Raw genomic sequence first — 72,089 nt, 5'->3', positions numbered from 1 at the left:
GCGTTGTATTCATCAGCTAGTCAATGTCAGTTATACTGAATATGTTCGTGTGCACTTCCTTCGCCCAGGCTGCATCAATCCTTTAATGGTCGGCCTTTTCCAGGAGTGTATTTAAAGAAATAAACAGGGCACCACATTTCCTAGTAATAGGTACTAGTAGGAGATCATTTTCGCGCTCTGCCGCCATTTTAGGACAGTTCCCGCATGGCTGCATAGATCACCTACTCGATAATGGAGAACGAGGTCCGCAAAGCGTAAACAGTAGTAAAAGCATATCGACTAGATTATTAGGCCCAGGATACTGTTAGAAAAAAGTTTCTATGAAAAGATTTTAAAGGGAGAGTATACAACTTGCCCAATAAACTCGTTGGTGGTTACTAATCTAGGAGAGCACGGTGCAGGACCCTATTCCCTATCTCATGCATAGTCCCCATACAGTTGTGATATTGCAGGGCTTCCGCAGGGCCACCAGGGCAAAATATATATATCCAGTTTTGGGTTTCTTGGTATTTGTCAAGCGCAAATCTCATACTGGGCATAGTTTAGGCACTATATTTGTTCTTTCCTGAGCCATCTGGATCACTATCAAGCGCTATAAGCAAGTAGTACTTACAGGACCGAGGATCATCAGGTGGGTAATTAAACAGAAGAGTAGGATTACAAGGATCACTCAGGATTCTTTTCCAGCCATGTGAATACCTCACTGGGCTTTTCGAAAAAGTGCACTTGATCTTTGCATTGCACCCTCAGCTTTGCCGGGAACATCATTGAATATTCGATGTTACGCTCCCTCAATTTGGCCTTAGCTTGTATAAAGGATTTTCTCATCTTTTGAGTCGCTGTAGTGTAATCTGGAAATAGCATCAATCGGGTATTTTCCAAGGTCAGTTCTCCTGCCTGCCGGGCTGCCATCAGGATTGCATCTCTGTCTTGATAGTTTAGTACCTTGAAGATGAGTACCCGAGCCGGCGCCCCGGGAGGGCCTTGCTTGCTGGGCACTCTGTGTGCTCTTTCCACGACGAAGAACGATGAGAAAGTTTCGGCGGGAAGTAGTTGCCGGAGGAGCGTTTCCACGTATGCCGGGACATCTTTGCCCTCTTTGCCCTCCGGGAGGCCCTAGAGACGAAGGTTGTTCCTCCGATTCCTATTCTCGGAATCTTCAGCCCTGTCCTCAAGGGCCTTGATGCGCTTCTGCATGTCAGGAACGGCCCGCTGGTGTTCTGCCACCCGATCCTCCGTGTCAGAAGTACGGCGTTCTACCTCGGTAAGCCGGTCCCTTATTTTAGACATATCTTGCCGTATAAGTCCCATGCCAGTCTCCAGGTGCTCTATTTTCATAGTTAAAGTGGACTGGCATGTCCTAATGGCTGTCATAATGTCCTCCACGAAGGCCGGAGAGCCGCCCTCCTCTTCCATCTCTTCCTCCGCGCACACCTCTTTGTCTGGCTTGGTTTTGTTTCTGCTTGTACTTGGGGTGTTTGGAGGGTGTTCTGGCAGTTTGTTCTTGTCCCCCTTCTCCTTGTTACCTTTGTTTCATTGAGCCATGGGACAGCCGTACGGTGCAGGGCGCTGTATTAAGGAGTGATTTCTGTCCGGGCCAGGCGCTGGATCCCAGGCAGGTCCGGGCAGGACTGTATCTTTCGAGTCCTTCACCGGAGGGTCACGCAGCTCAGCCAGTTTCTCTACGGTGTTTAGTAGCAGCCTTAGAAGAATTTTGGGCTGTTTTGCAGTCGTCAGGATCTGACTATGATCGTTTTATTTAAACAGGGGCAGCGGAGCTCAGCGCCATGCGTCTTCTCACTCTGCCATGCAGGCCACGCCCTTCATCTTAGCTCATTTTTAAGCAATCTGATGTTTACATCCAGGGGCGTAACTAGAAATCACTGGGCCCCCCTGCGAATATTTGGATGGGGCCCCCCCCATAGGTGCCAAATAATCGTAATGGGGCAGCGTTTCACTGTAAATTAATTGTAAAGCGGGCAGCATTTTACCAGACAATCGTAATGTGGGCCAGAAAATCGTAATGTGGGCAGAGTTCACCAGAAAATCGTAATGTGGGCCTTTAGAAAATCATAATGTGGGCAGAGTTCACCAGAAAATCCTAATGTGGGCACCAGTCACCAGAAAATAGTAACGTGAGCAGCAGTCACCAGAAAATTGTAACGTGGGCAGCATTCACCAGACAATCGTAATGTGGGCAGCGTTCACCAGAATATCGTAATGTGGGCCAGAAAATCGTAATGTGGGCAGAGTTCACCAGAAAATTGTAACATGGACAGCATTCACCAGACAATCGTAACTTGGGCAGTGTTCGCCAGAAAATCGTAATGTGGGCCAGAAAATCGTAATGTGGGCAGCGTTCACCAGAAAATCGTAACGTGGACAGCATTCACCAGACAATCGTAACGTGGGCAGTGTTCACCAGAAAATCGTAATGTGGGCCAGAAAATCGTAATGTGGGCAGAGTTCACCAGAAAATCGCAATGTGGGCAGCAGTCACCAGAAAATCGCCATGTGGGCAGCAGTCACCAGAAAATTGCAATGTGGGCATCAGTCACCAGAAAATCCTAATGTGGGCAGCAGTCACCAGAATATCGTAATGTGGGCAGCAGTCACCAGAAAATCCTAATGTGGGCAGCAGTCAGTCACCAGAATGTCGTAATGTGGGCAGCAGACACCAGAAAATCCTAATGTGGGCAGCAGTCACCAGAAAATCCTTATGTGGGCAGCAGTCACCAGAAAAATCGCAATGTGGGCAGCAGTCACCAGAAAAATCGCAATGTGGGCAGCAGTCACCAGAAAATCCTAATGTGGGCAGCATACACCAGAAAATCGTAATGTGGGCAGCAGACACCAGAAAATCGCAATGTGGGCAGCAGACACCTGAAAATCGCAATGTGGGCAGCAGACACCTGAAAATCGTAATGTGGGCAGCAGACACCTGAAAATCGTAATGTGGGCAGCAGACACCTGAAAATCGTAATGAGGGCAGCAGACACCTGAAAATCGCAATGTGGGCAGCAGTGACCAGAAAATCGCAATGTGGGCAGCAGTGACCAGAAAATCGTAATGTGGGCAGCAGACACCTGAAAATCACAATGTGGGCAGCAGACACCTGAAAATCGTAATGTGGGCAGCAGACACCAGAAAATCGCAATGTGGGCAGCAGACACCAGAAAATCGCAATGTGGGCAGCAGTGACCAGAAAATCGTAATGTGGGCAGCAGACACCAGAAAATCATAATGTGGGCAGCAGACACCAGAAAATCGCAATGTGGGCAGCAGACACCTGAAAATCACAATGTGGGCAGCAGTGACCAGAAAATCATAATGTGGGCAGCAGACACCTGAAAATCACAATGTGGGCAGCAGTGACCAGAAAATCACAATGTGGGCAGCAGACACCTGAAAATCGCAATGTGGGCAGCAGACACCTGAAAATCGTAATGTGGGCAGCAGACACCTGAAAATCGTAATGTGGGCAGCAGACACCTGAAAATCGTAATGAGGGCAGCAGACACCTGAAAATCGCAATGTGGGCAGCAGTGACCAGAAAATCGCAATGTGGGCAGCAGTGACCAGAAAATCGTAATGTGGGCAGCAGACACCTGAAAATCGTAATGTGGGCAGCAGACACCTGAAAATCACAATGTGGGCAGCAGACACCTGAAAATCGTAATGTGGGCAGCAGACACCAGAAAATCGCAATGTGGGCAGCAGACACCAGAAAATCGCAATGTGGGCAGCAGTGACCAGAAAATCGTAATGTGGGCAGCAGACACCTGAAAATCGTAATGTGGGCAGCAGACACCAGAAAATCGCAATGTGGGCAGCAGACACCTGAAAATCGTAATGTGGGCAGCAGACACCTGAAAATCGTAATGTGGGCAGCAGACACCTGAAAATCACAATGTGGGCAGCAGACACCTGAAAATCGTAATGTGGGCAGCAGACACCAGAAAATCACAATGTAGGCAGCAGACACCAGAAAATCGCAATGTGGGCAGCAGACACCAGAAAATCGCAATGTGGGCAGCAGTGACCAGAAAATCGTAATGTGGGCAGCAGACACCTGAAAATTGTAATGTGGGCAGCAGACACCAGAAAATCGCAATGTGGGCAGCAGACACCAGAAAATCCTAATGTGGGCAGCAGACACCTGAAAATCACAATGTGGGCAGCAGTGACCAGAAAATCATAATGTGGGCAGCAGACACCTGAAAATCGTAATGTGGGCAGCAGACACCTGAAAATCGTAATGTGGGCAGCAGACACCTGAAAATCGTAATGTGGGCAGCAGACACCTGAAAATCGTAATGTGGGCAGCATACACCTGAAAATCGTAATGTGGGCAGCAGACACCTGAAAATCGTAATGTGGGCAGCAGACACCTGAAAATCGTAATGTGGGCAGCAGACACCTGAAAATCGCAATGTGGCAGCAGTGACCAGAAAATCGCAATGTGGGCAGCAGTGACCAGAAAATCGTAATGTGGGCAGCAGTGACCAGAAAATCGCAATGTGGGCAGCAGACACCAGAAAATCAAAATGTGGGCAGCAGTGACCAGAAAATCGCAATGTGGGCAGCAGACACCTGAAAATTGCAATGTGGGCAGCAGACACCAGAAAATCGCAATGTGGGCAGCAGACACCTGAAAATCGCAATGTGGGCAGCAGACACCAGAAAATCGTAATGTGGGCAGCAGACACCAGAAAATCGTAATGTGGGCAGCAGACACCAGAAAATCGCAATGTGGGCAGCAGACACCAGAAAATCGCAATGTGGGCAGCAGACACCTGAAAATCGTAATGTGGGCAGCAGACACCTGAAAATCGTAATGTGGGCAGCAGACACCTGAAATTCGTAATGTGGGCAGCAGACACCAGAAAATCGTAATGTGGGCAGCAGACACCTGAAAATCGTAATGTGGGCAGCAGACACCTGAAATTCGTAATGTGGGCAGCAGACACCTGAAAATCGTAATGTGGGCAGCAGACACCTGAAAATCGTAATGTGGGCAGCAGTCACCAGAAAATCGTAATGTGGGCAGCAGACACCAGAAAATCGTAATGTGGGCAGCAGTCACCAGAAAATCGTAATGTGGGCAGCAGACACCTGAAAATCGTAATGTGGGCAGCAGTCACCAGAAAATCGTAATGTGGGCAGCAGACACCAGAAAATCGTAATGTGGGCAGCAGTCACCAGAAAATCGTAATGTGGGCAGCAGACACCTGAAAATCGTAATGTGGGCAGCAGTCACCAGAAAATCGTAATGTGGGCAGCAGACACCTGAAAATCGTAATGTGGGCAGCAGACACCTGAAAATCGTAATGTGGGCAACAGTGACCAGAAAATCACAATGTGGGCAGCAGACACCTGAAAATCGTAATGTGGGCAGCAGACACCAGAAAATCGTAATGAGGGCAGCAGACACCTGAAAATCGCAATGTGGGCAGCAGTGACCAGAAAATCGCAATGTGGGCAGCAGTGACCAGAAAATCGTAATGTGGGCAGCAGACACCTGAAAATCGTAATGTGGGCAGCAGACACCTGAAAATCACAATGTGGGCAGCAGACACCTGAAAATCGTAATGTGGGCAGCAGACACCAGAAAATCGCAATGTGGGCAGCAGACACCAGAAAATCGCAATGTGGGCAGCAGACACCAGAAAATCGCAATGTGGGCAGCAGTGACCAGAAAATCGTAATGTGGGCAGCAGACACCTGAAAATCGTAATGTGGGCAGCAGACACCAGAAAATCGCAATGTGGGCAGCAGACACCTGAAAATCGTAATGTGGGCAGCAAACACCTGAAAATCGTAATGTGGGCAGCAGACACCTGAAAATCACAATGTGGGCAGCAGACACCTGAAAATCGTAATGTGGGCAGCAGACACCAGAAAATCACAATGTAGGCAGCAGACACCAGAAAATCGCAATGTGGGCAGCAGACACCAGAAAATCGCAATGTGGGCAGCAGTGACCAGAAAATCGTAATGTGGGCAGCAGACACCTGAAAATCGTAATGTGGGCAGCAGTGACCAGAAAATCGTAATGTGGGCAGCAGACACCTGAAAATCGTAATGTGGGCAGCAGACACCTGAAATTCGTAATGTGGGCAGCAGACACCTGAAAATCGTAATGTGGGCAGCAGACACCTGAAAATCGTAATGTGGGCAGCAGTCACCAGAAAATCGTAATGTGGGCAGCAGACACCAGAAAATCGTAATGTGGGCAGCAGTCACCAGAAAATCGTAATGTGGGCAGCAGACACCTGAAAATCGTAATGTGGGCAGCAGTCACCAGAAAATCGTAATGTGGGCAGCAGACACCAGAAAATCGTAATGTGGGCAGCAGTCACCAGAAAATCGTAATGTGGGCAGCAGACACCTGAAAATCGTAATGTGGGCAGCAGTCACCAGAAAATCGTAATGTGGGCAGCAGACACCTGAAAATCGTAATGTGGGCAGCAGACACCTGAAAATCGTAATGTGGGCAACAGTGACCAGAAAATCACAATGTGGGCAGCAGACACCTGAAAATCGTAATGTGGGCAGCAGACACCAGAAAATCGTAATGAGGGCAGCAGACACCTGAAAATCGCAATGTGGGCAGCAGTGACCAGAAAATCGCAATGTGGGCAGCAGTGACCAGAAAATCGTAATGTGGGCAGCAGACACCTGAAAATCGTAATGTGGGCAGCAGACACCTGAAAATCACAATGTGGGCAGCAGACACCTGAAAATCGTAATGTGGGCAGCAGACACCTGAAAATCGCAATGTGGGCAGCAGTGACCAGAAAATCACAATGTGGGCAGCAGACACCTGAAAATCGTAATGTGGGCAGCAGACACCTGAAAATCGTAATGTGGGCAGCAGACACCTGAAAATCGCAATGTGGGCAGCAGTGACCAGAAAATCACAATGTGGGCAGCAGACACCTGAAAATCGTAATGTGGGCAGCAGACACCTGAAAATCGCAATGTGGGCAGCAGTGACCAGAAAATCACAATGTGGGCAGCAGACACCTGAAAATCACAATGTGGGCAGCAGACACCAGAAAATCGTAATGTAGGCAGCAGACACCTGAAAATCGCAATGTGGGCAGCAGTGACCAGAAAATCACAATGTGGGCAGCAGACACCTGAAAATCACAATGTGGGCAGCAGACACCAGAAAATCGTAATGTGGGCAGCAGACACCTGAAAATCACAATGTGGGCAGCAGACACCAGAAAATCGTAATGTAGGCAGCAGACACCTGAAAATCGTAATGTGGGCAGCAGACACCTGAAAATCACAATGTAGGCAGCAGACACCAGAAAAAAAAATGCACCTGTGAAAAAAAAACAATTCACTTACCTGACAGAAGTCTTCTCCTCTCCCGGCATCTGGCTCGCAGCTCCCCGAGTCCTCCTGCAGCACATCTCCCGCGCTGACAGGCAGAGTGCAGGGCTACGGCAAGATGGCTGCGGAAGCCCTGTACTAGAGACACAAATAGTCTCCAGTTTAGGGCTTCTTCGGCGGCCATCTTGCCGTAGCCCTGCTCTGCCTGCCGGAGACTATGCAGGCTGCTGGTGGGGCGGGGCTGCGGGGAATGAACTGGCAGACGCTGCGGCCAGTTGAGCACCTTGCTGGGGGGTCCAGAGCAGCGCTCCCCCCACGCACAGTGAGCGGGCCCCAGAGCAGCCCCGGGCGGCCGGCCCCCCCTGCGGCTGAGAGAGTCGCATCCCCGGTAGGTGCCTTTCCTCCTCCGGGCCCCTGACTTGCTAGGGGCCCCCCTGCAACTGCAGGGGCTGCAGGGTCTATTCCTACGCCCCTGTTTACATCACCACCTCTCTCATTTAGGGTAACTTTCTCAATACCCCTTATAGACCATCCTTTCATAGTACCCCCATGGAAGTCTAGGGCATGCTCGGCAATCGTGGTTAAGGTTTTATTATCACTTCTATCCCTTACGGTTATTTTGACTGTTGAGATATGTTTCTGTATCCTTTCTTTTAATGGGTTTTTAGTTTGTCCCACATATTGTTTGCCACATGGGCATTCTAGGAGGTAAATGACTCCCGATGTTTGGTAGTTAATATACTGCCGGATTGTGAACACTCTCTGTGTGATATTGCTTTTAAATTGTTTGGTCCCAGACATCAGTGGGCAAATAGAACATTTGCCACACCTGAAGTTTCCTGTGATACCTGTCTGATGTTGGTCCCTTATAAAGTGGCTATTACAGGGATTCACCAGGCACTTCAATTCAGCTGAGTGACGGCCACAATAGCTACAGTCCTGCCCATAATTATTCATACCCCTGGCAAATTTTTACTTAAAGTTACTTTTATTCAACCAGCAAGTAATTTTTTTGACGGGAAATGACACAGGTGTCCCAGTAAACAGCACCATGAAAAAAGAGCACTACATGAGGATTCTCAATGACAACATCAGGCAGTCTGCAGAGAAACTCTGCCTTGGCCACCAATGGACATTTCAGCATGACAATAACCCAAAACATAGCTAAAGTAGTGAAGAAATGGTTAGCAGAGAACAACATTAAGGTTTTACAATGGCCCAGCTCAAGTCCTGACTTGAATCTAATTGAGAATCTGTGGATGAAGCATTAGGGTGATGGCAAGAAGACCCTCCAACCTGAAAGATTTGGAGCTCATTGCTAAAGATGAATGGGCAAAAATACCTGTGGAGACATACAAAAAGCTGGTCTGCAATTACAGGAAGCGTTTGATTGCTGTGATAGCCAATAAAGGCTTTTCTATTGATTATTGAGAAGGGTATGAATAATTTTGGTATGGACACTTTTTGCTCAAATGTAAATAAAATCTGAGAAAAGGTATTTTCCACAATAATGCCTCTTATACATCGTCTTATTATCTTTTGGGAGACACCTATGTCATTTCCCGTCAAAAAATTACTTGCTGGTTGAATAAAAGTAACTTTAAGTCAAAATTTGCCAGGGGTATGAATAATTATGGGCAGCACTGTACATGTCTGTATAGCCTCGGCCCAACGTTGTCATCCGTGGTATGGATTGGGTCTCTATCCTCATTAGGCGACATTCATCTAGCAGGCGTACACGCAGCAGCACATTCAGTAAAAGGTAATCTAGCCCACCATGGGCTTTATTTCACAATTTGTAAGACCGTTCAGGGGTACTTTCCCAAATGGGAGCAGACAGCAATAAAACTCCAAAGAGGTTCTATACCCTCTATGCTCCACAGAAGTAAAATAAACAAGTCTTGGATGGAGATGAGGTTTTACGTAAACCTAAACATAACTAAAGGATACCCGAAGTGACATGATGAGATAGACATGTGTATGTACAGTGCCAAGCACACAAATAACTATGCTGTGTTCCTTTTTTATTTTTCTGCCTGAAAGAGTTAAATATCAGGTATGTAAGTGGCTGACTCAGTTCTGACTCAGACAGGAAGTGACTACAGTGTGACCCTCACTGATTAGAAATTCCCCTTTTTACCTCTTTCTTGCTCTCAGAAACCATTTTCTGCTAGGAAAGTGTTTTATAGTTGGAATTTCTTATCAGTGAGGGTCACACTGTAGTCACTTCCTGTCTGAGTCAGGACTGAGTCAGCCACTTACATACCTGATATTTAACTCTTTCAGGCAGAGAAAGAAAAAAAAGGAACACAGCATAGTTATTTGTGTGCTAGGCACTGTACATACACGTTTATCTTATCATGTCACATGTCACTACGGGTATCCTTTAAAATAAAGGTAGAAAATGTGTTTGGATAATGTGGTCTGTTAAAACGCTGAAATGTGAACAACTGCATGGCCAGTGTGTTCACATGCAGCAACACAGCACATATCACACCCTAGGGAGATAATGGGTGCAGTGGAAATGACTTACTTGGCAAAGTCTTCTTCACTTCCTGCAATTCCTTCGCTTGCTGCTCTGCTGCATCTGCTGTGTACGGCTCTGATTCCTGCATGACTCAATACGGATCAGGTGACACATCGGGAACTGTACAAGGATGCAGCACAGCAGCTGTAGAAGTAAGGATGACAGTGCCCAGAGCTCTTGATAGTCGTTTCTGCTGCGTGCTACTCTGCATAATCAGAGAGGAACTCTCCTCCACCTCTATGGAAAGGCGCTCAAACCTTGGCTCTTAAAACAGTGCGGCACTTAATTTGGCCTGAGGAAGAGGGCAGGGACCCATGAAACGCGTTGCCAGTGCTGTTGATGGATTTGTCTTCTTTGAGATAAGCCACCTCAAACTTTATTTTATAGTAATGGAATAGCACCTGCTGCACAAAGTAGTAAAAACATTGCTGTAGCAAATGGATCTTCAGCGAAGATATCATTAAAATACTAAAATACTTTGAATATATTATTATTTCTGATACATCAATTTTTCAATGTACAAGCAATATCTAATAAATAAAATGAAAGATTAAAAGAAATGTATACAATCAACTTTATTCTGCAACTTTGCAGTTATAAAGCCAAGGAAAAAAAGTTATGATTTACATATTCTCATTTCAAGATATTTTGGCATATCAGTAAAAATGTTTATGCATTACATACAGCCTTTGTAATTACAAAGCAGTTCATTAACTCGCTCGCTCCAGTTTCTTCGTTTTTCTGTTTCTCTAAATTATATTACAACATAAACAGAAAATACACTTAGAAAAAAAACAACAAAAAATAAATGTTTTGAAAAAGTAAATTGACGGGCAAACAACACAAAAAGGCTACTTTCTCTTCGGTTTGAGCAAACTTATATATGTTACGGCCAGAACCCGAAGTTTGGCCACTTCGGGTTCTGGCCGGCCAATGTGCGAGGTGGCCGCTGCAATGCGGCCAATGTGAGAAATGGAATGATTTCTGTAACATTAATGTATCTTCTGGCCGTCTCGCTGCGGCCAAATTTATCAAAGCGTAGTTAATTTAACGAAATGAAGCCGGCGGCAATGTAACAGATGAAGCCGCCGGCTTTTTCTCTGCCTCTCTCTTCTCCCCCCGCCTCTCTCTCCTATGGGCAGCCGGCGTGGACACAGTGGTTCGTCGCAGCAGGGAATCCTGCCGTTCTTGAAGAGCGGGTGCTGGCAGAAGCAATGTCTGCAGCCTCCCCGCTCTGCTTTCCCTGCAGCCACGAACGACTCTGGGGAGACACGCTTGTCCCCCCCGGCTGCCCATAAGAGAGAGAGAGAGAGAGGCGGGGGGAGGAGAGAGAGGCAGAGCAAAAGCCGGCGGCTTCATCTGTTACATTGCCGCCGGCTTCATTTCATTAAATTAACTAAGTTTTGATAAATTTGGCCGCAGCGAGACAGCCAGAAGATACATTAATGTTACAGAAATCATTCCATTTCTCACATTGGCCTCTACGCAGCGGCCACTTCGCACATTGGCCGGCCAGAACCCGAAGTGGCCAGCCAGAACTAGAAGTGGCCAAACTTCGGGTTCTGTCCGTAACATATATAAAAATTCTACAGATTAACGGAAATGCAGTGTTTTTGATACATTTATTTTATCTGTTAATATATTTTCTCAGTAGGCGCAATGTTACACAATTTTCTGAGTAAATTGCATAAGTGCATGTAAACTAACATGTATTGTCTGTGCATGTTTGTTTGCAAAGCTTCTGTGAATTTACCTCACAGTTAGTGATGGTCATGTCTAGGAGAACTCATGGAGACACATGTGATCAGTTTGGTCAGATGATAGATATGAAAGTCTGTGATTTGCTAGTCATGGTTACGTGCTAAAGGAGGATATGATCACAGCAAACCAAAGCTTTGAAAATCTAATAGTTGATCAAAAAAATCACATGCTTCATCATGAGTTCTCCTAGGCCTATCACTACTCACAGTGTGAACGTGCCCTAAGCCCTCTCATTTACTAATAGATGAGTACCTTAGAGAGCAGCTAATACTTACCAGTCAAAACAGTAGATGGAGTGATCAGAAAATTATATAGGTATATACATCATCATACATTCTGTTTAAACCCGAAGGTGACATCAATGATAGAGATCATGAGAGAACAATCCATTCATATGTAACCAGCACCCTATTTTGTCTCGATTCTTACAAATTGTTAGACATTTTTTAGCTAACGGGCAATACCTTTCTGTTGGTCAATCTCTTGTATGTATAAGGAAACATAAGGAGCAATGTTCATTATGACATTTTGCCAATATAACATGCAATAACCCACTACCTGCAAATCTTGATTTATTCCCAAAGTAAATTGATATTCAGAAACTTTCACAATACAAATGAACCCTGTAAAATCATATTCAATGTGTTTAAACTACTAGTAATTAGGGATGGTCAATGAGATGTAAATAAGTCTGAGTTGATGAAGCAATATGCACATTTCCAATAAAAATGTATGCAGCTTGAAATTGCACCAATCGAATTCTGCCGTAGTGGAATTGGATTGGTCCATTTTCAAGCTGCATACATTTGCATTAAAAATGTGCATAATCCTGTATACCCTCTGAATGATTTGCATCCCTACCAGTGATGTTTTTGCAGCGATCAATTTGACTGGAGTTACTTATATGACTGGAACGCATTTGATGGGTATTATTATACCCATAAATAACTCTACATTTAGGTGAAGAATTTATGGACTGTTCTTACACAGGGCAAGCGCATACATTTTTGCTTTAGAGACGTAAAACCATTTTGCTACATTGTCAATATTCACTACAACTACAGCATATTTTATGTATAGAATTGTAGAAATATACTTTATGTGCATAATAAAAACTGTGTCATAGCATAATGATATCTCAGAAGGTCCTCTTCAGAACGGGTCTATCGATTCCCTCGTACGCCATCATTGGATCTCAGCCTTCCAAGCTGCTAGCAGATGTGTTGCAAGTATCCTATAAGCAGAGGGGTTTCCATTTCTCAGTGATGGAAGACTTAAAATAAAATGCCGGAACAATCATATATGCACAGCTTATTTATTTACGTATCAGGCTGATATAACTGAGATGCCTAAAGTCTATTCCAGTGTCTCTTAGTTGTCCAAGGATAAATGTTCAGGTGTTGTTGGGAGTCTGAGTCTTGACTTGTCTTTTAGATGACCATTTTGGAGATGCACCTTTCCCTAGAATGTAGAATACACAAGGGAGAGCGGCATAAATGCAAATGTAACATTCTGTACGCAGCAAAGGTAAATTAATGAAAATAGTTTAGTAAATAATAAGCAACTCTGCTTGTTGCTTGCCTTGCTGCCATGATTCTGAAGGATTTGAATATGACTGCTAAACCCTTCAATAGAAAAGAGGTTTGTGGCCATGTGTCGCATACTGTGCTCTCAAAAAAGGAGAACAATAAACAGACCACTGACACCGATGTATTCAGGTAATAGTTGTGGAGAAGATTAATGCAACTAAAGGCTCATACAGATGATCCATTAATGTTGCCCCACTGGGAATCGGGACCTGATCCCTCGGGCGACTCTGCAGTGCAGAGGGTGTGCAAACACGTCTATGGAGCCCCCGGTGGAGCAGAAGTGACGTTGCTTGGCGGGGTAAATCGGTGAAAACACTGGTATTGCCTGTCACTCGGCTGAAGTGATCCACCAGGACACCAGGCTGCCGTGCATAAGCTGGATTATTGGCAGAGGAGATCATTATGGGCCACCTCGGCCGAGTTTCATCTGGTGTCTGTCCATGCCTTAATTGTTGCATTCTGTTCTACTAAACTGAAAAAGAGCTCTTCACACCTGCCTATTCAATAACAAAAGTAAAGCCAAAGTGAATTTTACGTAGGTCACCTCCAGTTTCACAAATTAGTCAGTCCAGGTCCAATCTTGAACTTGGTGGACCAAAGCTCTTATCAATACTAATGAACATCAATTAGAGGTCATGGCATTAGTACTTTTCTTGGGCAGCTAAAACGAACTACAGAGAAGTAAATCATTTAGGCAATTGCTTGTATGCTGCTAATGCTATCCAGAAAGCCAGTGACTGCTGGATGACTTCTACTCTCCATTGTTCTCTGACCCAGGATAGCTTTAGAAGATCAGAGTGTCTATAACAATAAGAAAATAAAATTGCTATATCATATTACTCTGTCTTGTAGGGATATTTAATAAATGTCACTGCAGTGAATGCCTAGAACACCGAGGAATAAGATAGGAACATTGAAATGCACAGCTGTCCGGCTTCAGCCAAGAAATTCTACAACGTATCAAGGTATAAATGCTTTACCTTCTGGGCATTTCCGGGAGTCCTATCTTTGTAGAATAGTGAGCACTGTGGTGTTTGGGTTTGGGAGCTTCTATTGACAATTTTTTATCCAATGGTTTGAATTTGGAAATCACTCTGTCCCATTCGTTGTTAAATGAAAGTGCTTCAGCTGAAAAACAAACAAAAACACATTTTTACAAAAGATAAGTAACCACGTTCATCAGTATTTGACTTGTGTATTTACAGACTGGGATATAAACACTTTACTGCCAAGTTTAAAAAATTATGACTTCTAACTTTTCAACTTATTTTGAAACATGACCAAAGTAATCTAGACAGGACCGACGCCTTGTGCACGGGCTCAACTAAACTCTACTGAGGTGGCTGGTCAGGGAAGTCTTTGCTGAGAATCTAGGACAAATGCAGCTTGCCTTGAGTCATTGCCAAAATATCTGGAAAGCTGGATCATCCCAGGCAAGTGCACCTACTTACTTTTCCAGCCAGAAGCTGCTCCAGTTTTTCTCTTCCTCCCTCCACAGCAACGGGACGTGTCCCATCTGTACAGCTCTCTGCCCTGAACTATGGCCTGAAGGTTGAAGTACCAATCCCTACTGGCAGCAGAGACTGTACAAGTGTACATAACTTGTTACCCATAAGGTGGAGGGGCTGAGCCATCCATGTTCCTTCAGAAGCTCAGTGGACATTCTGCTGCATACTCACTACACCTTATTGTGTCTGAACATGTGAGAAGCAGAAATTCTTACTACTGCAGTCTAAAGCTGGGTACACAGAGTACAATTTCCCAACAGATTGACCAGATCATTTCCAACCAGTCCGATTGGATTCCAATCGATTTTGGGTAGTTATCAACGCAAAATCGATCACATTATCGATCGGGGACAATTTGGATGTCTACACACGATGCACATTCTTATCAGATGAGGCTTTAGAGTTGTGATGCACGGTCTGTAAAATAAAGGCTTTCAGGTTGGCCATCTTTGAAGGTGACCTATTCAATAAAGATATCAATGTGGACCTGCCGTGGCAATGGACACATTAGAACATTTCTTTCTGTCAGCAGGACGGGCTACTTCCTTTTTCCTGGCCAGGAACTTGTTACCAGACAAGGGGAAGCTGAATGCTGTCTTCACAGTTAAGTCTGCAGTAGTGTCCTGTCACTTTTCGTGACACTGTAGAGCTGAGCAGGGGATGGATGAGGAGTTCACATATGCTGCTGTCACACTCTCTCTGGTTTGTAAGGGTTAAAGAAAGCTTGTTGTGAGAGGAATACGGGTGCTGCCATTTTTATTCTCTTTATAAATAATGGCAGCTCTTAGGCTTTCACGCTTATCTTTGGCCTTCACCAGAGTTTCACTTCCTCATCTGCACCAAGGATGCAACCAGTGGCATCTGAGCACCATATCTGCATACTCATTCTGGGTCAGTGTGGCACAGGATGAGCAGGACAGCCAGGTCAATGAAAGATTGCAAAATAAATAAACATGGCAGCCACCATATCCTTCTTACTATAGGTTTACGTTAACGTCTCTACTAGAGTTAAAGCTAGTAAAATAAAACCCTGAGGGCCCTTTCACACTGGCGCGGTGCAGCAGTCTAATTAAACCCTATGGGTAAGTTCATACTTCCAACGTTGCTGTACGCTGTGCCGGAAGTCCATAATCTAACGCTAGCCCAGAACTACATTATCATGCATGATCTGCAGCGACCTGCCCAGAAGTCATGTTAGTCGACGTCGAAGCAAGGTTTTTTGAAAAAGTCACAACGTCGCGGAAGCATATTTTTACAATACGCTTCCGTGCACTTCCGCATACCCCAGAAGCTTCCGTGCACTTCCGCAAGTGCGCGTCACTTCCTGCTTGGCTGGTGGCCAGACAAGGAACACCACGTACTAAAAACCGATGGCTTCTCTGAATAGCCACGATTTTTCTAAGTTTCACATCATCACTTCAGTTCCTGTATGCGAGAGCTCTCGCTTACTGCATGAAAAACCCAAAAATGACTGTATATAAAAAAAACTACATCTACATACATTTTTTTTAAATACAATTACAATAATTACCTGTTTACCTCCCCACTCCAAAAAAAAAAAACCCAAATAAAACTTAATTAAAAAAAAAATTAAAAAAATACAATTAAAAAACAAACCAACATAAATAGTTACCTAAGGTAAAAAAGTTACTTTTTTTTAATATGCATGTCAAGAGAGTATACTACTATAATTTTTTACATTATAATCTTGTAAACAGCGATGGCCGCAAATTGAAAACATGCACCTTTATTTTCAAATAAAATATTGACGCCATACATTGTTATAGGGACATAATTTAAATGGTGAAATAACCAGGACAAATGGGCAAATAAAATATGTGGGTTATAATTATGGTAGCATGTATTATTTTAAAGCTATAATGGCTGAAAACAGAGAAATAATGAATTTCTTCAATTTTTTTCTTAATATTCCCGTTAAAATGAATTTGGAGAAAGAATAATTCTTAGCAAAATGTACCACCCAAGGATAGTCGGAAAAGGAAAAAACAAGATATAGATCAATTAATTGTGATAAGTAGTGATAAAGTTATTGGCGAATGAATGGGAGGTGAAAGTTGCTCGGATGCATAAGGTGAAAGGACACTGAAGGATGAAGTGGTTAAAGGACTTACGAGGCCAAGAATAGAAAAAAAAAAAATTAAAAAAAAGTTAGCTACCTGCATCAGCTTGTAAGGCACGGAGGACGCCGTCCGCGCCCTCCCGCCGGGTCCCCGCCGCTCAATAGCCCCCCGAACGGTCCTTGACAGCGCGCCCCGGGTCGGGCTCCCCAGCCTGTACAAAGATGGCTGCCGGAGCTGGCCGCGGCTGCGCAGTCCGCATAGCCACGAGTGCGGCTGCGCAGCTCTAAGGCCAACCCCTCGATCCACGTGACCGTAGCGTGGATCGGGGGGGGGTTGGCCTTAGAGCTGCGCAGCCGCACTCGCGGCTATGCGGACTGCACAGCCACGGCCAGCTCCGGCGGCCATCTTTGTACAGGCTGGGGAGCCCGACCCGGGTCGCGCGGTCGGGGACCGTTCGGGGGGCTATTGAGCGGCGGGGACCCGGCGGAACGGACGGAGGGCGCAGACGGCGTCCTCCGTGCCTTACAAGCTGATGCAGGTAGCTAACTTTTTTTATTTATTTTTTCTATACTTGGCCTCGTAAGTCCTTTAATGATGGCAATCAGTGATTTGATCGCCATGCCATACTTAACCTCAATTGGAGACCCAGTGCTCCATTCACTTGAATGGCATGTCAGATCACCAGCCACGTAAGTTACATCTCTCCAGAAAAAACAGTGGTACAAGACTCAAGGCCTTCATTGCAGCCATGTACCACTACTCTGTAAAGTTTTGATTTACAGCATAAAAGTCATATAGGGTGTTTGAAAAAACATCACTGTTTTTCGTTCCTTTCTATTGCTGCTTATGGTGTTCACTGCTATGAGAGTGGTGAACGCTATTTGGTGATCTATGGAGTGGCGATTACGCTGATCACCTCTTTATAAATACAATCATCACTGCTATATTCTTGTGACTGGCAGAGAAATGTGGCAATCAAAGACGAATAGAAATCTTTTATTAGGGGTGATCAATAAAGCTGATAGCCACTTTAACATGACGAACTAAAAAAAAAATGGTGTTACTTAAGTAGAAATAATGCTATTTTTCTGCTAATCGGATGCTTGCCATCTTCACTGACTCACATCTGCTAAAGGTGGCCACACACCATACATTAAAAAGATCCAATTTTTCGCCAATTCGATAATTACGATCGGTTGTCCCAAAAAACCAAGAGCTTTTCTTTGTTTTCAATCGATAAATCCAATTGGATTTCCCTTTTTTTTTGGGGGGAGATTGGACATGTTGGAAATTTCAAACCAACTTTATCAAGAATTCTATGGTGTGTGATGGATTATCAATTACTTTGTGTACAGTTCCAATCATTTTTTTCTGAGCCTTCAATTATTGTATTCATGATTGGGGAAAAATTGAACATAGGTGTGTGGTACATTGGTCAGATTTTTGAATTGTTACAATCAGTCAGAAGAATTGATTGCTATACTTGAATTGAACAGATATTTCAAAAATTGTATGGTGTGTGGCCACCTTTACTGTATAAAGTACTGTAGTTTTCTCTTGGAATATCTTCTGGTGTGTTACATACTGGTTTCCATGGCTCTCTATATTCCATGTGACACTAGAGGGAACTATGTGGAAACTGCTTTGTATCCAGCCGCTGATAACAGAGGGGCACACTGCTTTTCCTTCAGCAACTAAAGGACTTGGAACACAGGCATTCAATGGAAGCTTTTGGCTGCTAGTGACTCAGATGCTATTGATGCCATCAAATAAGGAAGCTACTTGTTCAACTGACATTATATAAGAGAAGGATGGCAGCTTTTGCATTCATCTCATATTTTTCTTGTTAAGGAAACCAGAAAATATGAAGGTGGCTACTGTTATCTTCCTTCACAGGGATTTCAGTTCCATGATCTCTGAGTTACACCCTGCAACTAACATCCAACCACAAGACTGGATATTCTCGTTCTGGTACAATGATAAAAATAATAATTAAGGTGGAGGAACTGCACAGCAACCAGACAGGTGACATCATTGCAAAGACGTCAGCACTGGCACATACTGTATTCCTCTCCCTTCAGGTTTCCTTTAATAGCAGTTTATTTCCTAGGGCTAACTGCAAATCTTTATTGGGGAATGAGATATAGGAGTAGTTTTCCATCCTGTAATGCAGTCCTTGGGAGTTGACTGAAAGCTACCTAACAAAAGAATTAAAGTCCAACTATGTAGACTTGAAACTGAGCAAGCCAAACTCTAAAAAATAAAAAAAATTATAAGTAGTTCCTTTGAAACAGTACATTTCAATCTGAAATAGAATGTGAAGGCTGCCCTCCCCCCCCCCCCCCCCCCCCCACACACACTTTTAAAACAAGCCAGTCTGCAGGCTGTCCTGTTGAACATCAGGTGTTGTGACTGGCCATATTAGCTGCATGCTTGTTTCAGGTGTGCAGTTCAGATAATACTGCAGCCAAAGGGGTCAGCAAGACGACTGGCATTTTTAAGGAAATAAATATGGCAGCCTCCATATAACTCTGCATATGTGTATCAGCGCCAAGGAAACAAAGTGGCAGCTGCTGAGAGAAGAACAATGTCCAGAGTTCACAAACAGGTAAATTATATATGATCAGCGCAGAGTCCAAAAACAAAAGACGAGTCTTCAACAAAGAATAAGAGCAGGTACATCTCCACCACAATAAATATTGGGGTCACGGCAGAGCTCTGCAATCATGGATACCTAAAAAAAGGAATGAGGCTTACCAGCCGGTGACAACCCGCATTATAAGGTTGTATCAACGCTTTGGTAGGACATCAGGAAGCAACAGTCTGTCCAGGATCCACCAATTCAGCAATGATTCATCTCCTTTTTTTGGGTATCCATGATTGCAGAGCTGTGCCATGAACCCAATATTTATTGTTGTGGAGATTTACCTGCTCTTATTCTTTGTTGAAGACTCGTCTTTTGTTTTTGGACTCTGCGCTGATCATATATAATTCTCCATATAACTCTCACTAAAGTGTTCCTTTAAGCTGGGCACTGCAAACACCAGTCATCAGTTTAGAGATATACATAAAGAGTTCCCCTACCATCACTACAGGGTTTTAGGTCTCAGGCTAAGGTGGCAGAATGTACCAGCAGATGGCTAGCAAGGCTACTTTTAACCATGGATTTTATCCGGAACAAACTTTATAAGAAATCACTGCATACTCAAATGCACATTATAATGTTATACATATTTGTAGAGTTTTTCCTAAGAATAATAAAGAGGAAGGGGTGGAAGCAGGTTAGGAGTCCAGGAGGCAATGTCATGGTCCCACCACCTCTAGCTATAGTCAACCACCGTTGGTTTCAATAGTGAGGCAGGGATGAAAAGCCTCCCTTCATAGTAAAGCACTCTTGTTGTGATTTGAGGGACAATAAGCTATTCCCACCTTTTCTTCTTAGCCAACATTTATCATGCCTAGCCAACATTCAAGAAATCCTGACTGTAAAGGTGGCCACTAATGATCCAATCTTTTTCATCCAATTTTACCAAATCTATGTAGTATAAGGGTAACTTGGGTGAATACAGTGAATGGATAATTTAGATTTTAGACAGTTCCCTTATATTACATATAAATGGTTAGATTGGATGAAAAAGATTGGATCATTAGTGGCCACCTTAAGAAGCTGAATTCTCATATATATTAATACACTTATAGCTCCACAGTCACTTTGGAGGCATTGCAAATATTCTTCAATGTAGTGTTCTGTTAAGGTGGTGACATGATAGCCTGCATACCAGCCTCATTTAATGCCACTTACATTCATCCATATTTAAGAACTCCTGGTTGAGTTCCTCGTCCCCCGTCTTCTTATTTTTCAGTTGTTTGACAATATGAGCTCGTTCTTTGATATGATGGCCGACAGCTACCTTTTCCACACCACTTTCAGAATCCCGGACAGATTGCTTTGTCTCCTTGATCTGTATATAAAGATATAGTTGCTAAAAGCTTTTCTGAATTTGGCATTTTAAAAGCTATTCAAATCTGTATTGCACAAAGTACATATTGAATAAATAAAACCATAGTCTACAACACAGCTTATCTGTGGGCACATGCCCAGTAGAACAAAGCCACTTGTGCATAGAGGAAAAAGCTGTGCACTAGTAGTTTCGTTACGCTGCGCATGTGCAAGCTGAAATCTCGTATGCCCAATACAGAGAATCTCGTACATAGATAAAGGTGTGGCCATGAAAGCAGATTCAAAAAGCTCTTGTGGAATAGGTTCAGAGGGTCCCGACAATGAAGGAGTGGTCTTGAAGAAGATTGGGGCCAAGCCTCTGAACTAGCCACAGGCTTCCTACTACTGAGAGAAGTATCTTATTTTTATTTTCTGTATTGCTTCCGGTATGCTTTAAACATGCAGGGTCAGTGGCAAGTAAGGTGGATCCTGCAAGCATCGTCCAACTCCTGGCCAACCTACATAGCTTTTATTATTGCAAGGTGCCGTGCAAAAGGGAGCACAAATTCCCTCATCTTTTCCACAGCACCCAATGGCAAAGACAAGGGGCTATTCCACAAATTATTTTCTCCATAAAAAATGTAGAGGTATTTAAATTGGGGGGAGGGGGGCTTATGGTTCCATCTGGTCATCCTATAGCTAAGAGTGTGACTTTCTAGGCTGTAGTCTCACTACATACACAATAAAAACTGTGAAGCAAGGCATGGTCCATACAATTGTGGCTTGTGTAACTTGTCAGGATTTGGACACAGAATTTTGGATTTGCCAAAATGCGTCATCACAAATAAAAATATCTCTTTAGCTTTTGTTAATAATGGACAGTAAGATCATTTAAGGAGAAGCACGCTAATACTCACACCACCAGGAGCTTGACGCGTTTGGCTAGTAGCTTGAAAAATCTTTGGTGGTTCATCTCCAGTTTTGGAATAGGTCATTACTGAGGAAGACTTAAATGTGTGTGCATCAGGACTGTCTGCCAACCCTTCCTATAAAAAGCAAAATTCACACAGGTAAATAAATCAAATCCCTACCATAGTCATATGTCTATATAGGTATCATGTACAGATAGTGTATGTATCATAGCCTAGGGACAATTTTTGAGGGTAAGCCAATCAACTTATGTATATGTTTTTTGGATGTACAGTACAGTACAGACTAACCAGTAAGCTCATGGTGAACCAGAACTCATTGGAGTGTGTAAGGGTCTACAATAGTCCAAAAAGTCCTCTTACTAAAATGCTATGGAAAACAAAAGTTTGCTTTCTTAAAATAGAAAGTATTTGTGATAGTCAGGTTGGAGTGAGCTCCAAGATGTCTCCCAGTTCATCACTGCTGAAATATGCAAATCAACCATTGTTGTCATCCTTGGAAGCTAAACACACCTCCAGATCCAATGGAATTCTATTCCATTCTAGCAGATCTGGAGGTGCGTTTAGCTTCCAAGGACAACAATGGTTGATTTGCATATTTCAGCAGTGATGCACTGGGAGACATCTTGGAGCTCACTCCAACCTGAATTATCGCAAATAATTTCTGATTTAAGAAAGCAAACATTTTTTTTCCATGGGATGCGGGAGGAACTGGAGTACCCAGAGGAAACCTACACAGACACGGGGAGAGCATACAAACTCCTTGCAGATAGTGCCCTGGCTGGGATTCAAACCGCGACCCAGTGCTGCAAAACAAGAGTGCTAACCACTAGGCCACTACTTATCTTCTCTTCAGAACCACACACCCTTAATGTTAGCTCAATATAACATCTAATCTTAAATGAAAAGAAGTTAGAATAAATAGATAGATAAAAACACAAATGACCTCAGAGTAGCTGTGTTGTTTTGATAGTACAGGATGCGGTCTTACAGCAACACAACACATGGGGAAAGGTAGGGTTTCTGCTGTTACGGGGTGTCTATGGCTTTCTGGAACAGCAGATGTGAGCTGGAGAGCAGAGAGCACGATTATAGTGTGATGATCCCTGGGTAGGGTGTCTGATGTGCGAGTGAAGATTAGGATTTTTTTAAACACTGTAGATGCAGCATTAGGAAGGGGATAATATTACTACATTAAATGTGAGTCACTCATATATAGACTTGGCTGATACACTGTACACATAAGCAACTCCTTGTGCCATGACCAAATCTGGAAGAAAGCTGCAATACCCACTATATGAAGAGAACTGTTATATATAGTGAACGCGGTACAAAATGTGTGCTTTAAATCAAGCAGAAATATAGACAAGCCATTTTCCTGGAAAGGCTAACAGGTTTTTTTGTTTGTCATACGATGAGGGTTTCAAGGGCTCCTATTAATCTCAGGCAGGAACAGTGAATGAAGTCACTGGCAGGTCACAGGGAACATCTTTCTTGGCAGCTGTTGTGTAGGGGGGGTGAAAAGTGTTATATTACAGGCCCACTTAACCACCACAGACCATTGTGAAATACAAAGTTAAAACTAGTGCAACAAGAAAGATTATTCCTCTGTAAGCCCTGCAACAACTCCCAACAGTAGGACTGCACTGGGCATTAAAAATGTTACTGGGCCTAGCTCATAAATAGGCAGAAAGGCCATGGCCTTGGGTGCAGGAGGAAAAGGGGCAGTACCTGTAGGGGACATATATGTACTGTATTATATGGCAGAAGCCTCACTATAGTATGATATGCAACTCTGCTGTCATTAAGTCCCAGGCAGAAGTTACCAGCAGCTGTAAGAAGAAATAAGTTGTGTACTGAACATAGCGCATGTGTCCTGAGACCCACTTGTTCATTCTGCTAGCAACAGCCATTGGAGACGGTAACTGCATTCGAATGAGACCGCCAACCAGCTGTCTACTAACTGACTGCCTACTCCTAGTGGACACAAGTTGGTATGAAGTCAGAGGTGGGGAACAGTTTAATACTTTGTACCAAATGGGAGCAGAGTAAACCTCTCAGTGACGAGTTCAGATATTCTCTGCTCACCCCAATTTGTGGCCAATTTTTTTCCTACACTGCCGAACTATAAATGTTTCTACAGTATTATTATTGGCAAGAATTTAGAATGAATAGAGGTATTTTGCTGAAAAACAGGAGCTAGACTCAGAGCTGTGTTGCTAATGGTAGGTCAGTAAAGCTCTTGTAGCGTATGTCTGCCTTAAGGCAATAGAACAACAAAATGTATAATAACATAAAATTTATACATTTCAAACCCCTCTGAGGTTTTCCGGCAAATGACACAATGCAACGAAGAAGACTTACAAATTGTTTGTGCATGCCTATCATTCTGTTTCTAAAATTGGACATCATGTTGTCAAATGGATGGAAAGGATCCTTAAGATCAGGGACCTGAAATAAACAATTAGACAAGAAAAATCCAGACAGTTATGAAAAATAGATCACAAATATATGCAATCTACCAGCTGAAATGTATGTTGTTTAATTGATTAGCTTTCTATAAGTTATATTGACAGGCAATACCAATATTCACAGCAAGGCTATAATTCTTACCACTTACCTGACTACCATGACCACCCAGCAAGTACATAAGACTTTCAAGCAGTTACAGGACAAAGGTTTCATATTCCAGTTTAGTAAGCAGGTTTAGGACAGAGCTAATAGAAGTATGCTTAAAGGACAACTGAAGTGAGAAGAACATGGAGGCTGCCATAGTTATTTTCTTTTTAATGATACCAGTTGCCTGGCAGCCCTGCTGGCCTATTTTGCTGCAGTATTGTCTGAATAACACCAGAAACAAGCATGCAGATATCTTGTAGGATCTCACAATAATGTCAGAAACGCCTGATCTGCAGCATGCTTGTTCACGAACACACGGAATCCAGCGCAGGAGACTTGGGCGCAGCCTACGCCACGATAGGCCGTAATAGGAATTACGGCTACAGCAGCGCACAGGGAGTAACTTCAGCGCCGTCAGAAAACAGAGCTGAAGTTACTGGTACCTTTAAAACACTATAATTCAGCCCCCAGCAATTGCTGGAAGCCAAATTATTTCATTCCCCACTATCCATGGCGGCTTGGAGGGGGAATAGTATTTAACGCAGCCGGGAACTTGTGCAGCAGCAGGATGAGCCATACCGGCTATATCCCGCGCCCAAATCTCCCGGGCCAATTCCTCTCCTGTGCCCAAGTCTCCCGTGCAGATTCCTCTCGTACGCGCTTTTTCAGGCTCTATGGTTAAAAGTATTAGAGGCAGAGGATCAGCAGGACAGTCAGGCAACTGGTATTGCTCGAAAGGAAATAAATATGGCAGCCTCCATACCCCTCTTGCTTCAGTTATCCTTTAAAACAAAGGATCCACATTTTGCCATCTTAAAGCAGAAGGTGTTTGCGGGGCATCAATTCCATATGCCTTAAAAGGAAACTACATATATAATAAAACTCAGTACAATGGACAGAGCTACGCAAATAATTAAGCCCTTGTATGCCCTGTGTAAACCAGAAATTGTAGTTTATAGTGTTCTATAAATTAGTGTTTCTCAACATTTTATTGGTATGTACCCCTTTTAAAGCCCTGTACTTACCAAGTACCCCCTAGCATAGTAAACATCAAAGCACTCCTTGGCAGATATATATTTTATCATAGTACATGATCATTGGTTCTAAACAATTGCCAAGCATTTACTATGGCTTTTAATTAGCTAGAACACTAATTTGGTGTTTAAATAAGATTTATAATTTTCTAAAACTCTAAATTTGTTATTCTTAGTTAAGTATATCAAGCCCAAGTACCCCCTGGTTCCATCAGAACAGAAGTACACCCTGGGGTACGCGTACCACACATTGAGAACCTAGGCTATAAACTACTACTGTGTTTCAACAGAGGAAACCATCCTGAAATAGCTGCCCACAAATTTGTTTAACTAACTCTGTAAAAGTATAACCCATAGGTGTGCGCTTTCATTTCATGTATGCCTCGCTTAGAAGAGCATAAAGGTAGGATTTACATAGCCCCACCCACTGTTTTGAAGGGCTGCATTATGGGTGTTGATTTTCCTAACTATGAAAGTTAACTGCAAATGCCTTCTCTTAAAGAGAACCTGTACTGAGTAAAATTATTTAAAATAAACACTCGAGGTAACTTCAAATGAACATTACATAGTTACCTTGCCATCAGTTCCTCTCAGAAGCTCACCATTTTCTTCTGACAATAATCCCTTCCAGTTCTGACAACATTTTGTCAGAACTAAAATATATCAGTTGCTCTCAGTTATATATCAGTTGCTGTCAGTTACAGCTGAGAGGAAAACTGATGTGTCCATGTTTCCCTATGGTTCAAGTGGGCGATGTTACAGTTTAACAGTGTGCTGACCAGAAAGCTGTTATGGGGTAGTGGCTATTTTCAAAATGGAGGACGGAGAATTCCCTTGATCACAGTGGACAAATGGGATGCAGGAGAGGAGAAAGAGATTGATGAGTAGACTACACAGGAGGTAAGTATGATGTGTGAATGTTTATTTAGACTTTTATTTTCAGTTCAGGTTTTCTTTAAGAACAAAACACTGTATATGGTAGTTCTTTCTAGTACAACAATTTTAGGTCCTTTTAGTCCCTCTACACACAAAAAAATGTCCTAATGGATTCTGGTTCTCCATAATGTTAAGCAGTTCTCCAGGCAAAAATTGTATTACAGCAATTAATATTATACCTTATGTCATCGTCATATACATTCCCTGCATGACTGAAAACTCCCTATCACCACAAAAATCAAGTATTTCTGTCACCACCCAGAAGGGTTGCAGCTATTTTACTATGCACCTCAGGACTCCCACAGTAACCAATTAGTAAACTCTTTTAAGTTTGGTCTATCCTGACCTGGCCCTTCATTAGGGTTGCCACCTGGCCGGAATCTGGCCGGCCCAGCCGTTAAAAACACTTAAAAGCCGGCGCCGGAATAAAAGTTTCACCGGCACGTCATCTGCCGGAAAAATCAGCCCCAGCATGGCATGCTCCCACTGCAACCTAGAGACAGCTCTCCCTCCTCTGTTCTTGGATTGGCTGGCTATGAACTGCCAGCCAATCACAGTGAGGATTCTGGGGAAGAAGGAGGAGCCCAGCCGAGAGGGAGTCTGTGAGCTCACTGGTCTCTTCCCTGAACAGCGTGAGTCCAGGCTCGTACTGTGCTGAGCCAGCGGGGCTTCGGGAGTTTTCCCGGTAAGGTCACCTGTCATGCGACGTTGTGGCTCCCTCTCCATCCTTTCTGCACTTCTCCTGCAGCGGCATGGGGGCCCTTCATTCAGCTGCACAATCTGAATGGCTCTGACACGCGGGAGCAGGAAAAAATGGCGCAGGGGAAAAAATGGCGCACCGATAAATGTATCATAAAACGCTATTTACCGTTTTAATGTTAATACATTAAAACGGTAAATAGTGTTTTAAGATACATTTATCGGCAGATCTGTGCGCCGTTAGAAAAAGCAGAGGGACTTCACTACAGCTACAGCCTCACGTTCCCGGTAATCCTTGCTAGCGTCCAAATCCATGGCAACAGAGGAATCCGAGGCAGCCTCTGCTACGGTAGATGTTTCCCCAGTCCGCCCGGCCAATAAGGAGCACAAAGGAGGAGGGCAGAGGCACAGACGTTCCACAGACACTTGCTACTACGGACACCAGTAGTTAATTACTATTTTCTAACAAGTTCCTGCAGCTCACTTAGCACAGCGCTAAGGGTACAGACTAGGGACAAAGTTTTGCAGGTTCGAATCTGCTCTTCACTGCCTTTTTTTATTTTATTTTTTTAAGAAAACGGCACTATTGTAATATTATTGTAACTTTTTAAAATAAAAGTGTGACTGCAGAATAAGGATAAGAGATAAAGAATTGGTGGCTGGAAACTGACCAACAATAGCGGTGATTAGTCAGAGAAGTGACTTTTCTCTGACTAATCACCGCTATTGTTGGTCAGTTTGCAGCCACCAATTCTTTATCTCTTATCCTTATTCTGCAGTCACACTTTTATTTTAAAAAGTTACAATAATATTACAATAGTGCCGTTTTCTTAAAAAATAAAAATAAAAAAAGGCAGTGAAGAGCAGATTCGAACCTGTAAAACTTTGTCCCTAGTCTGTACCCTTAGCGCTGTGCTAAGTGAGCTGCAGGAACTTGTTAGAAAATAGTAATTAACTACTGGTGTCCGTAGTAGCAAGTGTCTGTGGAACGTCTGTGCCTCTGCCCTCCTCCTTTGTGCTCCTTATTGGCCGGGCGGACTGGGGAAACATCTACCGTAGCAGAGGCTGCCTCGGATTCCTCTGTTGCCATGGATTTGGATGCTAGCAAGGATTACCGGGAACGTGAGGCTGTAGCTGTAGTGAAGCCCCTCTGCTTTTTCTAACGGCGCACCGATCCGCCGATAAATGTATCTTAAAACACTATTTACCGTTTTAATGTATTAACATTAAAACGGTAAATAGCGTTTTATGATACATTTATCGGTGCGCCATTTTTTCCCCTGCGCCATTTTTTACTGCATGCCTGACACGCACCTCAGGCAGGCACAGTACAGGCTCCTCCCCCGGCTTTCCAGCTGCAGAGCGGCAAGTTTAGATGTGTGTGACAGACTCTCTCATCCAGGGAACTGATCTACACAGCAGCAGGGTCAGGGTGAGACTGTGACATACTGCAGGCAGGGAGAGGTTACAGCTGAGCAGAGGCAGCGCTGTGTGTAAGCCTGACAATTAACAGATTATTAGCCTGACTTTGGTCTGTTATCTCTGCCGTGTGCCCCTGACCCCCTCCCCCTCTCTCATGTCTTACTCGCAGTATGTTTTTATGAAAGCTTATTGTCTCTGTTCCACCAGCCTAATGGTAGTGGTAAAGACTGGAGTCCTGGTGAAAAATCACCCTGCAGTTATTCATCTCCCCCAACCTCTCTCTCTCTCTCTCTCTCTCTCTCTCTTGTGCCTCTACTTTCTTATCTTACCCTCTTTCTAATGTCCCCCTTTTCTCTATCTCTATCCCCATTCTCATGTCTCTCGCCCTCTCTCTTCCACACAGTCCTTATATTATTATTATGGTGCCCATACATAGGCAGATCGACCAAGAGACAGATCTCTCTCTGAGAGAGAAATCTGTTGGCTGCCCTTACACCACAGGCCGATTCTAGATCAATTTCAGCATGAAATCTCTCAGGAATCAGCCTTGTGGCGCCGCCTCGCTGATGTCCCCCCAACCCCCCCCCCCCCCCCCCCCAATATAAAATGTGCCCCATGCAGTATACTTTACCTGTCGGTGTCCACTGCTGCCTCCGGGCTCCATCCTCGTACATGCCTCATGTGATTGCCGGCATATATACGTGGGCTTGTGTGTGACATCACGTATGCACCCACGTATACGCCAGCAACCACGTCGGGCGCATGTATGAGGATGGAGCCCGGAGGCAGCGGTGGACACCGACAGGTAAAGTATACTGCATGGAGCACATTTTATATTGGGGGACAGCTCAGGGGGTTTCTGCCCTTATCCTGATATTGAACGCCATTACCACTGTGCATCTGATCGAGCATGCCAGCCCTACATCTTTCAGCATTTGTGATCGATACATGCGACCAATTTCAGCCCAAAATTGATCACATCATCGATCGGGCTTGCTCTTAGCAGCACCGATTTTCATATGTTATTATATAATTAATAATTATAATTAAATCAGATGTTCGATCGGCCTTATGTATAGCCACCTTTACCGTCTTTCACCCCACCCTCTACTCTGTCCACTCTGCAATGTTCCTTTATCCATCTACCACCCTCCTCACTCCTCCTGATTCTCATTCTCCCTCTATGCCCCTTTGCGAAAAAAGAAATTAACAGCAGCTCACTCTAAATGACTAAATATTATCGTTTAATTATCATCGTTTATTTAAATTGTATAGCACTGACATATTTTAAACACTTTACGAATCAAGCAGTAATGTCACTGTCACTGACTGTCCTCAGAGGAGCTCACAATCTAATCCTACCATAGTCATAGTGTAATTTCCTACCATATATTATTATTATTATGTATTTATATAGCACTGACATCTTATGCCGCGCATTACTGAGTACAACAGTCATGTCACTGACTGTCCTCAGAGGAGCTCACACTCTAATCCCACCATAGTCATAGTCTAATGTCCTACCATATTATTATTATGTATTTATATAGCACTGACATCTTCTGCAGCACATTACAGAGTATATAGTCATGTCACTGACTGTCCTCAGAGGAGTTTACAATCTAATCCCACCATAGTCATAGTCTAATGTCCTACCATATTATTATTATTATGTATTTATATAGCACTGACATCTTCTGCAGCACTTTACAGAGTACATAGTCATGTCACTGACTGTCCTCAGAGGAGCTCACAATCTAATCCTACCATAGTTATGACCCACCCTTTTATATATTTCTATAACACTGGTAGCTTCTGCAACATATTACAGTGTTCTGATGCTTAAAAAGACTCAGAGAGGAAGGAAAATACAGCTCTGATACTTACCCTGGGCTTCCTCCCGCCCCATAAACACGTCTAAGTCCCACCCCGTCATCCCGCGGTCTGCCATTCAGCCACGATGAGCCCTGGTAACAGGCACAGTGACGTCAGTCCGGGTCTACTGTTCATGCACGGGAGGTCTGTGCGTGCGCAGTAAGCCTCAGATGACGTGAGCGGAGGCGCGGCAACGCGCATTATTCGTCTGTGTGACAGACGAATAATAGCCCGGTGCCGGCTGCGGGAAAAGGCGGATGGGAGCAGGACGGTGTGGGACATTACCGCTGCAGGGGGCTGATAGAAGCCCCAGGTTAGTGGCAGTTTTTCTCCTCAGAAACCCCCACAGAACCCCTTTAAGCAACTTCGGCTCAGTCTTCTGACGACGCAGACATTACTCTGATGCATTAGGAGTTAGAGCCTTCCCTGAGGCAATTTTTAACCTTACCGGTGTTCTTTAAACTTTAACGGTTTAACATTTGTGTTTATTTTTATAATTTTAAATTTTACCTGTGCTATTTTTTAAAAAGGGTCGTAACAAACCCCTCCCACTTTTAGGCCACACCCTCCAGGCCACACCCCATAGCCGGTATTTTCTCCGTCAAAAGGTGGCAACCCTACCCTTCATGCATTATGGGAAATTATTATGCAGCCCTTTGGGCATCATAAACCAGCTGAGTCATTATGTATGGAATGGCAGGGGGTACAGATTACCTAAAGGTATGTTTTTAGAATGTGAGTAGCCCTGGTGGCACTGAAACTCTGGACCCTATACCTGGAAGGCAGTAGTGCTAACTACTAATCCATCATGCAGCCCTATACTGTTTCTGTATATAAGTGCTAATACTTTAACAAAAAAAACCTCTGCAGGACTTGTGGCTTGAGTCAGTGTTGAGCTGTCATACTTGCTTGCTGACAGGCCAGACATATATAACTGACGCATGGGAGGGTGTACTGAAAGGATACCGGACACCAATGAAAAAATAGGCTGTGAGAATTTTCCTTAATTAACATAGTGACTTAGACATCTCAGGTTGCGCTACAGATTTCAATGTTTTTAAATATCTAATTGGAGTTCAGCTATGCATGTGTGGGTACTTAGTGGTCTCCTGTATAGTCTACACATAATCTCAGGATTAGTGTGCTTATTTCATTCACTACCAGCAGATGGTAAATTATAAATCTTTGGTTGATATGTACAGTTTGCCCAGGTTTATGCTCATAACATACTGTTTTATATTGGTATTTTTGCTGCTGTCTACTGGATATTGATCATTCAATCGTTCAATACAGGACTGCACCTATGGACCCATCTGCAGCTCCTACAGGCACCTCGTACTCAAATCATAATCTGTCTAGAGTTACATTTTAATCCACACTGACAGGATATGAGGCACCTACAAGCATCCAAACAAACAAAATGTTATGTACATCTTTACACAGTAGTACATGCAAGGACACTGCAACCGATATAAACATTCTTGGATTGTAGTAAGATAAAACGCTGAACTCTGATTTACGGTTAGAATAAATAGTGTCATGCTTCCACACAAGCCTATAATAGTACTGACCGCACTGGAAACTGAGGCACTTGGCATGTGGCATAGACTCGATGCCTGCAAGAAAAGTATCATTGCTAATCAATATTGTCAACACTTATAGACACTGAAAGATAACTTATAAATGATCGGGTTCGACAGGTATGAATGATTTTTATAGCTTCAGCATCTTCTGGCTCTGTACTAAGTAAGAGACAAACATGGGTGCATAATACAGAAGTGGTATGCAATATAAATGGGACATTAACTAATACCGACATCTTTCTTACTGAACAAACAGCAAATAGGGGAAATTCTGCTTGTGTAAGCTTACAATCTATGTGAAAAAGAAGACAGCAATTTAACGGTTCTAGAGTAAGTTGTGAGCTCCTGTGTCACATTCTGGAGTAAGGGCCTTAGCACACATTTGTATCTCTATGCTGAAGTCAGCAAGGTGTATTAGTGTGCGATATGAAAGACAGACAGTGCATATACAGCACTTCCACCCACATGACCATCCAAAGCACTGCAATAGAGGAGATGCTGGCTTATAGTCATGCGAGTGGAATAAGGGCATGGCAAGTACACAACACCCTGCCCACTTGACTCTAGAAGCATGGCTTTATGTCAGGTATGCAGGGATTCATAGGCATGGCTATGTCCCCACTCCATTCACATGACTACAAGCCATGGCTAAGCTGGTGTATGATCATGTGGGTGGGGTGTGGTTTAAGTTCTGTACCAAAAACTACAGGAAATTCACACACACACACACACACACACACACACACACACACACACACACACTGTACACACACTGTATATATACACACATACACACACACACACACACACACACACACACACACACACACTGTACATACACACACACTGTACATACACACACACTGTACACACACACACACTCACACTGTACACACACACTGTACACACACACACACTTCACTGTAAGGAGGTAGGTATACCTTTATACAACACACATGATAAAATTGTCAGGTTTGATACAGGGTCATTTGAGTGTTTATAGCCATTTACGTTTCTGTGCCATTTAGTTTCCTTGCACCTACACCTTCATCCTCATTCTTTCATAGTCACCATACAATGGAGCAGATTTACTGCAAGAGATGAGCAGAGAGCATCTAACCAGGAACACAGGAATCTCCTAATTATACAACAAGTTTTGAATCAGGATGATATCATTTATTGGCTAACTTAAAAGAATACGAATATGCAGGCTTTCGGCTTTGCAGCCTTCAAACAGGATTGATGCCCGACGAAGGCTGCAAAGCTGAAAGCCTGCTTATTCTTATTCTTTTAAGTTAGCCAATAAATGGTATAATCCTGATTCAAAACTTCTTGCTTTTACTGATGGCTAACACGGTACAATACCCTACTGTTACTACTAATTATACAACGTGACTATGTGCGAGTCGGTAAATACAGTACTGCCTTTTCCATCTTTTGTAAATACAGGCCATGCCCACCACTCTTCTGTCCATCCACATCCCTTTATCTGCTCTCCATCATCCTGACAGTCTTCCCTGAGATTGTCCCCGAGATTAGCTGTTAGCTTTCAAGTCAGGTGAGCTACTTGGAAACAATCTGCTGCTGACTCATCTCAACTACCGATACTAATACTCTGGATCTACGTGCTATCACCATTTCCAGCCGCCATTGACTGCTCTTACACGTCTAGTACTAAGGTAAGCAGGTATAAATGCTTTAAGTGTTGTGGGAACCACTGGCCAATTGCCAATAACAATGATGGCAGACTTATGAAGGAGGTGCTTATTTCAGTGTACATCTGCCAAAGACATCAGTATACCAAGCGGCAAGCTACACATCTTCTAGGCGATACTGAAGCCCTAACATAGTGGCAAACAAACACCAGGTTCTGACTTCTGTCTCATCTGTCACTACTCCCACCTCCACCCCAACTATCCCCATTCCCACAACCATACAGATAAGATTCTTGGCTTCTCCCAGGATTGCCATTAGACTATGATAGGGACAGAAGGGATTAGATTGTGAGCCCCTCTGAGGGACAGCTTGTGACAAGACTATATACTGTGTAAAATACTGCAGAAGTCCGTCACTATGGAAAAAGTAAATTAATAAATCCCCACCCACTAAATGTCCTAACCCAGGCATGGGCAAACTTGGCCCTCCAGCTGTTAAAGAACTACAAGTCCCACAATGCATTTGCCTTTATGAGTCATGACTGTGGCTGTAAGAATCCTGCAATGCATTGTGGGACTTGTAGTTCCATAACAGCTGGAGGGACAAATTTGCCCATGCCTGTCCTAACCTATACTTCCCCAACCAATCCTACCAATGTTACAAGAGAATACTATATATACCTGTTGCTACCTACTCGCACAAATATCATCTGCCCCTGTCCCACTCACCTCCTAACCTTCCCCTCACCTTTCCTTGCAACCCACAGTGTGCATTATCTTATCCTCTTCATTTCCGTCATCCACTCCAGGGCTCTTACTCAATTAAGTTTTTCTCTAGAGTTTTCTCCTAGGACATACATTTTGAAAAAGTACCAAAAAGTAGGTGAAAAAGTACTATCAAAATTATTTTGAGTATTTTCTTGCTTCTTGGTGGCTTTAAAAGTGTCAAAATATCACCTTGGACAAAACTCAGGAAAGAATGTTAATTGAATAGGGGCCCATGTGTGGTCCAACTCTCATCATAACAGCCTATGCATTCAGTTGCTTGTCCTAACTAGTAATACAGCCCCCACCATGCACACTCATGCATAAACACTCACACACCTGTTCTTATCTTCTCACTATGTGGTCCTTTGCTCAGGGTCTGCTCCATTCTCACAGCCTTTCTGATACACCAACTTATCAATACCATTATGTGCTCCCTGAAATACAGTCAGGAGTTGTACCACCCACCCGCATTATGCGTTTCCCCCTATGTGTAGTCGTACTGGCAGTGTGCTCTCTACCATTGTACATATCTAATCTACTCACCAAATTGACTCCTTCACCTGTCCTACAATCCATCCATGCCTGATCTCCTGTCCATGCTTACTGTGCACTTCCTCCATCATGACAACCTTCAGTTTTTCATCTCACTCTTGCCCCCCAAATCATACCCATTCACCACATCACTGCTGTCTGCTTACCCTGCATCTCATTCTCTTTCAACCAATTTCACTCTGTGTTTCACTGTAATTACACTTTAATGTTTCTGACAAGCTTCGGGAGCTAATTCTGTTTTAAAAAGCCTCACCTTCCATAATTCTATTTAATAGACATAATTGAGGTCTACTTTACTGTATAATTATGAGCAAGTTTTAGTGCTCTAGGCAAACATTGCTATAGATATACCAACATACTAACCCAAATAAAAAGACAGACTGAAGGGAAAGAGTGCTCAATTCTACAAACATACCGTAATTAAATAATGTTCAGCTACAGAACAGACATAAACATAGGCCTATTCCATAAAAAATACAGATGCATGAAATACAGTCATCTTCGGTGAGCTAACAGAATGAAAGGATGTGTTCTTATATGACAAGTATCTGGGCTAAACATTGTTTTTAATCCGATACCTCTCTTCTCCCTCCACCACTTCCCAGAAAAATAAGAATATAAATTTAAGTGTGCAAAAAGCCAAATGGGGCAATCAGTCACTTGACCGATGCTGCTCTGTGGATTAATCCAATGGTAGGCTCTTCTGGTCTTCTGGGCATGCTTTCCCCTGATCCTCCCCCTGGCTGTCAGCACCACCCACATTCTCTGATTAATATTAGAAGAGGGGACAGCTTGGCCACACCCCCACACCCTAAATACTGAACAGCTTGGGATAATTCAGGGGGACAGCGTCCTGACCGCCCCTGTATAGCTCAAAATTACAGTATTAAGAACACTTAAACAAATATGTTTTTTTACTCTGACATGGGCTTACATTTAAAATGAGCTCTAAATTGCTCATTGGCCGTTACTGTAATTTAATCATGCATGTAATTTACATACATACATATTTAATTATAATTACATACCTTTTACACATACATTTACATACATTTTATGTGTATTACTTCTACCTGAAGAGATATGCAAAACCCTTGCTGCCTGTTATATGTATCGTATATATAGAAACACTTCCTCTCCCTAGTAGTATGTATACTGTGTACACAGTACACAAGCTCTAATATTTCCACAGTGTGCTTACTTTGCTCCTGTATCGTGTAACTCAGGTCTTGGCATTGCTCTGTGTTACCCTTCCTGTTCTCGTGAGTACCCCACTGGCTAACTGGATACAAACAGGATCAAATATGCAGAGAGAAATAAATCACACTACAAATCACTGTATGCTGGGGCAGTACAGCTGGATGACAGTTTATGGAAGGTCCTGTGGAGGGAAAGTGTTTGAGATTATGCATACAACATGAAGTCAGTGATTTGTCAGTCTTCTTCCTTTTCTTAAAGTGAACCTGAGGTGAAAATAAACTGATGAGATCAATTATATTTATCCTCCTACTCCTAAAAATGACTTCAAGTATCCCATGGTTTTCTTTTATTATTAAACATTTACAAAATAATTGAAACGGTGGCTGGAAGGTGTAATGGTTAAGGGCTCTGCCTCTGACACAGGAGACCAGGGTTCGAATCTCAGCAATGCCTGTTCAGCAAGCCAGCACCTATTCAGTAGGAGACCTTAGGCAACTCTCCCTAACACTGCTACTGCCTATAGAGCGCGTCCTAGTGGCTGCAGCTCTGGCGCTTTGAGTCCGCCAGGAGAAAAGCGCAATATAAATGTTATTTGTCTTGTCTTGAATGTTTTAATGTCTCTAATCAGTGGTAGCCTATTAAAGAGACTCTGAAGCGAGTCAAAATCCCTGTTTTTAACTTTTATTTATGTTAAGCACTATAGCTAGTGCTAAACCGCTGCATCCCCACAGCAAAATGAGGGGTTTATACCACCCAAATCCACTGTGCAAAATCCACGACTTTCTCTGCCAGGAAAACTTTTATGGCTCTAATTTGCTTATCAGTGATGTTTACTATACTCCTGACAATGTAACGACAAGACAGAAGCTGTCACTTCCATGCCTATAAATTAACTCTTTCAGGCAGCAAAATAAAACAAGTAAAACAGCCTGGTTATTAATATGTTTTGCAATGTATATACACATGCTTATCTCATCATGTCACCCAAGGTACACCTTAAGGCATCAGAATCATCATTGCATTACCAAACAATTTATGGTACAGGTACACTTGCAGCATCCATGTAATCTGATTGGTTGCTAAATACTACAGCTCTGTAGACCATCAATCTTCTCCCAGCACTGTCTTATTAAAAAGCCATTTATATGATCTCTACAGCAATATATTTGTCAGTGTACTGTATTTAACAAACTGATAAATATTATTGCAATGCCACCTTGGCAGCACTACCCCAGTCGCACCACAGGTCTGTTACATGATCGAGTCCAATTACTTTCTACACAGTTAACAGAATCTTAACTGTATCGACTTGCTAAAGAGACAAAGTAAAACTTTAACTCTTCAATACCGATTTCCTTTCTATCCACATTAGTTAAGAGTTTCGAGCTGCCAGGATGGGAATATATTTGGCAGCCATTTCTTTTGACCTGCAGATGACTGCTTTTTTCTAAAGCCCATTTACTGAGCTGCACATATCCAAGTTCAGATTACAGTGCCAGAGCCTGGCAAGACTCCAAAGACCCCAGCGCTGTCTTTATTCTCCAGGTCTTAAGTTCCCTGAGCCCGATATAGTGTGGCCTCTCCAATTAACTTGTTCCATGCTACACTTCCCCTCCCTATCTACTATACTGCAGCCTAAACTTTTTATTTGTATGGCGGAAATTCGGGCAACAGGACCAGCAGGCTGTTTTCAGCACAGGGTAGTACTGGCACGTTATATTTAGCTGATGGAAGAATGCCAAGCTTGCTTTTGTCATTTACCCAGCCAGGAGGATAGGAACTGACATCTGTCGCACAGACTCAACAGTGCTAAAGTTGTACATGTCCCTGTAACGGTAATGGTGTGCCTGCTAGGTAGCTAAAACAGTTAATAGAAGGGAACTGACATACGGTAAACTATTATAGGAATAGTACTGGGTGCAAACAGCTGTGGCTTATATAACTGTGAAAGAGAAGAGCAGGCTGGGCCTGGGACTGTTAAAGGCTGGCATTACAGCGCTTGCAGAGTGTACAAGTTAACAATCAGCTCTTTGAAATGAATCTGGCTATAAAATGTCAGCTGATGACAGCCATGTGATTTGAGGAACTGCTTACTCTGTGATCTTCTCTCAGAGCCACCTGGGAACTGTTCTGTCCTCTCCGGCCATCTGTGATACTGAAGAAGGGATCCCGGCCAAACGGATCAGAGAAGCTTCTCATCATCTGTCTGACATGTTCCTGGTGGGCCCGGAATGGATCTCTGTGAAAACAGCCATATGGATTTATTACCACTAACGTATTTCAACTACCACATACATTTCTTTGCAGTTGCCCTATTTAGTAATATGCTACTTGAAATGTATATATTTGTTTTCTTAAAGGGAACCTAAACTGAGAAGGATATGGATTTTTCCTTTTAAAATAATACCAGTTGCCTGCTAATCCTGTGTCTCTAATACTTTCAGCCATAGCCCCTGAACAAGCATGCAGATCAGGTGCTCTGATTGAAGTCAGACTGGATTAGCTGCATGCTTGTTTCAGGTCTGTGATTTAGCCACTACTGCAGCCAAAGAGATCAGCAGTACTGCCAGGCAACTGGTATTGTTTAAAAGGAAACATCCATATCCCTCTCAGTTCAGGTTCCCTTTAAAGCAGAACTTTACGGAATATAACCTAATGAATAAAACTGCTTATATTTTTTTTACAATATTAATTTTTAAATTAATCAATGTTTGCAAAATGTAAAATCTCACCTCACCCTGATTTACATTCTGAAAGTGAGCCAAAGGCGGTGAAAAAAAAAAAAAAAAAAAAAGGTTCTACACTGTACTTACCTAGGTAGAGGGAAGATGCCTAGTTGGAGGAAAGCCTTTTGATAGTCCCGAGCATGGATGATCAATGAGATGCAAATATTTCCGAATCCATGCAGGATTATGTACATTTTTATGCTAACATATGCAGCCCAAAAATGGACCAATGAATTTAAACCTGGGTGGGATGTGAATGGTCTATTTTCAAGCTGCATATATTTGCATAACATTTACATAATCCTGCATGAACTCGGAAATATGTGCATCTTACCAATCATCCCTATCTTTGAGGCTTCCCATCCCTCCCCTCCCCCCCCCCCCCCCCCCTGCTGTGCACGGACCCAAGAGCTTGTCGGATATGTTCTCACAGCAGTGCTGCAGCTGTATTGTGCCTGCATGAGTAGGGCAGCCCCTGCACAGTGTTAGTGCACAGGCACGGCCATACTTGTGCAGAGGCAGTACTGCCATGCTCATGCACAAAGGGGAGTGCGGCTGCAAACTTTCAAAGGGTCCTGGGCAACAGCAGTGTTCCTGAGGAGAACGTTGGAAACCTCTGAGGCTTCCCTCTTCTTAAAGTGTAACTGTCAGGCATAAAATAAAAAATCAATTATTTATTATTATCTGGTAAACAAGTAATAAGGATGCTAACCAGGCAATCCAAAAGTTAAAAATTGCTATTACTTTTCTTGATCATTTCTCAGTTTACCTGACTTTTATTTGGCACATTGCCGCACAAAGGAAGTTGCAGGGCATGCTGGGTTGTCCTTTTTTGCTTTTCTCCTTTCCCTTCAGACTTAACTGATGCAGCCTGATTGGCTGAAGCCTATTTCTCTCCTGTCCCCCCCCCACACACACACACACACACACACACCTCTGTTCCTCTCTGATTGGCCAATATTTCTCATGCTGAGACAATGCACTTTCTATTGTAGAGCTGGGTGGGAGTGCCTGAAGAATGGGAGGAGGGTGGGCAATGCATACACAATCAGGCAGAGGAGAGTAAGGGAGGAAATTACATCAGGATTGGCTTCAAAATAGACACAGTTAAAATGGAGAATCCTAAGAAGGATTTTCTCTTTTTTTTTACTATACAAAAATCATTAAAATCAAAATGTGGACAGTGCAATACATATGTTATGTAAGTAGAGCAAGTATTTAGCTACTTATATATGTGTTTTTTTTAGATAGTATGGCTGACAGCTCCTCTTTAAGTATCCAACTTCTTATTACAAAACTTCTTCAGGTTTGCATTAAAAACACCTGAAGTGAGAGTGATATGGAGGCTGACATATTTATTACCTTTTAAAAAATGCAAATTGCCTAGCTGTCCTGCTGATCCTGTGTCTCTATTATATTTAGCCATAGACCCTGAACAAGCATGCAGATCAGATATTTCTGACTGAAGCTTGACTGGATTAGCTGTATGCTTGTTTCAGGTGTGTGATTCAGATAATACTGCAGTCAAATGGATCAACAGGATGCCAGGCAACTGGTTTTTCGTTAAAGGGGAATAAATATTTCAGCCTCCATACCCCTTTCAGTTCAGGTGCCCATTAAATGTGTCAATGGTGCTGGCATATTTACTGCTGGCAAGATGCACTGTGGTCTGTGTAGTGAGCAGTAACATCACATGATCCCCCAGAGTGCTCTGGGGAAGAAGGCTGTGTGACATCATAGCCTATGCTAAACATCACTAGGAAGGTGGAGCTTCATGACAACAAACAGTGATATGTACAGATATAATTGTGTATTAGAGGCAGAGAATCAGCAGGGCAGCCAGGCAATTTGTATTGTTTAAAAGGAAATAAATATGGCACCCTCCACATCCCTCTCGCTTCAGCAAATGGAAGCTTTCATAATACTACATGGAGAGGTCTGGAGTAAGACAAACACATTCCGGATAAAAGCAGAGGAGGGCCTTAAAGTAAATCCAGGACACCCAATTTATGTGGACACATGTTGAGAAGGTTGGCAATTTGATGGAACAGAGAAAAATGTGTTCCAGTCTGCCCACCATCTGGGACTGGGAAAATATTCACACTTCAGCTGGACAGTTTCCCTAAGTACTAGGAAAAAGCAGTACTTGACTTCCCAGCTACAGAAAAGGAATGCCCTTGAGAAGTCTTTAATGCCCAGACCTAAAAGGATTAGTATAGCCATGCAGGATTTGCAGATATGAGAGTCCTCCTACACTTCATCATCTCCCAACAATGCAAAACCGTTCCAGATAAGAGTCACTAAATTCACTGAGCTAAGTCTACATCCAGCCTTATAAAGCCGATACACAAACACATACAGCAGCTAAACTAGTATAATGCTGGGAATACACGGCTCATTTTTGAGGTGATTAGATGGTTACAGTGGTTTACAAAAGTATTCGGGCCCCCTTGAAGTTTTCCACATTTTGTCACATTACTGCCACAAACATGAATCAATTTTATTGGAATTCCACATGAAAGACCAATACAAAGTGGTGTACACGTGAGAAGTGGATCGATAATCATACATGATTCCAAACATTTTTTACAAATAAATAACTGCAAAGTGGGGTGTGCGTAATTAATCAGCCCCCTGAGTCAATACTTTGTAGAACCACCTTTTGCTGCAATTACAGCTGCCAGTCTTTTAGGGTATGTCTCTACCAGCTTTGCACATCTAGAGACTGAAATCCTTGCCCATTCTTCTTTGCAAAACAGCTCCAGCTCAGTCAGATTAGATGGACAGCGTTTGTGAACAGCAGTTTTCAGATCTAGCCACAGATTCTCGATTGGATTTAGATCTGGACTTTGACTTGGCCAGTATAACACATGGATATGTTTTGTTTTAAACCAGGGGCCTCAAACTCAATTTACCTGGGGGCCGCAGGAGGCAAAGTCAGGATGAGGCTGGGCCGCATAAGGGATTTCACAATCAGCAGTTTTCGACTCTCCCCCCCGTCCCTTGCATTGATTTTTATTTCAAAATCAAATTCAAACTGAAGCGAACTATTTTGCCTATTTCATCGTATAGTTCGCTTCAGTGCTCCCATTACAAGTAATCCGCCGTGTCCCCACCGCAAAACGAGGGCTGCAGAGCCCCCAAATCGCCCAAGGGGCAATCCGCCGGCATTTCCTGGAAGGGGCAGAGCTTTCAGCTTCAGCTCTGCCCCTCCTGACGTCAATTGCGGCGCATCGCCGCCTCTGCCCGCCCCTCTCACTTTTCCTTCACAGAGAGGGGCGGGGAGAGGCAGCGATCCGTGCGGCAATTGACGTCAGGAGGGGCAGAGCTGAAGCTGAAAGCTCTGCCCCTTCCAGGAAATGCCGGCGGATTGCCCCCCGGGCGATTTGGGGCTCTGCAGCCCTCGTTTAGTGGCGGGGATGCGGCAGATTACTTGGGAGCACTGAAGCGAACTATAAGGAAGCTTTTGCCGGCGCGGGCCACAAAATATTGTATCGAGGGCCGCAAATGGCCCGCGGGCCGCGAGTTTGAGACCCCTGTTTTAAACCATTCCATTGTTGCCCTGGCTTTATGTTTAGGGTCATTGTCCTGATGGAAGGTGAACCTCCGCCACTGTCTCAAGTCTTTTGCAGACTCCAAGAGATTTTCTTCCAAGATTGCCCTGTATTTGGCTCCATCCATCTTCTCATCAACTCTGACCAGCTTCCCTGTCCCTGCTGAAGAGAAGCACCCTCAGAGCATGATGCTGCCACCACATTTGACAGTGGGGATGGTGTGTTCAGAGTGATGTGCAGTGTTAGTTTTCCACCACATAGCGTTTTGCATTTTGGTCTCATCTGACCAGAGCACCTTCTTCCACATGTTTGCTGTGTCCCCCACATGGCTTGTGGCAAACTGCAATCGGGACTTCTTATGCTTTTCTGTTAACAATGGCTTTCTTCTTACCACTCTTCCATAAAGGCCAACTTTGTGCAGTGCACAACTAATAGTTGTCTTATGGACAGATTCCCCCACCTGAGCTGTAGATCTCTGCAGCTCGCCCAGAGTCACCATGGGCCTCTTGACTGCATTTCTGATCAGCGCTCGCCTTGTTCGGACTGTGAGTTTAGGTGGACGGCCTTGTCTTGGTAGGTTTACAGTTGTGCCATACTCCTTCCATTTCTGAATGATCGCTTGAACAGTGCTCCGTAGGATGTTCAAGGCTTTGGAAATCTTTTTGTAGCCTGACCTGTCTGGTGTGTTCTTTGGACTTCATGGTGTTGTTGCTCCCAATATTCTCTTACACAACCTCTGAGGTGGTCACAGAGCAGCTGTATTTGTACTGACATTAGATTACAGACAGGTGCACTCTATTTAGTCATTAGCACTCATCAGGCAATGTCTATGGGCAACTGACTGCACTCAGACCAAAGGGGGCTGAATAATTACACACACCCCACTTTGCAGTTATTTATTTGTAAAAAATGTTTGGAATGATGTATGATTTTCGATCCACTTCTCACGTGTACACCACTTTGTATTGGTCTTTCACGTGGAATTCCAATACAATTGATTTATGTTTGTGGCAGTAATGTGACAAAATGTGGAAAACTTCAAGGGAGCCGAATACTTTTGCAAACCACTGTAGATAGAAAATTTCTGACATGTCCGATCTTTTGTTCGATTGATTTCCCGCTCGATTCCTGATAGAAGCGAATGGAAAAAGATAAGAAAAATGTGCGGAAGATAAGAGAGTCGAGCGGAGAATCTAGTGGCAAACTCTATCGAGCGGAGAATTGAGCAGAAAAAAACGAACCGTGTATGCCCACCACATGTGGTGGTGTACATGTTATCCATTGCTTTGTTTTAAAATATTCATTAAAAAAACAGGCACATGGGCATATGTGAAATAATGCATATTTCCAAATTGCAAAGCTAGATCCTCAGCAGACTGAAGCCTGTTGTACTGAAGAGTTGAAGAGTCTGTTGAGATAAGCTCACAGTACACGCCAGTCTGACTCCCACAGGAGAGACAACACTGCACCACAAAATACAGGAGAGGAGGTTTGCTGTTTTACAGAAGAGTCTACAGGAATGCATGCAGTGCTGATCTTTCCTACAACAGAACCCAGCATGTACTGCAAATAGGACAGCCTGTATCATTTGTACAATAATGCTTTCAAACAGTGTCAAGCTTGTAGGTTTTCTTTTTTTTTCTTAAATAGGAATTGGTTATACAGTAAACATTAAAACATGTTCTGTAATGTAAATCATGACTGAGCACAAGACATATTATTACGGAGAAATCTATTAACCCTTCGCACACTCACATGCAAATGTTCAAACAAATGCATTCACAGATTCACTCATCCAGGCACAACTGTTATCCCTACAGCTAAATTAAAAGCCAGGGTTTTAGTTCACAGAAGAATGCATTCTTATGCTTAGTCACCTATACTGCGCAGAAGTACCCAGGTAAACATAGGTGTCCTAACTCTGGCCCTGTAACATGCATAGTGCAGACATGCAAACACATTCATTGCATCAAACCTATCAATGGATTAGGAGCACACATCCTAACTTCCTCTCCTGGGAAAGACGGTGCATCTTACCAATCGCACAAGGGAGCTAACGTTATGTGTCCATGTGCACCATGCGCATACACCAGCATAAGCTGTGTGCATGCTGACAAATACATACAGGGGAAGGAGGGAGTGCACTGAATTGGACCCTAGCCACAGGGGTCAGTAGTAAAATGGAAATACATATATCCAGGCACATCGCCTCTAGTTAGGACATTAAATAAATTATTAGGGAAAGGGAGGTGCTGTGAATCTGTGAATGCATTTGTTTGAACATTTGCATGTGAGTGTGCGAAGGGTTAATAGATTTTTGCTGTTTTCTAGCCACACCCCCTTCAGCACCTCCCTTTCCCTAATAATTTATTTAATGTCCTAACTAGAGGCGATGTGCCTGGATATATGTATTTCCATTTTACTACTGACCCCTGTGGCTAGGGTCCAATTCAGTGCACTCCCTCCTTCCCCTGTATGTATTTGTCAGCATGCACACAGCTTATGCTGGTGTATGCGCATGGTGCACGTGGACACATAACGTTAGCTCCCTTGTGCGATTGGTAAGATGCACCGTCTTTCCCAGGAGAGGAAGTTAGGATGTGTGCTCCTAATCCATTGATAGGTTTGATGCAATGAATGTGTTTGCATGTCTGCACTATGCATGTTACAGGGCCAGAGTTAGGACACCTATGTTTACCTGGGTACTTCTGCGCAGTATAGGTGACTAAGCATAAGAATGCATTCTTCTGTGAACTAAAACCCTGGCTTTTAATTTAGCTGTAGGGATAACAGTTGTGCCTGGATGAGTGAATCTGTGAATGCATTTGTTTGAACATTTGCATGTGAGTGTGCGAAGGGTTAATAGATTTTTGCTGTTTTCTAGCCACACCCCCTTCAGCACCTCCCTTTCCCTAATAATTTATTTAATGTCCTAACTAGAGGCGATGTGCCTGGATATATGTATTTCCATTTTACTACTGACCCCTGTGGCTAGGGTCCAATTCAGTGCACTCCCTCCTTCCCCTGTATGTATTTGTCAGCATGCACACAGCTTATGCTGGTGTATGCGCATGGTGCACGTGGACACATAACGTTAGCTCCCTTGTGCGATTGGTAAGATGCACCGTCTTTCCCAGGAGAGGAAGTTAGGATGTGTGCTCCTAATCCATTGATAGGTTTGATGCAATGAATGTGTTTGCATGTCTGCACTATGCATGTTACAGGGCCAGAGTTAGGACACCTATGTTTACCTGGGTACTTCTGCGCAGTATAGGTGACTAAGCATAAGAATGCATTCTTCTGTGAACTAAAACCCTGGCTTTTAATTTAGCTGTAGGGATAACAGTTGTGCCTGGATGAGTGAATCTGTGAATGCATTTGTTTGAACATTTGCATGTGAGTGTGCGAAGGGTTAATAGATTTTTGCTGTTTTCTAGCCACACCCCCTTCAGCACCTCCCTTTCCCTAATAATTTATTTAATGTCCTAACTAGAGGCGATGTGCCTGGATATATGTATTTCCATATTATTACGGAGGACAAGTGAAAAGGTCCGTATAGGCAATGCTTGGCATCATACTTCTATAATATGACTTCAGCAGATGTCTTCATTATCTCTAGTTACATAGTGCACATGTGTTGCTGCCACAGCAGCTGGATCCTCTGGCATGGATGTTATGCTGGCAGCAATAATGAGAACAGTTGGTTTCCAGATGGCCACAGGCATGATTAGGACAGACTAATAAAGTTGTAGCTCACTATTTACATCACTGCGTCATATATATCAAAACTTTATTGTAAGTATACTTAAATGTGGTTAAAAAATGTAAAATGAGGCTCTACCCAATAATAGATTGATTTCAGGTTGGTTTCAAGATAGATAACGCACGCACGCTCGCACACACACACACACCCTGTTGCTCCAAAGGATCAGGACTCGATCTCTCAGTGCCACAGTTTGGGGACTGTGTCCTTTACAAACACATCACCCTGAAACAACTGTTTCTAGGAGGGATGGTGGCACTGATTGGAGCAGCATCAGGTGGAAGGAGTGAAGGAGCTGGGAGTTCCTGTTGTTTAATGAACTGGTGCTTTGAAACATTAAATGAATTCTGGGATCCCAACAATATCCGCTTGACTCTTGGCCAAGGTGGCTACGAACGAGTTTAGTCATGCATGTGTACACACCTTTGCTCAGTGTTTGCCAGTGGCATACCTAGAGAATTTGACACCCAATGTTTTTGATAGGAGGGTTGACGGTTTGGACGCCAATGGTGTTGCTTCAAATTTGGGGAGATTTTTTAGGAAAAGGAGTCATCGTGATGTGGACGGAGCTAACCGTTATGAAACTCTGTACTCTATACAGTGCTGCAGAAGCTGTCAGTTCTATATAAATACACAATACTAATATGGTAGGGCATTAGACTATGAGTATAGTACAATTAGATTGTGAGCTCATCTGAGGACAGTCAGAAAGGGGAGACATACGAAAGAGGGGGATGCATGGGGGGGGGGGGGGATAAAGATGTAGAGGCACAAGACAGAGAGCTTGGCAGGAGAGGAGAAATGGCAGGAAGACCTCTCACCAGGACTGCAGACATCACTAGTGCTGTTTGGTATGGACGTTCAGTTAAAAGAAGCCAGGAAAATCTGAAAAGGGTCATGGGGAAGACAACAGGGTGGGAAGGGGAGCTTGGAAGAGAGATAAGATTACCTGCAATCACTCTAATCTAAATTGCCTGGAGCTTGCTTCTTTGCTAACTACAGAAGTCGGCTGTCAGCACCTGCATCACTGGCTTCTGGAACAGCAGACTGCCCTGCATTATTGATTAATTACTCTGATCAGGATAAATAAATAGTCAAGCACACTCTGGTATTACAGCAGCCAGTGCACATGGCTACTGACAGGCAACTTTTGAAGCACTAAACACATCCTGCCTCCTCTCCCTGCTAATGTCCCAGCTGCAGCACTGCAATCATTCTCTCCACTCATCCTGCTGCTCAGCACATTCACTCACTGCAGGTTGTGTGTAGACAGCAGGGAGACACATTGCCCACGAGACAGGAAGGGGGAGGGGTGCTACATCTAGTGCAGGAGATAGTACAGTCCCCTGCCCTGCCTGCTGCTATTTTCCTGAATGTTTCCCAAACTATGAAAAAAGGTCCCAGGTGGAAGAACAGTGGCTGAGCACCACAGCGGCACCCCTAGCCATGGCTACACCAGGGGCTGTGAGCACCTAAAGCCTTGTGGTAAATAAGCCACTGGCATTTGCTGAAGTGCAGATAAGGTCAGCACAGCAGTGATAATGACTGTTGAGTCAATTTTTTTTTAGAAATCCACAAACATCCCAACAATCCTGGTCCCATGAACCACCCCTAGAGTTCTGAAGTGTATGTTCGGAACCCTCACAAAACAAGTAGCCCACATCACCTTCTCAAACATGGTTAATAATTCCGGGAGCCCACAGGCCACTACCACTAAGTCCTTTAGAGCAGGGGTCCCCAACCTTTTCCGGCTCGGGGACCGCTTTCTGACCAAATTTTTCTCTGGGGACCGGGGTGGAGGGGGGGGGGGTGGTCGTCGGCGATGTGCGTCCTAGTGGACAGTGTCATATGCAGTGGGTTGGGGGGGGGGGGTTGTTGTCCCAGTATAGGGAGATAGGGAGTTTAGTTGCCCCAGTATGGCTAGTATAGTTGCCCGAGTATAGCCGGTATAGTGCCCCAGTATAGCCAGTATAGTGCCCCAGTATAGCTAGTATAGTGCCCCAGTATAGCCAGTGTAGTGCTCCAGTATAGCCAGTATAGTGCCCCGTGTAGCCAGTATAGTGCCCCAGTATAGCCAGTATAGTGCCCAGTATAGTTAGTATAGTGCCCAGTACAGCCAGTATGGTGCCCCAGTATAGCTAGTATAGTGCCCAGTACAGCCAGTATAGCTAGTATAGTGCCCAGTACAGCCAGTATAGTGCCCCAGTATAGCAAGTATAGTGCCCAGTACAGCGAGTATGGTGCCCAGTATAGTGCCCCAGTACAGCCAGTATAGTGCCCAGTACAGCCAGTATAGTGCCCCAGTATAGCTAGTACAGTGCCCAGTACAGCCAGTATAGTGCCCCAGTATAGCTAGTACAGTGCCCAGTACAGCCACTATAGTGCCCCAGTATAGCTAGTACAGTGCCCAGTACAGCCAGTATAGTGCCCCAGTATAGCTAGTATAGTGCCCAGTGCAGCCAGTATAGTGCCCCAGTATAGTTAGTACAGTGCCCAGTACAGCCAGTATAGTGCCCCAGTATAGCTAGTGTAGTGCCCAGTGCAGCCAGTATAGTGCCCCAGTATAGCTAGTATAGTGCCCAGTGCCACCAGTATAGTGCCCCAGTATAGCTAGTACAGTGCCCAGTACAGCCAGTATAGTGCCCCAGTATAGCTAGTATAGTGCCCAGTGCAGCCAGTATAGTGCCCCAGTATAGCTAGTATAGTGCCCAGTACAGCCAGTATAGTGCCCCAGTATAGCTAGTACAGTGCCCAGTACAGCCAGTATAGTGCCCCAGTATAGCTAGTACAGTGCCCAGTACAGCCAGTATAGTGCCCCAGTATAGCTAGTATAGTGCCCAGTACAGCCAGTATAGTGCCCCAGTATAGCTAGTACAGTGCCCAGTACAGCCAGTATAGTGTCCAGTGCAGCCAGTATAGTGCCCCAGTATAGTGCCCCAGTATAGCTAGTACAGTGACCAGTACAGCCAGTATAGTGCCCCAGTATAGCTAGTACAGTGCCCAGTACAGCCAGTATAGTGCCCCAGTATAGCTAGTATTTTGCCCAGTACAGCCAGTATAGTGCCCCAGTATAGCTAGTACAGTGCCCAGTACAGCCAGCATAGTGCCCCAGTATAGCTAGTACAGTGCCCAGTGCAGCCAGTATAGTGCCCCAGTATAGCTAGTATTTTGCCCAGTACAGCCAGTATAGTGCCCCAGTATAGCTAGTACAGTGCCCAGTACAGCCAGTATAGTGCCCCAGTATAGCTAGTATAGTGCCCAGTGCAGGCAGTATAGTGCCCCAGTATAGCTAGTACAGTGCCCAGTACAGCCAGTATAGTGCCCCAGTATAGCTAGTATAGTGCCCAGTGCAGCCAGTATAGTGCCCCAGTATAGCTAGTACAGTGCCCAGTACAGCCAGTATAGTGCCCCAGTATAGCTAGTATAGTGCCCAGTGCAGCCAGTATAGTGCCCCAGTATAGCTAGTATTTTGCCCCAGTATAGCGCCCCAGTATGGCTAGTATAGTTCCCCAGTATGGCGCCCCAGTATAGCTAGGTGAGTGCCCAGTGTAGCGCCCTAGTATGGGTGGGTGTGTAGGTAGTGCCCCTCTCCCCAAACGGCGGCGCTCCTGTTGCCTTATGAGCGGCGGCCGCTTCCTTCCTTATAGTCCCCCAGGCGCCGCTCTCCTCTTATCGGCAGCATCTTACAGCAGCGTGTATTGCGACTGCTGTAAGGAGGGAAGGTAGCGCGTCAGCGGTTCCCATGGTAACGGCGATGCATATTGCCGCTACAGGAAGCCGCTGATGCGCTTCCTTCCCTTCCTTACAGCAGTCGCAATACGCGCTGCTGTAAGATGCTGCCGATAAGAGGAGAGCGGCGCCTGGGGGACTATAAGGAAGCGGCCGCCGCTCATAAGGTAACAGGAGCGGTGGCCGCGGGGGGAGGGGCGAGAGGCCAGACACGCCGAGGCCCAGTAGGAGACCGCCAACGGATCGGCAGTGGGTCGCGGCCCGGTGGTTGGGGACCCCTGCTTTAGAGGCTGAGTGGCCTTTCTAATATAGAACCTGTTACAAAGACACCATATACTAAATATATACTTCAGCAATTAACACAGTATTTCAGTTGACACCTCCAACCTGTACCTCTTTTCCTTCTTCATAATAATGTACACAGACACTGCAGTTGCTTCAAGTGAAGTTACCCTGCAGCTTTCTCTCTCTTAGCTAATATTGTATTAAGAGTCGGAGTCAGTGCATTTGATGGCCAACTCCAAGACCCAAAAATGTCTTCAACTCAGACTTCTCGACTTCACGGGCCCTGTGTAACACTGGTACCGTTGTACATCTATCACTGCATGCCTCTTGGATTTCTCCACTGCCGTTCAAGTCACTGCTTCTGCTGCCACCCCCTGGTGGCACGGCAACTATATACTGATGGGAGTGTCGCAGAAGCATACTGCTGGTGCTTCCCATTGGGCTGAAATAAACCAATAGGAATCTACCACCCCCAGGGCGGATTCTCATTGGTCCACCACTCAACAGGTGACAAGGCAGAAGAACATGACAGGATGAATGCAGGAACATGCTTAGCATGGGATCCTATAACGTGTCCATTTATCTGCTGTCTTCCGGTCCAATAAATGTTTATTTCCAGTTGAACGCAGCCTAATATAGAGATGTGATTACCGGTATATACAATAAGGAGATTATTTTATCAGCATGAAAAAGGAAAAAATAAAAATAATGTTCAGATGTGTTGTTATAAATACCAGTTTACTTTTCTCAGATGTGATAATTAAAGAATTGTGACAAATGTATTTTTAGAAGGTGCAAACTCAGCTTCCAGGAACCAGTGACAAACCTGTCCAGACTTGAAAACTTTTGGTTATTTTAAGTAAACTATTTATAAACCAGAACTGCAACATGCAAGGGATAGCTGTGATATGAAATATATCCAATAATAAGACTGTAATGCTATCGGTGGGGTGATCTCCAAGACCAGCATCCAAAATGTCTAACATTAGGTTCAAAGCAAAGAACCCAAAGAAATCATGAGCTTAGAAATATGTAAAGTGCTTTAATAACATACAAGGGTACGTACACAGATGGTGTGGCATTCCATGTAAAAGGTGGAAACAGAAAAGTCGCACCGCACGCTTGTGTACGTTGCATCTCATACACTAAACCATACAATCAATGAAAGCAGTTCTAGGGTAGCGACCATCTTTCCAGATACAATCACATTTTATAAACTGATTTTTGATCACATAAAAGCAGCAGGGAAATGAGAAAGAGGGGGTCTGAAGACATGGGGATTCTGGCAATAGTTTTTTTTTTTTTCGGTTTAGCAAACTCACAGGTTTGCTTTAATGTGCTGGTTTTGCAGTAACATTGCCTATAGAGTAGGCGTGGAAGATAAATCAAATTTAAACCGAAATCGCGATCACTAAGATCACAATTTCTGAATCGTCAAAGCGGCGATTATCGCGATCACGTCGTTTTCACATGGGGGAAGTTTGAAGAAGCGGTTCAAACTTCCCCAAAGTCCCGGCGCGTGCGGCCCGCACGAGACTTTCCGCTGTCCAGCATCTATCACAGTCTGCCGACTCTTGTGCTTGGCAAAACTCCACATGACATACAGGAAGTATTCCGTGCATTAGAGCCTGCAGGAGGCGAAGTGGATAGACAGGCATCGCTGGACTCATGCTGGATGCTATGTCCAGAACTGATGCAGCTTGGGGGACAGAGGAGGCACAGAGAGACACAAAGGGGGCACAAAGAGGGGACACAGAGAGAGACACAGAGCGAGCACAGAGACATAAAGGGGTCAAGAGAGAGATCCAGAGGAAGCATAAAGAGGCAAAGAGGGCACAAAGAGAGACAGGGGACAGAGGGGGAACAAAGCTTGATTTGAAGGAAATCATGAATCGAATCGAAATCACAATTTCAGACAGAAATCGCTCAATTCAATTTTTTCCTAAAATCATTCAGGCCTACTATAGAGCGTGCCCAGGTCTGGTGCATTGAGTCCACCAGGAGAAAAGCGCAATATAAATGCTCAGTGTCTTGTCTCTGTGGGCCAGATTTATCAAGAGTGTCTGAGACAAAATATTAGTAGGTTTTTAGAAATCCGTGCAGAACTGTCTCAGACATCCTAAGAAATCATTAGATAGTGCAGATTCTTTCTAAAACTGTTGTATAATAGGAGGCGCTAGGAAGGTCTCTCAGACAGTGCAGTGTGTGAGGGGAATTGCTGTTGCTGAGGAAACCAACACACCTGCTGTATTGATAGCAGCAGGCTCTGAGGAGGAATTTAGCAGGTGGGAGGGGCACATCAGAAATCATGTCCAGCCTGCACTCTGCAATCATGTCTAGCCTGCAGTTCTACATCTGTAGAACTGCTTTCAAGCACTTCTTAATCTGCACCAGTTTAGGGATGGATTTGCACTTCTCTTAAGGGGCCCATGCACTCAGCCGATTTCTGGCCGATCGATTGCAAATCGATTGACCAATCGACTGATTTGCGGCCGTTTTTGATCGATTTCGACCGATCTGGCAGGCTGGAAAATCTAGGTCGATCTGTTGAGATTGCTTATCATTTTGCATTGGCCCTAATGGAAATCTGATGGCAAAAAAATGCCACCAGATCGATATTCAATAGATTTCAAACTGAAATCTATTGGAAATCTGTTCTTAGTAAAAAATGTTCCTAAACACATCAGATAGATCAGAAATCTATCTGATGATCTATCTGCTGCTAATCTAACGAGTGTATGGCCACCTGTAGTGCAGCTCTAGAAATCCACGCTAAACTGCCACTATTACTAGGATTTAAGAATGTTCCTATTATCATGCAGAACTGTTCTCCCTGCTGGTTAGAACAGATTAAGAAGAAAAAACTGTCGGTAACGCGTTGCTATATCTCCCCGTGTCATCTACTATTATATAAATAACTGTAGGAACAACGGCATGTCAGAATGTTCACTATAGTGGTCCTGTAAAAAGCCTTGATAATTGTAAACTGGTAGCAGTGTTACCTTAAAGTTACTTGCCTTTCTACATTCAGTTTTGGTCACAAGTGCACAGTGGCCATAAAACTACAGTACTTGACAATATTTTATTACTATTATAGCTTTTTATAAAACACCAACATCTTCCAAGGTGCTTCACAAACTGTGCATTCATATGATTATATGTTACAGACAAGAGTAATAGATGTAATGCTTGCCCAGAGGAGGTGCAAAGGAGAAATAGCAAGGTTATACAGTATAAAGCAATATCATGTTACAATACAATCGAGAGACCAGCCAATGTGAGTGAATTTAAACTCTAAGGTGTAGAGAGGGAAACACAAGGTAAGGTGTACAAGTTAGCAATGATGTACGGAAGCAGGTAATTTGGCCACCAGCATAGGTGCACATATTGATAGCCATTAGACCTGCACAATTTTAGGAAAAAATTGAATTGCGATTTTTATCTGTCAAAAATTGTGATTTCTATTTTTTCACAATTTTCTTCAACTCAAGCTTTAGCATTAAATTCACAATGTACAGTAACAGTTACAAACATGCATTGAGCAGAAAATGACATCATACTATCAACCTGATAGTATGATGTCATTTTCTGTCATGTTTATAAATTTTACTGTATTGCGAATTTATCAAAACAAATAGCATCATCCAAAGCCGAGTACCACAGCAGATTCTGGCAGTGGCCACTCACTGGGCAGTGGTGGTAATCCAAGTTGTTTGCTGGACAGGATAGTGGAGAGATAACAGATCCTGGGCAGTGCGCGTACAATACACAGTGTGACCACAGGAGGCAGGGTGCAGAATGCAGAACAGGAGTGCCTGATGTGCGGATCCTTCTCCTCCACAAGCAGCGTGCTGGCCTCATTACACTACTTACTACCGCTCTGACTCCTTCCAGCCGGAAGGAGGAAGCGTGCCGCGTGACCAAAACAAACAAAAACAACAAACAAAAGCTGGCATGCTTAAAATTGTATGCATGAAAAAAAATCGCCACTTGCCATAAATCGTGATATCTGTTTTAAAACGATATATCATGCAGCCCTAATAGCCCTGATTTGAAGGTTAGCGTAAGGCATTGGCTGATTGTATAGGGTTAGGCATACGCTGGGGGAGGAGGGGGGGTCAGGCAGCAGCTGGGGGGTTGTCAGTAAGGGTTTGGCATAGGCTGAGGGTCGGTTGGGGATCGGTAGGGGGAAGGCTCAGGTGAGAGTAAGTTTAGGTTAGGCCATAGTAAAATATCGTAAAGATTACTGATATGTTACTTTCATAATTACATGTTTATTCAAAGTACAATATCGGTAATTTACCAATATTCTACTTGCAGCTATCCTCTGTGCCTTTTTACATGTACGTGTGATATACTGCCAAGGTAGAATATAGAATAGGTACTCTATATTAAATTAAATGTCCTAGACGCAATGAAAACATGCAAAAATTATTTCCGTTAGCATGAATATTAATCACCTAAAAAGAAAATATAGGAGATTTCAGCATATGGGCACTTAAATCATTGTTTAGTAGATCAGCAAATTTTGATCATGCAAAGGAGTTCTTCATCTGACTGTGTGATCTGGTTTTTGAGGCACAGTGTCCTCCACATAAATATGATCACATTAGAAGAGCTTTGCATGGATTTAAGTAACAGGCTACTACATGTGAGTCCAAAAAAAGTAGACAGTGCCCTGTTTAAACTCTTCTATCAACACACTCAATCCACTTTATACTTAGAACACAACTCCTTTCACTTACTTCTAAGGTTACTCTGAGGCCAGAGTGACCTCCTGCCAGGTTCTGCAGGCTTATTCCCTTGTAGACTGATGTGTCAGGCACTGAAAGCAAGCTGCAGGTAGAGCTCCACACCTCAGAACTATAGAAAATATTACTCTTATACACATACAACTGAGCAATGTGCTCATTTACATGGAAAGGAGTATGAGCAGTAAGTGGAAAGTAAAGGTAACATTTTGTAGAATCAGATAATGCAGAATAAATAGAACCTCGGGTTTTGTTGCACAGAGAAGACATCTGCTGCCCTCCTGTCCTTGAGGCACCTCAAAGTTAAAGGAAGTTTCCTCAAAGCTTTGCCTTTTGTCACTAATGCTGGATACACACCATGCGTTTCCGCGTCGAATGCGTCCGTCGATACGCGTCGATTCGATTATTTCCAAGCATTTCCGAACGAATTTCGATGATTTTTAGGTCGATTGCCGTGTAAAGTATGGCAAATCGATCTAACGATCCATCGAATCTTGAATCGGACATGTCGGAAATAATCGAATCGATGCGTATTGACGGACGCATCGAACGCGGAAACGCATGGTGTGTATCCAGCATAAAATAGGTGCCCCACTGGAGATCTTGTCTCCAAAATCACTTATTGTGACAACAACTGTAACATTTCACAAATAACCTTGCTGAGAGGAAATTTCCCAACTATATGGTCTTCTATACCAAAAAACTAAAACTTTAGCCAAAACATATTTATCTGATTTTCAAACATACTGTTGTTAAGAGACCAAAAAAAATGAATGTCTTGACATTCAGTGTCTTGCTTCTGGCTAAAGATATTTCTTTTCACTACTGGTATTCTGTTAGCAGGGTCACAGGCAGGAAATTAGGTGACCTCTATCGGAAGAGGTCACAGACAGAAGCTGCAGAAATTCTTTTAGAGGGGAGACAAAAGGTCAGAACATTTGTGTGTTTTTATAGCTATGTCCCTATTGAAGCCTCCAGCCTCCTACACGAGTACAAGGTATGTCACCTTGCAGGGATCAGTACTCGATCCCTCGGGCTTAGGGCCGAGGCTGCACAGATGAGTCACTAGCCTCTAGCCTAGCAACGTGGCCTGCAGGCTACCAAACAATGCTCTTGGCCATTGCTCCACCAAGATGGATCGGGGCTGCTGTAGCGGCCACCACAGCCAAGTTTCACCTAGCGTATGTATGAGATTTAGGTTTTTTCGTTCTTTCTGCTTCGGTGACAGTGAACTACTAAGATCTGCCCAATGAGGAAGTTCTAATCCTGTCCCATCGTGGCTATGCTTATTGTATGTGTATGATGCGATTCCATCTGCTGCTAGTGAAGAGACCCCTGAATAAGGCTAGCTTTGCCATGGCTCAGGGGCTTGCTCACATATATGTGGAGCCACCAATCTCTGTTTATAGAGGTGCTGTGCATATCTGCAGGCTTCGTGTGGGTTTGAGTGAAGGTCCCTTTGCTCTGAATGTTTCTAACCAGCCTCTTGAACTCCTCCCATGTTATTTAAAAGCTAGATTAAGTAGATTACTGTTTCTTTACAATGTTTCACATAGTGAATGCAGTAACACTGGGGGATTCTGCTGGTGGTTCACCCCTTGATGCTCAACTTCAACCCTCTACAAAGTTTGGGACCCAACCGTAATTAAACAATGCTCAAATAAAGGTGCATATAAAACCTTGGAAAAACTGCAATAAATATCATGCTCATTTACTCCAGGAACCTAACCACCTAGAAATAAAAATCTCAATGTAAACATGTTTAATTTTAGATATACCTACAAAAGAAAATAGTACCTGCAGTAAACCATCCTTTAAAGAGACACTGAAGCGAAAAAAAAAATATGATATAGTGAATTGGTTGTGTACTATGAATAATTACTAGAAGATTAGCAGCAAAGAAAATATTCTCATATTTTTATTTTCAGGTATATAGTGTTTTTTCTAACATTGCATCACTCTATAATATGTGCAGATTACACAACACTCAGCATTCAAAATGAGTCTTTCAGAGCAGTCTGTGCACTAATGACCTCTCCTCTGCCAGAGGAAAAGAAAACAGTTGAGATAATAAAAGTCACATAACAGCCCTCTCCACCACTAAACTTAGTCAGAGAGTTAATGGCTTGTTTGCATAGAGATAACAATTGGAATTTCTTAACTCTTCCTGTACTGGAAACAATTAGACTGATGTGTCTGATCTTAATGTTTTATTTCTTAGCTGTACTACACATACAAATCATAATATCATCTTTTTTTTTCCGCTTCAGTGTCTCTTTAAAAGGACACCTAAAGTGAGATACCCTGGAGGAACCCTGCAAATACTTTTTTATTTCACTACCCCCTATTACTGTGCCCTTCATTATAATGTCTCCTTATTCTAGTGCTTTTTGTTATTGTGCTCATTATTATTATTCTGAATGTAATGCTTCTTTTTACAGTACCCCCTATTATATAATGTTCTCTCTATCATACTTGCCCCAACCCCCACCATGGGAAAAAAATGCCAAGGAACCCCTGCAGAGTACTCAATGAACCCTGAGGTTCCAGGGAACCCTGGTTGAGAAGACCTGATTACGGAGGCTTCCACATGTATTTTTTTTAAACAATACCAGTTGACAGGCAGCCCTGCTGATCCTTCATGCATCAGCAGCAGTAGTGTCTGCCTCACACACCTGAAATGAGCACTTTAGCTGCTAAAGGATCTGATCTGCATGCTTGTTAGGGTCCACAGCTAAAACTATTAGAATCAGAATCATTTATTTTGTCATGAGCAAATGGGGGGGGGGTTGTACCCTGAATTGGTTTTGGCTCATACAGGTTCAGGAAGGCTAAGGATCAGCAGGACAGCCGTGGAATGTGTATTGTTTAAAAGGAAATAAATATCGGATCAGCTGATTTCGGTGCGCGGCTCTGAGAGCCGAGCGCCGAAACTGGGCACCCCATAGCAGCAATGCTATGCTGCGCGGGACGCGTAGCGGTAATTTGAGGCTCTGGCGGCTGCCAGACCCCGAATTACATCTCCCTCCTAGTTGCGACAACTCGGAGTGGGAATAGTATTTAACGCCTCCTTGGAGTTTAGTGGCAGCGGTGAGACCCGTCATTCGGCTCTCACCGGGCCGAACTGAGCGGCGCCGAATCAATATGCACCCAATAAATATAGCAACCTCCGTAGTCTTCTCACGCACTCAAGGTTGCTTTAAAGAGGAACTCCAGCCTAAACAAACATACTGTCATTAAGTTACATTAGTTATGTTAATTAAAATAGATAGAAGCCCGGGAAGTTTTCTTTGATGGGTGGAGCTTAGCTAAAAATGCAGCTAAAAATGAGGCTTTGATAAGAAAAACAAAGTTCTGATGCTGTGAAACTGTTAAAGAAACACCAAGCCTTTTCAGTTCTGCTGAGTAGATTTTTAGTCCGGAGGTTCACTTTAAATGCTTCTAAGCTCGCCTGGCTACCTGTAGAAGCCCCAGTCCCCTGACAGTCAAAGATGTCACTCCTAGCACCAGACCTAACCACAATCATTGAGCGTGTATTGTTCAGCCACCTGGTCAGATGCAGCTGAAATTCTGAGCAACATTAAATACTATTACCCCTCCGAGTCGTAGCAACTCAGAGGGAGAAGTAATTTGGGGTCCAGCTATCGCTAGCACCAGAATAACATGTAAAATCCCGCTGCTATACAATAACACTACGTTTATGGCCACACCCTAGTCAAGCGCTACCCGGGATGTAGCATGTGCTGAGACACCTGCCTCACACTGATCAGCCAAAATCTGTTTAGGAAAACCCAGCTCCTCCTTCCAGCCCGAGAGGGCTTGCCAGCCTAACGCTGCTTAGTGCGTGGCATTCCATTCATTGTAATGAAGATGCTGCACAGAAAGCGGCCAAAGGATGGTCTCCTGTAAATTAAGCAAAATCCAGCTGTAAAGTATGGTTAGGACCCAGGGTATGGAAGTAAATCTCTGTGAAGCTGGCCCATCTACAATCAGCACACAAAAAAATCCATCCTGTTTGGTTAGCGCTACTTTGTGCCCATTTGTGCTGCTTTAATTTTGAAGAAAATAAAAAAAAGTTTTCCCAGACAATAACATAACCCAGCCCCCCTACAACAGCCGTCAACATATAACTGGAATGGTTGGTTAGTGTTGTGGTTGTGCTGCAAAAATCATTATTCTATCTTATATAGTTTTTGAGATACTGAGATATTATAAAAGTAAAAAGTTCACGGAGCTGTATGCTTTTGTAGTGGGCCTAGTGAACTTTTGACCTTCATAAAATCTTGAAGATCTCAAAAACTATAAAAGATAGAAAGATGATTGTACAGCACAGATGAGCACAAACACAGCACTACCCAACCCTACCAGTGTTATACCCGTAGGCTGTTGTATGAGGGCTGGGTGATGTTGTTGTCTGGAAAAAAAATGATCGCCATTTTCTTCGAAACAAAAGCAGCACAGATCTAATTTTTGCAGCACAAATTCTTGCAGCCGCGCTGACGTCATCGGACATCCGCCGGGCTCTACTGCGCAGGCGCAGAACTACTGCGCCTGCGCAGTACAGCCCGGCGGACGTCCGATGACGTCAGCGCGGCTGCGTGGGACGCAGAAGTGCCAGGCCTTGGAGCGCAGAAGAGCCCGACCTGGCAGCCGGCCTGGCCAGGTCGGGTCGGCCACCGGAGACCACCGGGAGCCTGCGGAGCGGCGGCGAGGGCACCTCCTGCCTGCCACGGGCTGGAGGAAGCCCCAGGTAAGTGGATATTGATTTTTATTTTTTTACCTACCTCCCTGAACCTTCCCTTTAAACCCATGTAAGGGTTTTATTACTGTCAGAGTTACTGATGGAGATATACCCCAGCAGTCAAAACACTATTCTGTAGTGCAGGGAAAGATCAGAACCACTGCCAAGTCTTCCATTCTGTCTGTGTCCGCACTAGGCATATTCCTTTCACAGGATATTGCATAATGTGGACAAAAAGTGAAGTGCAATTTCCCCAGCAAGTGTACAGGCAGTTATAAAAACCCAAAAGAAGTTTTAACTCTTCCCCAACCTATTCAAGACGCTCTCCAACCAAAAACATCCTTCAGTGCTGCTTTAAAGAAAAGTTATATTTACCTATACAGTGTTCTCCCCAGAATTTTTTCCCAGCCGGGTGGCATGAAAAAGTAGCCGGGTGGGGCGAGATGAGAGAATGCAGGGTCAGTGCTTCTGTGAGCATCTCTGCTTACAGCATAAGAGGAGGTGAGCCGATGACAACCGGGTGCTCACCAAAACTAGCCGGGTGGAGCACCCGGCTAAAAGGGCCTGGGGAGAACACTGCTATAGAGTCTCATCCCACAAAGCCGTCCTGAAGATCCTGCATCACTCCACTTCCGGCATTTGGCCCAGCCTCCCCTCTCTCCTCTGAGAGAAAACGCCTGACTATTTACTGCAGTAAATAGCTTGTCGCTTTACTCTGGGAAGAGAGGGGAGGCGGGACCAGCAGCACTGAAGGATTTTTAATTTTTGGATGGAGATCCTCTTTAAGAACTAAAACAGCTGCATTATACTTGCATACGCAAATAGCTTATCTTAATTTGTGTGAGCAAAACATGTTTTAAAAAAAACTCATGCTAAATGCTCTTTACAGTTCCCTAGACTATACAACTGATATGCCTGCTTTTGAAGATAGTATCTACATCCAAACTCAACAAGGAATAAACATACTACAACATACACCTGTTATAAATCAATACAGTACGGCAGCAGATCAAGTACCCATGGATTAGTCAGTGCGGACAAGTTATATGGAGAGTCCTTTTAAAAGAATGAGGCCAAGGGTCATGTGGCGTATTGGTTCCAACAGACTTTGGCGTATCACCGCGATGGCTATTCTCACTGATCAAAATTGACATGTTATATAACTCAGGGCCCAACTCTACCTCAGGAACTGAGGTAAATTTCTGCACAAGACAGTGCCCTAGATCTTGCTGCTGAAACCTCATGACAATAAGGACTGAAAAAAGTATCTGAAAGCACCTTTCTGCATTTGAGAGGTCTCCAGCCAAGTACTACTAATGAATGACTTCATTAGGTAAGATAGTGTATAACACAGTGGAGGCCTACTTAGTAGCAGTCTAACAATATTTATCAACATGGCAGAACCTCCCAACAGTCTCATGTTAAATCGACAGCTTTCTCAGTTAGTTGCCTGCCTTTAGCAGGTCCCTTGCATCAACAGCAACAGTTTCCTGAAGTGTAGCAGGGGCCTCAGTCTTTGGTAACATGGCAGTGTCCTAGTAAACAAACAATCTCATATAAAGGAATGTAGGGGTTTTGTAGCTGTTGCAAACTTTGGGGATCACTTATTTAATACTAGGTTTTTTTCCCCCTATATTATTATCTAGTATTTATATAGCGCAGACATATTTCACAGCACTGTACAGATTATATAGTCTTGGTACTAACTGTCCCTCAGAGAATCTCACAGTCTAATCCCTACCATAGTCATATGCCCATCATAGTCTAGGGCCAATTTTAGGGGGAAGCCACTTAACTCATATGTATGTTTTTGGGACGTGGGAGGAAACCGGAGTGCCCGGAGGAAACCCACACAGACACGGGGAGAACATACAAACTCCTTGCAGATAGTGTCCTGCCTTGGATTCGTACCTGGGACCCAGCGCTGCAAGGCAAGAGTGCTATCCACTACACCACCATGTTGCCCTATAGATCACTGGCTTTCCTCCCCTGCTATTCATGATGATCATTGAGTTGCAAATAATTGCGATTTGATGTAAAATTTTACGCCATTGCAGAGTCACAAGTGGAGATGTGACTCTGAAGACCACTGTGTCGGGGTCTTCAGCATGTCCCAGGCTGCAGCATCTGTTCCCTATATCATCCTCTAGTGGTGTCTAGTGGTGCGACATCAGAGGGTGACAAAGAGAGTAGGTGCTGCAGCCTGCAACATGCAATTCTGAAGATCCCGGTGCAGGCAGGACAGGTGAGAAGCACTTCAACAGCGTTCCATTTGTGGCTCTGCATGGGAAGGGGGCTGCATAACGCTGGGAGATGATCTAGCTATCTATCCTGGGAAGGGGGGCAGGGTGCCTTATACTAGGTTCACATCTGGCTAATCTGGGAAAGGGGTGCTGCCTGCCTAATGCTGAGATAAAACAGAAAGGACCGGCACCGCTGTCTTGTATCAAAGCTCTTTTAATAGCACCAAAGTGGCAGCAGTGACAGACTGCTGTTTCGGTTTACACCTTTATCAAACTGCTCAAAGCAAAAGGTGTAAACCGAAACAGCAGTCTGTCACTGCTGCCACTTTGGTGCTATTAAAAGAGCTTTGATACAAGACAGCGGTGCCGGTCCTTTCTGTTTTATCTGGACTGCACTTCCCAGGAGGCACTGGGGAGAGACCTTGGGCACGCTGCATACTCTTTTTTGGAAACGGTGCTCCCTCTCTTTTGTTTATGTGCCTGATGCTGAGGACACATCTGGCTATCCTATGGAGGGGCTGCCAGCCTACTACTGGAGGCACATCTGGCTGTCTAACATGGGTATGGGAGTTACCTAATACAGGGGGAACATCTGAATAGAACAGGGGAGAAGGATACCTAATACTGAGGCAACATCTGCTACCTACTCTGGGGCAGGCACAATTCGGGGGGCGGGGAGCATTTTAGAATCTCCTCCTTTAGTGCTGGAGAACCTTAAGGCTTCTTGCACACCAAGACGTTGCATTAGGTGGCACGTTAAGGTCGCATAACGTGCACCTAACACAACGTATGGTGCTGCAAGAGCCGACGGTAGAGTGAGCCGCGTTAGGCGGCTCGAGTCCTATAATGTCTCCCAGAGTGGCGCTGATTGGCCAGCGGGACCACGTGATGCGGAGCGAGACACTCCGCATCACGTGGTCCCGCCGGCCAATCAGCGCCCGCCAGTGCAGTGAATATTAAGTAGCCATGTGCGCGGCTACTGTAGCTGGCTCTCCCCGCCTCCTCCGCCCCCCACTGCGCATGTGCAAACAGTCTAACGCGGCTATAGCCGCTCCAACGCCGTAGCATGCTGCACTTTGCACAGAACGTGCAGCGTTACATGTAACGCAACGTGGGCTGTGTGAACAGCCCACTTGTGTTACATTGCTGTGCGTTGGGGGAGCGTTACAGGCGCACTAACGTGCGCCTGTAACGTCTTGGTGTGCAAGCAGCCTAAAGGTAAGGTAAACGAGTGCCACTGTAATACAGAATTGCCATTTTATGTGAAATCATGAATTTCTGCTACAGTACTGTTAAAGTACCAATGAGACAAGGGGGGGTTGGGAGGGCTTCCTTCAGCCCCCTCTAGGCTTATTGTTCCCTGGCCATCCTCCTCCCGGATCTTCTGCAATTAACCCCAGAAAGTCTTGCAGTCTGGAGCCAACTGCACATGAGCCCCCAGTCGTGCTCGGGGAAACTGTGTGCCAGATTGCGCCTGCACCGATTGGACAACTTACTGTGGCCGATTGTGGAAGATCCAGGAGGTGGCGGAGGATGGCAAGGGAGTGATCTGCCTGGAGGGGGCTAGAGGAAGCCTGAGGTATGTAGCATTTTTTCCTCCTGCCCCATCTCAGGTACACTTTAATGCCAATTAGCCTGAGTACCACTTTACAGATCATTAAATTGCAAGTGTCACTTTGTAAATAGCCGACAGCGGAAAGGAAATAAATATGGCAGCCTCCATATCCCTCTCACTTCAGGTGTGCATTACGATTAAGTGGCACATGGCTGAGATGCAAGTCACTGGGTCTCGCTACTTTTTCTGGCTAGATGTAATGATCCCAATTGGCAATCCACTACTGTATACTACATCATTTATTTATTGTATTTATAAAGCGCCAACATATTACGCATCGCTGATTCAAGTGAATGGAGGTATGGATTACTAATGTAGGTCAATTGTGGTATGAAAAATCAAAGCATTAATTACCAGGCAACAAAATCTGATCCTTTATAAATTTGGCAATATGAAATTGTCAAATGGATTTTTAAAGTGTAGAATAACACCAGAGTGATGATATTATAAGATAGACCCTCTTTATAAATGGGACCTGATGACTTATTTCTATTTCGAGTAATGAGTTAATAGTATCTTCACCAGATGCCAACTTGTAACAGCATATCTATGGGGCTTGTGTATAAAAAGTGGCAATCTGATTTGTTGTTCAAAATTACAATGACACTTGTATTAAAGGGTGATCATACATACATACATTAATTGCCCTTACTGTAATTCTGCTCAACTGGCATGCCTCAAGTCCACTTAGCTAAACTGAGAGCATAATGCAACACAAGCAGCTGCCACTACTTCTGCCTAGAAAAGCAATGCTACAAGGCTCACAGACCTTCATCACAGCTGTGTTCTGATGATTTTTGGTGACCTGCTGGGGACAAACTAGAATGTTTCAAAGTCAAGCATCACTGTTCTCCATTTTATAGCTTAAAGTGACTCTGTAACAAAAATTACAACGTTTTTTCTATCATCCTACAAGTTCCTAAACCTATTCTAATGTGATCTGGCTTACTGCAGCTCTTTCTACTATAACCATCTCTGTAATAAATCAATGTATCTTTCCCCTGTCAGACTTGTCGGCCTGTGTCTGGAAGGCTGCCAAGTTCTTCAGTGTTGAACTGTTCCTCTATGCACACTCCAGTGTGTGTTTTATTTACATAAGCCAGCAGCTTCTCTGCTATCTTATCAGTGATACAAGAGAGCTGGATAAAAATCCTCCTCTGGAGGCTGTGAAAGGAGCTGGTCTGTCACATACTGAGGAATTAACGACATAGGCAGAGCTGTCTGCAGGAAGCCTGTAATGTTCAGTGCATGAGAGAAGCTGGGGACAGAAGGTAAACACACACAAGTGATCTCTTGAGATTCAGAAGTAAGGCTGTATACAGCCTGCTTGTGTATGAATGTATTTTCTATGTGTGGACATGCTGTACATCAACCTACTTCCTGTTTTGGTGGCCATTTTGTTTGTTTATAAACAAACTTTTTAAAACAGTTTTTGACTACTTTTAATGCGGCGAGGAGCGGCGAAATTGTGTCAGAGGGTAATAGGAGATGTCCCCTAACGCACTGGTATGTTTACTTTTGTGCGATTTTAACAACCACTATCGTGAAAAAAGTAGGCAGGTAAAATCTGACACAACCGACAGGTTTTGGGCTAGTCCATGTCCTTTTGGGGGATTCTCAGGGTTTTCTGTGTTTTCAACAGCATTTCGTGAACAGCAGTTGCAAAGTGACAAAATAGTGTGCAAGTGAGTAGGGAGGCCGGCTGGTATCTTACTATTTTGTCAGTTAAACTGCTGTTCAGGAAATGCTGTTGAAAACAAAAAAAAATCCCTGAGAATCCCCCATGAAGAGATGGACTAGCACAAAACCTGTCCGTTCTATCAGATTTGAACTGCCTACTTTTTTCACGATAGAGGTCCTTTAAACTAGCCATACACTGGTTCTTTTTTACTGTTGATATCTGGCCGATATGATTATTTGATCTTATCTGCTAGAAATTGATGCCATAACATGCCAACACGATCCCCTTTTGCACCAAATCGGTCAATCTTGATTATTGATTGATCAATGGCAGGTCAGGAGTGGCGGTAGATAGACGACCCACAGTGTTGCACTGCATCAAACAGTGCAATGCTGCAGTTAGACAGATGTGTAATAGATTTCATGCAGACATCTTTAAAAATGCATGTGCAGTGTGTGGAGAGATTGATCAAATAAAAACCTCTCTGATCAGATTATGCTCTGGGAGGGATCTATCTTCTGACCACATGGACCAGTGTATGGCTAGCCAGCCTGGCAGTGATCAGTAGTTCTTGGGGAGCTACAAGTAGCATAACCACCAGCCATTGCACAGCTGCCAGAGGGCATCAGACTGGCCAGCATGCTTCCACATGCACAGTATGAAGAAAGCGAGCAGCGCTGCTGGGTAACTCACGAGAAGAAGGGGTCTTCCTCGACGTCTCTGAGAAGGCTCCCGAACATCTTTCCGCAGATCCAGCAGCAGCACCGAGTCCAGCTCAGCCGTGCACTCAACTCACAGAGGAGCCAGCCAGCACTACGGTGTACAGTATAATCCGCTGTGTCACATGACCTGCTGCCGAGCCTCTGATTGGCTGCCTGCCTGTAGAAAGCTCTGGAGATGGAAGCTTCTCCCGTCGCCGTGGCAACCCTCGTCAACAGACTCATTGCCAAGAGGCCCGGTGTGGTGAAATTTTTTGCAACTTTATCAGATTTTGCAACCGGTTGCACTTATTTATACGTATAGCTATCAGAAAGTGCAACCTAGCCATTGACTTTAACCTATCTGTATCAGAAAATGCAACCCAACCAAACCCTATTCTCACACAGAACCCTCCCCTCTTGCTCAACTAATAACCCCCCCTGGAGGGAACAATCCCCCCTCTTGCTCAACTAATAACCCCCCCCCCCCAGGGATCAATCCCCCCTCTTGCTCAACTAATAACCCCCCCTGGAGGGAACAATCCCCCCTGTTGCTCAACTAATAACCCCCCCCTGGAGGGAACAATCCCCCCTCTTCCTCAACTAATAACCCCCCACCCCCCGAGGAAACAATCCCCCCTCTTGCTCAACTAATAACCCCCCCTGGAGGGAACAATCCCCTTTCTAGCTCAATGGGATCTGTGGTTGCAAAAAATTACAGGCGTGTTAACAGAGAGGAGCCACGCCTACACAGTCATACACTGTCCTCTATGGCAAGTTGCAAAATATGATAGGTAGCAAAAATTTTCACTACACCGGGATGGAAATAGCTAGAAAGGATTTATGCAAACGGCCATTCAGATTTAGTAAGGTGCAATTATTATGTCTGCCTATATAACATTAGGCGCGGCTGCTATTAAGAGAAGCTTGTAACCTACTTACATCACTTTAGATCTATTATCCTTCCTATTAACCGACCATTACTCATCTCCTCTGACTCAGCCCTCAAAATATAAAAGTATGTTTCTTTTGGCTAGGGCTGTGACAAATGCACAGTTACATATAACCGTATTGTATTTTTATAATAAAATATCTTAAATACCTTTTGGAGAAGCTTCCTAACTCTGTTTCTGAAATAATGTAGTGGTATTGTGAACAGAATATGTAATAAATCCATAAACCTAACCCTGAAATACTTCAGGTTGGTTGCACACTATAATAATAGCCCAGGAAAAAGTTATGTTTGCATGCAACCATAAAAAGTAATATGGAACTTCCAGTTTACTTCCAGGAATCACAGAGTAATGCACTGCAGATTCTGCATTACTCTGCGGCGTCTGGAGCACTTCCGTCGCATCGTGTCACACCGCGGGGAATGTAATCATAGTGACTAATGGCCACGGTAGTGGGGTAGAGTACCGCAATGTGATGCTACATGTGTGAGAGGGACTTACCAGAACAATTTTGAGAATTATGAAGAGTCCTGTTTCCCCCTTTTTGTCCTTGTTTCTACACTATGTTTACAGTGGGCATTGCCTTGTGTTCCCTGTAAAAGCATGAACAGAAATAGAAAGTTGCACCGCCAGGGCCGGACTTGTACTCTTTACCGCCCAAGGCCACTGTCACCAGCCTCCCCCCTTCAGTATAGGTAGAGAGATGACCCATCCCTCTTCCCTCCAGTATAGGTAGCCAGATGACCCCCCCCCCCCCTTCCCTCTAGTATAGGTAGCCTGATGACCCCCCCCAGTATAGGTAGCCAGATGACCCCCTCCCCCCTTTCCCTCCAGTATAGGTAGCCAGATGACTTCCTTAATCCCTCCTTTTCCCACTCCCCCCTTTCAGCATAGGTAGCCAGCTCACCTTCACACCGCAACACCTATCAGCTCGTCTCCAGTGCAGAAGCTTCATCTTCCTTTCCATCTCCAATGTTGCCCAAGTCCATAGCCGCTGGCCATAATGCAAACGTGCACAGAGAGCAATGTGGCTACTGCACAGGCAGCTAGCAGCAGAGTACCACGGTCAGGCAGGGCCGGCCCACCCATGAGGCGGGGTGAGGCGGGTTCCTCAGGCGACAGGAAGTGGAGGGGCGGCACCAGATGAAGTGGCTGTGACTGAGCGGGGGGAGCCAGAGCCGCGGTGAGGGCAGCCCTCCCTCTCCCCGGGCCGCCCTCCATGCTCCCCCCTCGGACTTTAGGCAGCAGAGTTAGCGCGCAGGGAAGCGCTGCTGTACACAGCCTGTTACTCACCTCCCTGGATCCGATCGCCGCTCCCGCCCTGCTGGTCTCCTCTCTGCAATGTAGCCGCTGATACATTACACACGCTGCTTCCTGTTTACACAGGAAGCAGCCGCGTGTGTATCAGCCGGCTAGGCAGAGAGGAGACCAGCAGGGCGGGAGCGGCGATCGGATCCAGGGAGGTGAGTAACAGTCTGTGTACAGCAGCGCTTCCTTGCGCGCTAACTCTGCTGCCTAAAGTCCGAGGGGGGAGCATGGAGGGCGGCCCGGGGAGAGGGAGGGAGAGGTCGGGCTGCCCTCCCCGCGGCTCCGGCTCCCCCCTCCGCCATTATGAGGGGGCACCTACCTGGGCAAGCTACCTATCTATCCTATACTGGGGGGCACCTACCTAATCTAACCTGTTTTGGGGGCAGCTACCTATCTATCCTATACTGGGGGGCACCTACCTAATCTAACCTGTTTTGGGGGCAGCTACCTATCTATCCTATACTGGGGGGCACCTACCTAATCTAACCTGTTTTGGGGGCAGCTACCTATCTATCCTATACTGGGGGGCACCTACCTATCTAACCTATACTGGGGGGCAGCTACCTATCTAATCTATACTGGGGGGCAGCTACCTATCTAACCTATACTGGGGGGCAGCTACCTATCTAACCTATACTGGGGGCAGCTACCTGTCTATCCTATACTGGGGGGGCACCTACCTAATCTAACCTGTACTGGGGGCAGCTACCTATCTATCCTATACTGGGGGGCACCTACCTAATCTAACCTGTACTGGGGGGCAGCTACCTATCTATCCTATACTGGGGGGCAGCTACCTATCTAACCTACACTGGGGGGCAGCTACCTATCTAACCTACACTGGGGGGCAGCTACCTATCTAACCTATACTGGGGGCAGCTACCTATCTATCCTATACTGGGGGGCACCTACCTAATCTAACCTGTACTGGGGGCAGCTACCTATCTATCCTATACTGGGGGGCACCTACCTAATCTAACCTGTACTGGGGGGCAGCTACCTATCTAACCTATACTGGGGGGCAGCTACCTATCTAACCTATACTGGGGGCAGCTACCTGTCTATCCTATACTGGGGGGCACCTACCTAATCTAACCTGTACTGGGGGCAGCTACCTATCTATCCTATACTGGGGGGCACCTACCTAATCTAACCTGTACTGGGGGGCAGCTACCTATCTAACCTATACTGGGGGGCAGCTACCTATCTAACCTATGCTGGGGGGCAGCTACCTGTCTAACCTATGCTGGGGGCAGCTACATATCTAATCTATACTGGGGGCACCTACCTAATCTAACCTGTACTGGGGGCAGCTACCTATCTATCCTATACTGGGGGGCACCTACCTAATCTAACCTGTACTGGGGGGCAGCTACCTATCTAACCTATACTGGGGGGCAGCTACCTATCTAACCTATACTGGGGGGCAGCTACCTATCTAACCTATACTGGGGGGCAGCTACCTATCTATCCTATACTGGGGGGCAGCTACCTAATCTAACCTGTACTGGGGGCAGCTACCTATCTATCCTATACTGGGGGGCACCTACCTAATCTAACCTGTACTGGGGGGCAGCTACCTATCTAACCTATACTGGGGGGCAGCTACCTATCTATCCTATACTGGGGGGCACCTACCTAATCTAACCTGTACTGGGGGGCAGCTACCTATCTAACCTATACTGGGGGGCAGCTACCTATCTAACCTATACTGGGGGGCAGCTACCTATCTATCCTATACTGGGGGGCACCTACCTAATCTAACCTGTACTGGGGGCAGCTACCTATCTATCCTATACTGGGGGGCACCTACCTAATCTAACCTGTACTGGGGGGCAGCTACCTATCTAACCTATACTGGGGGGCAGCTACCTATCTAACCTATGCTGGGGGGCAGCTACCTGTCTAACCTATGCTGGGGGCAGCTACTTATCTAATCTATACTGGGGGCACCTACCTAATCTAACATGTACTGGGGGCACCTACCTAATCTAACCTATACTGAAGGGCAGCGACCTAATCTAACCTATACTGGGGGGAAGCTACCTATCTAACCTAAAATGGGGGCACTTATCTAACCTGTATTGGGGGCACCTACCTACCTAGCTAGCCTATACAGGTGGCAACTATACTGGCTTCCTATACTGGGGGCACCTACCTAACTAACCTATACTGGGGGTACCTACCTATCTAACCTATGCTGGGGGCAACTATACTGGCTACCTATATTGGAGGCACCTACTTATCTAACTTATACCGGGGGGGGCGCCTTTACGATCTTTGCCTAGGGCAGCAGAAAGTCCAGGACCGGCCCTGCGGTCAGGCGCTCGCTCCCTGCATTGCAGCATTTGAAAGCTTGCAAATGCTACACCAGTTTAGCCTGCTGCTTTGGTGCCCTTGCTCCTGTGGTGCCCTAGGCCATGGCCTAGGTGGCCTTGGCCTAAATCCATCCCTGTGCACCGCACATTAAGGCTGGGTTCACACTACGCACGGTTGCAGGACCGAGCCTGCGGTCCGTGATCCTGAGGGTCCGTGAATTTGCTAAACCTGAACGCAAACGGATCCGTGCTGCCCTTTTGCAGCAAACGTTTTTCATCCGTTTGCGTATTTTGTTTCTTTCCCTCCCACCAAAAATGGATGGCTGCAGCCAGGACCTAATAGGTGTCCCCCCAGGTAGCCTGAGTGGGTAGCAGCCAGGACGGAGGGCTGTGGGCACAGCGGCGGGGAGGGGGGACCCCCTCCCTCACCTGGGTCCCGGACGCCCCCCCCCCTCCCTCAACTGGGTACCTCGTCCCTGCTCCCCCCTCCAGCTATGTGCAGCAAAAGTGTAGCAAACACTTCCTCTGCTTGCTGTGGGCAGCATTGCAGGAAGTCACGGCGAGCAGAGAAAGTATAAGGTAAGTATAAAGTAATTGCTTCCCCGCTCGCTTGTTCATCCCCCCCTCCCTGCTGCTTTGCCCGCAGACCCCCGTCCTGACTGCTATCCACTCAGGCTACCTGAGGGGACACCTATAGGGGGAAGGAGAAAGCAGTAGGCAGTGCGGATCTCCCTCCATTTTGTGTGCAAAGTTATCTGTGTAGAGGGAGATCCGTTTTTGCATTGCCTGCCACTACCTCTCCGTGTATCAGGGATCGATCAGGGTCTGTGAAGTCCCGACAAATCCGGACCCTGCATTCAGTTTTTCAAAATGGATCCCTCGAAACGCACACGGATCCGTTTTGTAATTGAACGAAGACTGTTGCTATTTTTAACATTAGTATACGTGGCTCCGGTTTTGGTCCGGGCCCCGATGCGGAGCCACGGATACGTTCCCGGACCTAGTGTGAACCTGCTCTATGTGAGCATTGCATACAGTGAAGCATACAGTCAAGAAAAACTGTGCTTGCCTGTTACTCAGGTGCAGTTCTTCCATGAAGCAACACAAATCACGTACCTCAGGGCAGCAAGAGTTGACTTCCCTCCCAAATATATCCCCATTCTTGCATTCTCCGTATCCCTGTCCCTGGCGCCACTATACTCACCTGCTCCCAGCGTTCCAGTAATAGGATCTCCATCCACCCATCTAGCGTCCTGTATCCATGGCTACAGCGGTGCCTCGTGTGACCTGTTACATGTCACATGAGGTGCCACTGTAGTCAGAGAGGAAGCAGGACTTTACGTGTGGCTGGGGATTCCATCGCAAATCTGCAGAGAGTGGGTGAGTGACGCAGTGGCGGTGTAGCACATACCCTGCATCCTGGGGATCAGATGCTGCGGGCCAGCAGGGAGGAGATGCTGTCTTGGAGGAAGCAGAGAGAGGGAAACGCAGTGCCAGTGCCTACAATGCAAAGCCCGATGTGTCTCTCCTTTCTGGTTCGGCTTTGCACATGTCAGCCTGGGGGCATCCTCACAATGTTTTGCTTCAGGCAGCAAAAAGTCTAGAACCAGCCCTGCTGTTATTGTTAAGGCACACATTTTGCGGTAACGCACTGGATGCATTGGGATGCCACAGGCCATTAAATTGCACCGCCTGCACT

At 44.7% G+C, this 72,089-nt stretch overlaps 1 protein-coding gene across 2 annotated transcripts; it reads right to left on the bottom strand.

Annotated features, from left to right (window-relative positions):
* Positions 1-12,936: 12,936 nt before the first annotated feature.
* On the bottom strand, positions 12,937-65,962 carry MLF1 (myeloid leukemia factor 1). 2 transcript variants are annotated; one of them, XM_068280910.1, is made up of 8 exons: positions 65,807-65,962; positions 38,120-38,264; positions 31,839-31,883; positions 24,047-24,133; positions 21,671-21,799; positions 20,616-20,775; positions 14,205-14,352; positions 12,937-13,096 (listed from the first exon to the last, which is right to left on the bottom strand). In XM_068280910.1, the coding sequence occupies exons 1-8, from the start codon at positions 65,851-65,853 to the stop codon at positions 13,066-13,068; spliced, it is 792 nt and encodes a 263-aa protein (XP_068137011.1). In that variant the 5' UTR covers positions 65,854-65,962; the 3' UTR covers positions 12,937-13,065. The 2 variants fall into 2 exon arrangements, with proteins under 2 accessions (XP_068137011.1, XP_068137012.1); XM_068280911.1 differs by lacking the exon at positions 31,839-31,883 and having other exon boundaries at positions 65,807-65,961.
* Positions 65,963-72,089: the final 6,127 nt, after the last annotated feature.

Source organism: Hyperolius riggenbachi, chromosome 4 (assembly GCF_040937935.1).
Source record: "Hyperolius riggenbachi isolate aHypRig1 chromosome 4, aHypRig1.pri, whole genome shotgun sequence".
Lineage (NCBI taxonomy): Eukaryota > Metazoa > Chordata > Amphibia > Anura > Hyperoliidae > Hyperolius > Hyperolius riggenbachi.
The sequence above is the reverse complement of the archived record's forward strand: the minus strand, read 5'-3'. Positions and strand labels throughout refer to the sequence as shown.

Excerpts from the sequence above, each read along its gene's own strand:
- MLF1 (XM_068280910.1), bottom strand. The coding sequence starts at position 65,853 with ATGTTCGGGAGCCTTCTCAGAGACGTCGAGGAAGACCCCTTCTTCTC. Across the intron at positions 38,265-65,806 it reads GAGGAAGACCCCTTCTTCTC|AGATCCATTCCGGGCCCACC; the intron begins GTGAGTTACCCA and ends CTGTTTTCACAG. Across the intron at positions 31,884-38,119 it reads CTCTGAGAGAAGATCACAGA|GCATCGAGTCTATGCCACAT; the intron begins GTAAGCAGTTCC and ends CTTTTCTTGCAG.